We start from the raw sequence: 72,089 nt of genomic DNA on the forward strand, positions 1-72,089 counted from the left end.
CATAAGAGCAAAGCAAAAATATTTTTTTTTAACATTTTTGAAAAGTTAATACAAATAATGATTGAGACTAGAAATTGCTGCCTCTGAGAAGGAAAGGAAGCAGGGGAGGAGAGTGAAGAGCCGCCCAGCGAACTCCTCTTCTGGAATGTGAGTGGACCTAGACTATATTATCTACCCAGAACAGCCAGGGCCACCCCTGGGAGCCTGGTTCCTCTCTAGGTTTCTTCTTAGGTTCCTGCCTTCTAGAGTATTCCCTAGCCACTGTGCTTCTGCCTCTGCTTTGCTCTCTGTGGTTTTAGGTTGGGTTTCTGTAAAGCACTTTGTGACAACTGCTTATATAAAAATAACTTTATAAAATCCATTTGATTTGCTAAGACACTGGTAACATTGAATATATGAGTCTTCTGGTGCTGGAGAGATAATCAACTTTAAAAGTGGTGAATTGACCCTCTAACATCTCTTCTATACCTCTATTACATCATCCTCATGAACTGAGTGAAATGAATGTAGAACAGTGAAGTGACCACAGCATGTGGTGCTGCTGTAGGGGAACAGAACAGTGAAGTGACCACAGCATGTGGTGGTGGTGGTGCTGCTGTAGGGGAACAGAACAGTGAAGTGACCACAGCATGTGGTGGTGCTGAGTGGGGAACAGAACAGTGAAGTGACCACAGCATGTGGTGGTGGTGTAGGGGAACAGAGCAGTGTAGTGACCACAACATGTGGTGGTGGTGTAGGGGAACAGAACAGTGTAGTGACCACAGCATGTGGTGGTGGTGTAGGGGAAAAGAACAGTGAAGTGACCACAGCATGTGGTGGTGGTGTAGGGGAACAGAACAGTGTAGTGACCACAGCATGTGGTGGTGGTGTAGGGGAACAGAACAGTGTAGTGACCACAGCATGTGGTGGTGGTGTAGGGGAACAGAACAGTGTAGTGACCACAGCATGTGGTGGTGGTGTAGGGGAACAGAGCAGTGTAGTGACCACGGCATGTGGTGGTGGTGTAGGGGAACAGAACAGTGTAGTGACCACAGCATGTGGTGGTGGTGTAGGGGAACAGAACAGTGTAGTGACCACAGCATGTGGTGGTGGTGTAGGGGAACAGAACAGTGAAGTGACCACAGCATGTGGTGGTGGTGTAGGGGAACAGAACAGTGTAGTGACCACAGCATGTGGTGGTGCTGTAGGGGAACAGAACAGTGTGTGACTGTTTCCTGTGTCCAGGTTGACCCTGGATGAGGATTATAAGTACCTGACGCGTGAACAGGAGAAAATGTCTCACACCTGTTTCAACAGATTCAGCACAGTAAGACTATTGTCAGTTCCTGAGGCGTCCAATATCACTGTTTACAAACTATTTAGATGACAGCCTTCTCAGCAGATAGGTGTGTGTGTGTGTGTGTGTGTGTGTGTGTGTGTGTGTGTGTGTGTGTGTGTGTGTGTGTGTGTGTGTGTGGTGTGTGTGTGTGTGTGTGTGTGTGTGTGTGTGTGTGTGTGTGTGTGTGTGTGTGTGTGTGTGGACTGAGGGGCCTCAGAAGCAGAGAGAGACAAACTGTCTGACATACTTGTCTGTTCTTCTGAAATGTAAGTGTAGATTAAATAGTCTGATATTAGAACTATGTAGACACTGCACTCTTAGGAAAATTGTGCTAAGTAGAACCATATACAATTCTTCGGTTTGCAGAGGGTTCTACCTAGAACACTCTATGTAGGGTTATTCATATAACCCCCTGAAAATGGTTCTACCTAGGGGGCAGTATTGACACGGCTGGATAAAAAACGTACCCGATTTAATCTGGTTACTACTCCTGCCCAGTAAATAGAATATGCATATAATTATTGGCTTTGGATAGAAAACACCCTAAAGTTTCTAAAACTGTTTGAATGGTGTCTGTGAGTATAACAGAACTCATTTGGCAGGCCAAAACCTGAGAAGATTCCAAACAGGAAGCGCCCTCTCTGACCATTTCTTGGCCTTCTTTGTCATCTCTATCCAAAACAAAGGATCCTGCTGTTACGTGACACTTCCTACGGCTCCCATGGGCTCTCAGAAGGCGGCAAAATGCTGAATCGTGGCTTTGCAGGCTCTGGCTGAAAAAAAGTAGCGCGTTTGGGTAGTGGCTGGTTACAGTACTGTGAGACTCAGGCTCGTGCCCGCGTCGACCGAAAGCTTTCTTTTCTTTCCTCTGTTTACCTAACCGCAGATTCCCAGTCTGAATATTATCGCTTTTTTATGAGAAAAATGGCATAAAAATGGATTTTAAACAGCGGTTGACATGCTTCGAAGTACGGTAATGGAATATTTAGATTTTTTTTGTCACGAATTGCGCCATGCGCGCGACCCTGATTTACCATTTCGGATAGTTTCTGGAACGCACGAACAAAACGCCGCTATTCGGATATAACGATGGATTATTTTGGACCAAACCAACATTTGTTATTGAAGTAGCAGTCCTGGGAGTGCATTCTGACGAAGACAACAAAAGGTAATCAAACTTTTGTAATAGTAAATCTGATATTGGTGAGTGCTAAACTTGCCGGGTGTCTAAATAGCTAGCCCGTGATGGCTGGGCTATGTACTTAGAATATTGCAAAATGTGCTTTCACCAAAAAGCTATTTTAAAATCGGACATATCGAGTGCATAGAGGAGTTCTGTATCTATAATTCTTAAAATAATTGTTCTGCTTTTTGTGAACGTTTATCGTGAGTAATTTAGTAAATTGTTAGCAAATTCCCCGGAAGTTTGCGGGGGGTATGCTAGTTCTGAACGTCACATGCTAATGTAAAAAGCAGTTTTTTGATATAAATATGAACTTGATTGAACAAAACATGCATGTATTGTATAACATAATGTCCTAGGTGTGTCATCTGATGAAGATCATCAAAGGTTAGTGCTGCATTTAGCTGTCTTCTGGGTTTTTGTGACATTATATGCTAGCTTGAAAAACGGGTGTCTGATTATTTCTGGCTTGGTACTCTGCTGACATAATCTAATGTTTAGCCTTTTTGAAATCGGACAGTGTGGTTAGATAAAGGAGAGTCTTGTCTTTAAAATGCTGTGAAATAGTCATATGTTTGAAAAATTGAAGTTTTTGTATTTTTGAGGAATTTGTAATTCGCGCCATATTGGAGCAGGTGTTCCGCTAGCGGAACGTCTAGATGTAAGAGGTTAAAGTGACTAGTGATCCATATATTAAAGTGGCCAATGATTTCAAGTCTGTATGAAGGCAGCAGCTGTCTCTATCTTTATCTTGTTGTGCACCATGCTACGGGACTCCCAATCACAGCCAGATGTGAAACAGCCTGGATTCGCACCAGGGACTGTAGTCACACCTCTTGCACTGAGATGTTGTGCCTGAGACCACTGCGCCACTCAGGAGAGGTGGGAAATGTTGATGACCTGATCTGAGGATGCTCAAGGATAGTCATGGAGAGTCATGACATCTGTTTTTTTATGTCTAAAAACCTGTTTTCTCTTTGTCATTTTGGGGTAGTGTGATGTCATTATGGGGTATTGTGATGTTATTATAGGGTATTGTGATGTCATTATGGGGTATTGTGATGTCATTATGGAGTATTGTGTGTAGATTGATGAGGATTTGTATTTATTTAATCCATTTTAGAATAAGTCTGTAATGTAACAAAATATGGAAAAAGTAAAGGTTTCTGAATACTTTCCGACTGCACTGTATCTACAATACAACACATTATTACTCACTACTCTACCACAACATATCTACAATACAACACATTATTACTGTCACGCCCTGGCCATAGAGAGGGTTTTGTTCTCTATTTTGGTTAGGCCAGGGTGTGACTAGGGTGGGCATTCTATATCCTTTTTTCTATGTTTTTGTATTTCTTTGTTTTGGCCTGGTATGGCTCTCAATCAGGGACAGCTGTACATCGTTGTCGCTGATTGGGAGCCATACTTAGGTAGCCTGTTTTCCTTTGGGTTTTGTGGGTGGTTATTTTCTGTTTAGTCATTTGTTACCTGACAGAACTGTTTAGCTGTTGCACTTTAGTTTTTTTGATTCAGTGTTCATTCTAATAAATGTCATGATGAGCACTAACCACACTGCGCCTTGGTCTACTCCCTTCAACAGCCGTTACAGAACCACCCACCACAAGAAGACCAAGCAGTGTGGATTGGAGCATCGGGGAGAAGAATGGACATGGTAGTCAGAACGTCGGTTCTGGGAGGACAAGTTAAGGGAGCTACGGGAACCTGAGAGGCAGCCCCAGAATTTTTTGGGGAGGGGGCACATGGGGAGTTGGGGTAAGTCAGGCAATAGACCTAAGCCAACTCCTTGTGCTTATTGTGGGGAGCGTTTGGCGTGGAGAGCACCGTGCTATGTGGAAGTGCGCACGGTCTCGCCCATCCGCACGCACAGTCCGGTGCGGTCGATACCAGCCCCCCGCAAGTGCCATGCTAGAGTGGGCATCAAGCCAGGACAGGTTGTGCAGGCCGTGCTCTCCAGACCTCCAGTGCGTCTCCAGGACCCGGTCTATCCTGTGCCTGCTCCCAGAGTCAGGCCTCCTGCATGTCTCCCCAGCCTGGTGAGTCCTGTGCCTGTGCCCAGAGCCAGGCCTCCTGCAAGTCTCCCCAGCCTGGTGAGTCCTGTGCCTGCTCTCAGAGCCAGGCCTCCTGCAAGTCTCCCCAGCCTGGTGAATCCTGTGCCTGCTCCCAGAGCCAGGCCTCCTGCATGTCTCCCCAGCCTGGTGAGTCCTGTGCCTGCGCCCAGAGCCAGGCCTACTGAAAGTCCCGCCAGTCCAGAGCCGCACGCCAGTCCGGAGCCGCCAGAGCCACACGCCAGTCCGGAGCCGCCAGAGCCGCACGCCAGTCCGGAGCCGCCAGAGCCGCACGCCAGTCCGGAGCCGCCAGAGCCGCCCGCCAGTCCGGAGCTGCCAGAGCCGCCCGCCTGTCCGGCACCGCCCGCCTGTCCGGCGCCGCCAAAGCCGCTCGCCTGTCCGGCGCCGCCAGAGTCGCCCGCCAGTCCGGGACCCACGGTGAGGGACCCCACTCTAGAGGCGCCACCAAAGTGGGGTGAGCCAGTGGTGAGCCGCCACCGTGGATAGATGCCCACCCGGACCCTTCCCTAGAGGTTTAAGTTTTGCGGTCGGAGTCCGCACCTTTGGGGGGGGGTACTGTCACGCCCTGGCCATAGAGAGGGTTTTGTTCTCTATTTTGGTTAGGCCAGGGTGTGACTAGGGTGGGCATTCTATGTCCTTTTTTCTATGTTTTTGTATTTCTTTGTTTTGGCCTGGTATGGCTCTCAATGAGGGACAGCTGTACATCGTTGTCGCTGATTGGGAGCCATACTTAGGAAGCCTGTTTTCCTTTGGGTTTTGTGGGTGGTTATTTTCTGTTTAGTCATTTTTTTTGATTCAGTGTTCATTCGAATAAATGTCATGATGAGCACTAACCACGCTGCGCCTTGGTCTACTCCCTTCAACAGCCATTACAATTACTCACTACTCTATCACAACATATCTACAATACAACACATTATTACACACTACTCTACCACAACATATGTACAATACAACACATTATTGCACACTACTCTACCACAACATATCAATAATGCAGAAAAACTAAAATATCAAAATCGATGTGTTTGTAGGGTGCGTGTGTGTGTCCCCATACTGTTAGCTGTACAAGAGCAATTTTGGTTGACTGTAATGATTCTTAACTAATTTGCCTCAACCATAATCAATGTACTCCAGGTGAAGAAAGATATGAAATACTTGTCTGATTCAAAGGGAATCTAAATCATAACACCTTCTGAATGTGAACTAATCCCTCAGCAACAATAGTCTATCCACTGATCTGGTCCAGACAGATCTAGTGATTCAACCCAAGGTGAAGTCAGAGCCTGACAGTATAATGTCACATATTTAACATATCAATGTAGTTTCTGCACTTTAAAAAGCCAGACTTGTCTGATCTTCTGCACCAACTGGTTTATTTGAGACCATGAGTTATCCCTAATCTTCTTTCATCCAGATTAAAACATTTGTGGACAATTACTCCTCTGAAAACTACGTCCCAGCATTCCAAGCATTGTTACAATATGGAGGTAAATCTATTTCTGTGGAAAGAAAATCCTGGAAGCACATCTACTGTGAGAGAAGACAATGTCTGGGGAAACCTTGTCCTGCTTCCAGGTAATATACATTCAGGAATGAACCTTTAACCTTTTAAAGTTGTGTGTTTTTGTTTTAAGTGAGGGGAGTTCTTGTTTGCAGTCCAAATGGCGCCCTGTTCACTTTATAGTACATTAGTTTTGACCAGACCACATCAGGAAAGAGTTAGTGAACTATGTAGGAAAAAGGATGCCATTTGAAACGTACACACCTGTGTTTCCTGTTTCATCAAATGCATTGTTGACACTGTCACTGTTCTCATTGACAGTAAAGCAGGGTTGAAGGTTGTTACTCAAACATAAACTCCGAGAACAGCAAGGTTAACTTCAGTGACCAGAAAGGTAAGAATCTTTATTTTCTAAATCTCTCCATTCATTTACACCTCACTAAAGTTAAGTTATGATCTATAATATAATGTCTAGAATGCTATATAATTGTCACGTCCTGGCCAGTATAAGGTTAATTGTTTTTGTAGTTTGGTCAGGACGTGGCAGAGGGTATTTGTTTTATGTGGTTCGGGGTGGTGTGTTTGTGTAAAGGGTGTTTGATTTAGTATTTCCGGGGTTTTGGTTGATGGTCTATGTGTTTGTATTCTATGGTTAGTCTAGTGTGTGTGTTTCTATGTTTGGTTAATTGGGGTTGGGACTCTCAGTTGAAGGCAGGTGTTGTCTATCTGCCTTTGATTGAGAGTCCCATATATTAGGGTGTGTTTGTGTGTGTGATTTGTGGGTGATTATTCTGTGTATAGCCTTGTGCCTTACCAGACTGTTTTTTGTCGATTGTTCGTTCTTTGTTATTTTGTATGTTCATTTTTGAAGATAATTAAAAATCAAGATGAGCATACACATACCTGCTGCGTTTTGGTCCTCCATTACCGACGACAAGCGTGACAATAATTGAAACATTGAGTTATTCATTTATTCTTTACAACATGTTTTTTGTTTTTAAATATTCATAATTTTTATTACAATGTTGAAAGGAATTAAAAAAACATTGTACATTTAAAAACATTCTTTTTTACCAGAATATTCAAAGTTATTCAGAACTAATACACTCCCCAGAAATATCTGTTAGATACAACAGGTAGTATTTGTATTTATTCTGGATCCCCATTAGTTCCTGTCAAGGCAGCAGCTACTCTTCCTGGGGTTCAACCATGATTACGCAATTACATACAATAAAACAATGTATAACACATCACATTATTACACACTACTGTACCATGACATATCTACAATAAAAAATCTAAAATACAGAAAATAACAATATTGAAATATATGTGTGCCAGTGTGTTTGTCTTTTTACAGTCCATGCTGTTTGGTAAGGTGTAGATTTATCTGGTTTTAAAATCTGATTTTACTGCTTGACTGAGTTACAGGATGTGGAAGAGATTTCCATGTAATCATGGCTCTGTGTAGTACTGTGTGTTTCGCGTAGTTTCTTCTGGACTTGGGTATTGTGAAGAGACCTTTTGTGTCATGTCTTGTGGGGTTTGTATGGGTGTCTGAGCTGTGCGCTAGTCACTTAACCAGACAGCTTGGTTATTAATTAAGCTCTGTAATTTCAATATATCAATAGCTCTCACAAAGACAAGCAGTGATGCAGTCAATCTCTCCTGTACTTTGAGCCTGGAGAGATTGACATGCATATTATTAATGTTGGCTCACAGCGTAAATTTAAGGGCCAGACGTGCTGCTCTGTTCTGGGCCAATTGTAATTTGCCTACGTCCCTCTTTGTGTTACTAGACCATATGACTGGACAGTAGTCCAAGTATGACCAAACTAGGGCCTGTAGGACTTGTTTATATGTCAGGAATGCAGAGCCTCGCTTTATTACAGACAGACCTATCCCCATCTTAGCTACCATCGCAATAATGTTTTGACCATGAAAGTCTACAATCCAGGGTTACACCAAGCAGTTTAGTCTACACAACTTTCTCAATTTCCAGGTTATTCATCAAAAGATTTAGTTGAGGTATAGGGTTTAGTGAATGGTTTGTCCCAAATACAATGCTTTTAGTTTTAGAAATATTTAGTGCTAGCTGATTACTTGCCATCCATTCTAAAACAGAATGCAGCTCTTTGTTAAGTGTTGCAGTGATCAATCAATTATATTTATTTATATAGCCCTTCTTACATCAGCTGATGTCACAAAGTGCTGTATAGAAACCGAGCCTAAAACCCCAGACAGCAAGCAATGTAGGTGTAGAAGCACGGTGGCTAGGAAAAACTCCCTAGAAAGACCAAATCTAGGAAGAAACCTAGAGAGGAACCTGAGGGGTGGCCAGCTCTCTTCTGGCTGTGCTGGGTAGAGATTATAACAGAACATGGCCAAGATGTTCAAATGTTCATAGATGAACAGCAGGGTAAAATAATAATAATCATAGTGGTTGTCGAGGGTGCAACAGGTCAGCACCTCAGGAGTAAATGTCAGTTGGCTTTTCATAGCCGATCATTCAGAGTATCTCTACCGCTCCTGCTGTCTCTAGAGAGTTGAAAACAGCAGGTCTGGGACAGGTAGCACGTCCGGTGAACAGGTCAGGGTTCCATAGCCACAGGCAGAACAGTTGAAACTGGAGCAGCAGCACAACCAGGTGGACTGGGGACAGCAAGGAGTCATCAGGCCAGGTAGTCCTGAGGCATGGTCCTAGGCCTCAGGTTCTCCGAAAGAGAGAATTAGAGAGAGCATACTTAAATTCACACATGACACCGGATAGACAGGAGAAATACTCCAGATATAACAGACTGACCCTAGCCCCCCAACACAAACTATTGCAGCATAAATACTGGAGGCTGAGACAAGACGGGTTGGGAGACACTGTGGCCCCGTCCGATGATACCCCCGGACAAGGCCAAACAGGCAGGATATAACCTCACCCACTTTGCCAAAGCACAGCCCCCACACCACTAGAGGGATATCTTCAACCACCAACTTATCATCCTGAGACAAGGCCGAGTATAGCCCACAAAGATCTCTCCCACGGCACAACCCAAGGGGGGGGGGGCGCCTACCCGGACAGGAAGATCACGTCAGTGACTCACCCACTTAAGTGACGCACCCCTCCTAGGGATGGCATGGAAGAGCACCAGTAAGCCAGTGAAGCAGCCCCTGTATTAGAGTTTGAGGCAGAGAATCCCAGTGGAGAAAGGGGAACCGGCCAGGCAGAGACAGCAAGGGCGGTTCATTGCTCCAGTGCCTTTCCGTTCACCTTCACACTCCTGGGCCAGACTACACTCAATCATAGGACCTACTGAAGAGATAAGTCTTCAATAAAGACTTAAAGGTTGAGACCGAGTCTGCGTCTCTCACATGGATAGGCAGACCATTCCATAAAAATTGAGCTCCTTAGGAGAAAGACCTGCCTCCAGCTGTTTGCTTAGAAATTCTATGGACAGTAAGGAGGACTGCGTCTTGTGACCGTAGCGTATGTGTAGGTATGTGTGGCAGGACCAAATCGGAAAGATAGGTAGGAGCAAGCCCCATGTAATGCTTTGTAGTTTAGCAGTAAAACCTTGAAATCAGCCCTTGCCTTAACAGGAAGCCAGTGTAGAGAGGCTAGCACTGGAGTAATATGATAAAAAAAATCTGGTTCTAGTCAAGATTCTAGCAGCCGTGTTTAGCACTAACTGAAGTTTATTTAGTGCTTTATCTGGGTAGCCGGAAAGTAGAGCATTGCAGTAGATTAACCTGGAAGTGACAAAAGCATGAATACATTTTTGCAATGTTACATAGATGGAAAAAAGCTGTCCTTGAAACAGTCTTGATATGTTCTTCAAAAGAGAGATCAGGGTCCAGAGTAACGCCGAGGTCCTTCAGTTTTATTTGAGACGACTGTACAACCATCAAGATTGTCAGATTCAACAGAAGATCTCTTTGTTTCTTGGGACCTAGAACTAGCATCTCTGTTTTGTCTGAGTTTAAAAGTAGCAAATTTGCCGCTATCCACTACCTTATGTCTGTAACACAGGCTTCCAGGGAAGGCAATTTTGGGGCTTCACCATGTTTCATCAAAATGTACAGCTGTGTGTCGTCTACATAGCAGTGAAAGTTAACATTATGGTTCCGAATGACATCACCAAGAGGTCAAATATATAGTGAAAGCAATAGTGGTCCTAAAACGGAGCCTTGAGGAACACCGAAATTTACAGTTGATTTGTCAAAGGACAAACCATCCACAGAGACAAACTGATATCTTTCCGACAGATAAGATCTAAACCAGGTCAGAACTTGTCCGTGTTGACCAATTTGGGTTTCCAATCTCTCCAAAACAATGTGGTGATCGATGGTATCACTTGATTTCACTTGCTGTGGTAGCTGACATGTATAATGTTGAGTCATCGCCATACATAGATACACAGGCTTTACTCAGTGGCAGGCCATTGGTAAAGAGTTAAAAAATAAGGGGTCTAAAAAACTGCCCTGGGAAATGTTTGACTATACCTTGATTATGTTGGAGAGGCTCCCATTAAAAAACACTATCTGTGTTCTGTTAGACAGGTAACTCTCAATCCACAATATAGCAGGGGATATAAAGCCCTGACACATAGCTTTTTCAGCATTAGATTATGGTCCATAATACTGAAGTCTAACAAATCAACTCCCACAAGATGTTTATTATCAGTTTCTTTCACCCAATCATCAGTCATCTGTGTAAGCGCTGTACATGTTCAGTGTCCCTCCCTATAAGCATGTTGAAAGTCAGTTGTTCATTTGTTTACTGTGAAATACAATTGTATCTGGTCAAAAACAATCTTTTCCCAAAGTTTGCAAAGTGTTGATAGCAGGCTGATTGGTGGGCTGATTGGTCAGTCATCAACGGGTGCTTTGCTATTCATGTTTGCGGAATGACTTTTGCTTCCCTCTAGGGCTGAGGGCACACACTTTCCTGTAGCTTAGAGTAAAGAGATGGCAAATAGGTAGTAGAGGTCGTTAGAGATAAAGTGTCACACCCTGATCTGTTTCACCTGTCTATGTGCTTGTCTCCACCCCTCCACCTGTCTCCACAGGTGTCGCTCATTTTCCCCATTATCCCCTGTGCATTTATACCTGTGTTTTTGTTTTTTTGCCAGTTTGTTTTGTTCGTTAAGCCTACCAGTGTTTTTCATCTTGCTCCTGTCTATCTCTATAGGTCCTTTTTCTAGCTTTCCTGGTTTTGATCATTCTGACTGCCCTGAGCCTGCCTGCCGTTCTGTACCTTGTGACACGATCTGGATTATTGACCTCTGCCTAGCCCTGACCCTGAGCCTGCCTGCCGTTCTGTACCTTGTGACACGATCTGGATTATTGACCTCTGCCTGCCCTGACCCTGAAACTGCCTGCCGTTCTGTACCTTGTGACACGATCTGGATTATTGACCTCTGCCTGCCCTGACCCTGAAACTGCCTGCCTTTCTATAACTTTCGGATTCTGATCTGTGTAACGGACGCCTGCCTGCCCTTGACCTGTCATTTTGCCTGGCCCCTGTCTATGTAATAAACTTTTGTTACTTCGACACTGTCTGCATCTGGGTCTTCTCCTGAAAAGTGATAAAAAGAGAAGATAGAGAATCAGAGAGTAGATACAATAGGTAGTAGAGCTAGTTAGAGATACAGATTTGTGTGTGTGTGTTTGTGTTTGTTTGTGTGAGTACATGAGAAGAGTTCTTGTTTGCGTCCCAAATGGCACCCTATTCACTTTGTAGTACACTATTTCTGACCAGGGCACATAAGGAAACATTTGAACTATATAGGAAATAGGATGCCATTTGAGACGAACACACCTGTGTTTCCTGTTTCATCAAATGCATTGTTGATACAGTCACTCTGTTCTCATTGACAGTAAAGCAGGGTTGAAATCAGGCTTGAGGTTTCTCAGTCATAAATAGACTCTGAGTACAGCAAGGTTAACTTCTGTTACCAGAAAGGTAAGAATATTTATTTTCTAAATCTCTCCATTCATATGCACCTCACTAAAGTTAAGTTATGAGCTATAGTACAATGTGTAGAATACTATATAATTCAAACATTGAGTTATTCTTTTATTAATTAAAAAAAGTTTTTCAATTTGCACTAATCTACCACAACATATGGACAATACAACACATTATTACACACTACTCTACCACAACATATCTACAATACAACACATTATTACACACTACTCTACCACAACATATCTACAATACAACACATTATTACACACTACTCTACCACAACATATCTACAATACAACACATTATTACACACTACTCTACCACAACATATCTACAATACAACACATTATTACACACTACTCTACCACAACATATATACAATACAACACATTATTACACACTACTCTACCACAACATATCTACAATACAACACATTATTACACACTACTCTACCACAACATATCTACAATACAAAATCAATAATACAGAAAAATAAAATATATCAAAATCTATGTGTTTGTAGAGTGTGAGTTTTAGCATTTGCGTGTGTGTGTCCACAAGGTTAGCTGTACAAGACTGTGTGTGATTTTGTTTGTGTGTGTGATTTTGTTTGTGTGTGTGTGAGTAAGTGAGAGGAGTTCTTGTTTGCAGTCCAAATGGCACCCTGTCCCCTTATTAATGGCACCAAATTCACTTTAGATCACTATTTTTGACCAGACCACATCAGGAAAGAGTTAGTGAACTATGTCGGAAATAGGATGCTATTTGAGACGTACACACCTGTGTTTCCTGATTCATCAAATAAATTGCTGATACAGTCACTCTGTTCTCATTGACAGTAAAGCAGAGTTGAAGTTTGTCATTCAAACATAGACTCTGAGAACAGCAAGGTTATTAACTTCTGTTACCAGCAAGGTAAGAATCTTTATTTTCTTAATCTCTCTATTCATATGAACCTCACTAAAGTTAAGTTATGAGCTATAATAGAATGTATATAATGCTATAGAATTTAAACATTAGGTTCTTATTTTATTAATTTCAAAAAGTTATTTTTAAATGTACATTATTTTTACCAGAATATTCAAAGTTATTCAGAACTAATACACTCCCCAGAAATATCTGTTAGATACAACAGGTAGTATTTGTATTTATTCTGGATCCCCATTTAGTTCCTGTCAAGGCAGCAGCTACTCTTCCTGGGGTTCAACCATGATTACGCAATTACATACAATAAAACAGTACTTCACACAACACATTATTACACACTACTCTACCACAACATATCTACAATACAACACATTATTACACACTACTCTACCACAACATATCTACAATACAACACATTATTACTCACTACTCTACCACAACATATCTACAATACAACATATTATTACACACTACTCTACCACAACATATCCACAATACAACACATTACACACTACTCTACCACAACATATCTACAATACAACACATTATTACACACTGCTCTACCACAACATATCTACAATACAACATATTATTACACACTACTCTACCACAACATATATACAATACAACACATTACACACTACTCTACCACAACATATCTACAATACAACACATTATTACACACTGCTCTACCACAACATATCTACAAAACAAAATCAATAATTCAGAAAATGTAATATATCAAAATCTTGTAAAGTGTGAGATTTAGCATTTGTATGTGTGTGTGTCCACGAGGTTAGCTGTACAAGACTGTGTGTTTCTGTTTGTGTATGTAAGTGAGAGGAGTTCTTGTTAGCAGTCCAAATGGTGCCCTTTTCCCTTAGAAATGGCACCAAATTCACTTTAGTTTACTCTTTCTGACCAGGGCACATCAGGAAAGAGTTAGTGAACTATGTAGAAAATAGGATGCCATTTGAGACGTACACCTGTGTTTCCTGTTTCATCAAGTACATTGTTGACTCAGTCACTCCGTTCTCATTGACAGTAAAGCAGGGTTGAAGTTTGTCATTCAAACATAAACTCTGAGAACAGCAAGATGAACTTCTGTTACCAGCAAGGTAAGAATCTTTATTTTATAAATCTCTCCATTCATATGAACCTCACTAAAGTTAAGCTATGAGCTATAGTACAATGTCTATAATGTTATAGAATTGAAACATTAAGCTATTATTTTATTCATTTCAAAACGTTGTTTTTAAATGTACATTATTTTTTACCAGAATATTCAAAGTTATTCAGAACTAATAGACTCCCCAGAAATATCTGTTAGATACAACAGGTAGTATTTGTATTTATTCTGGATCCCCATTAGTTCCTGTCAAGGCAGCAGCTACTCTTCCTGGGGTCCAATCATGATTACGCATTTACAATTAATATATACAGTAAAACAGTACATAAAACAAGACATTATTACACACTGCTCTACCACAACATATCTACAATACAACATATTATTACACACTACTCTACCACAACATATCTACAATACAACATATTATTACACACTACTCTACCACAACATATCTACAATACAAAATCAATTATACAGAAAGTAACAATATTAAAATCTGTGTGTAGAGTACATGTGTTAGCATTTGTGTGCGAATGCGTGTGTATATGTGCCTGTGTGTGTATGTGCCTGTGTGTATATGTGCCTGTGTGTATATGTGCCTGTGTGTGTCTCTTTATAGTCCATGCTGTTCCATAAGGTGTAGTTTTATCTGCTTTTTGAATCTGATTTTACTGCTTGACTGAATTACATGATGTGGAAGAGAGTTCCATGTAGTCATGGCTCTATGTAGTACTGTGTGTTTCCTGTAGTCTGTTCTGAACTTCGGTATTGTGAAGAGACCTCTGGTGGCATGTCTTGTGGGGTATGTATCGGTGTCTGAGCTGTGAGCTAGTTGCTTAACCAGACAGCTTGGTGATTTCAATATGTCAACTCTCACAAAGACAAGTAGTGATGCAGTCAATCTCTGCTGTACTTTGAGTCTGGAGAGATTGACATGCATATTATTAATGTTAGCTCTCAGTGTACATTTAAGGGCCAGACGTGCTGCTCTGTTCTGGGCCAATTGTAGTTTGCCTACGTCCCTCTTTCATATGACTGGACAGTAGTCCAAGTGCAACCAAACTAGGGCCTGTAGGACTTATCCCCCTATCCCCATCTTAGCTACCATTGCATCAATATCTTTTGACCATGAAAATGTAGAATCCAGGGTTACACCAAGCGGTTTAGTCTCTTCAACTTTCTAAAATGTCCACATTATTCATCACAAGATTTAGTTGAGGTTCAAGGTTTGTCCCAAATACAATGTTTTTCATTTTTAAAGTATTTAGCGCTCTCTGATTACTTGCCACCCATTCTAAAACTTACTGCATCTCTTTAAGTGTTGCAGTAAGCGCTGTACATGTTGAGTGTCCCTCCCTATAAGCATGTTGAAAGGAAATTGTTAATTTGTTCACAATGAAATACAATTGTATCTCGTCAAACACCATTTTTTTCAAGTTTACTAACGGTTGGTAGCAAGCTGATTGGTCGGCTGTTTGAATCAACGGGTGCTTTGCTATTCATGAGTAGCGGAATAACTTTTGGAAGTTCATTATGGTAGGAGACTATAACACAGTGTTAAGTACCTCAATTGACTGTAAAGGTAATCACTCTACAAACTATCATCACCGTGCCCTTAAGGAAATATTACGGACACATTAGAAATAGTGTATATTTGGAGACTAAAAAACCCCGACCTAGTGAGATATACATGGAGGAGACTTAATCAAGCTAGTCGTCTTGACTACTTTCTTGTCTCTTTCTCTCTTGTGTCAAAGGTTAAAAAAGTTTTAATAGGAGAGAGAATGCGATCGTATCATCATCTAATTGGCAATCACATAACTCTTATAGATTTTCCATGTGGATGGGGATATTGGAAATTTAATCAAAGTTTACTGGAGGACAAATTTATAACTGAATTTTTCCAGTATAATATAGGCTCAGCAAATCCCCTTATTGTTTGGGATACCTTTTAAATGTACCTTCAGGGGTCATTCAATTCAATATTCATCAATAATAAAAAAGCAGATTCTGGCTAAAGAGACAAGATTAACAAGGGAAATCCATGAACTAATAGTGCAGGTAGATAGCAATAAAAACGATACTACAGAGATACAAAATAAGTTAGAGGAAAAACAAAAAGAACTTGAGGAACTTTTTCAAGAACGATCTAATATAATCTATTACAAAAATAAAGAAAACTGGATGGAATATGGAGAAAAATGCACAAAATTCTTCCTGAATCTCCAATACAGGAACACTAACAAAAAGAATTTGCAGAAACTTGTTACTGAAGACGGAATCATCTCTGATTCTCCAAATTATATTTTAAAAGAGGAAGCTAATTATTTTAGGCAGATGTTCTCTTTTCCATCTAGTCCTCTCTCACTGAATGAAGATTACGGTAAGGAATTATTTCCAAATAATATAAAAAATGGAAAATTGAGAAATGTACAGAACGATCAGAGTGAAGCCCAAATTACAGAAGAATACATTTTTTAGGCTATTAAATCCTTTCAGTCTGGAAAAACCCCAGGACTTGATGGCATACTGGCAGCGGTATATCAAGCCTTTTTTGATATACTAAAAGCTCCATTGTTAGATTGTTTTAACTACTCCAATAGAAATGGTAGTCTGTCAGGTATTCAGCAGGAAGGTCTGATTTCTCTATTATTAAAACAAGACCCAGATGGCAAATATAAAGACCCAGCCTATCTAAAAAACTGGAGGCCCCTTACACTTCAATGTTGTGATGTCAAAATACTAGCGAAATGTATAGCACTCAGAATTAAAAGGGTTTTACCAAGTATTGTTCATCCTGATCAGACAGGTTTTTTACATAGATGATACATTGGAGATAATATATGACAACTACTAGAAATAATATTACATCATGAAACATCTAAGAAGCCAGGCCTGGTATTTATAGAGGATTTTGAAAAGGCATCTGATAAAGTAAGACTGGGTTTTATTTATAAATGCCTAGATTTCTTCAATTTCAGGGTATTCTCTTATAAAATGGGTCAAAATAATGTATAGCAACCCCAGGTGTAAAATAGTCAACGACTACTTTTCAGAGTTTTGAATTGTCAAGAGGAGTTAAACAGGCGTGTCCGCTGGCACCATATCTATTTGTTATGGCCATTGAAATGCTAGCTATTAAAATCAGCTCCAATAACATTAGAGGAATAGAAATCCAAGGCTTAAAAATAAAGATGTCCATGTATGCCGATGACTCAAGTTTTATACTAAGTCCGCAAGCTAGATCCCTGCAATGTCTCATTGAAGATCTAGATAACTTTTCTGTACTCTCTGGACTAAAACCTAATTATGATAAGTGTTGTCACGGCTGTCGTAAGGAGGAGCGGACCAAAGTGCAGCGTGTGTGTCGTTCCACATTTTATTTACACTGTGAAACTATGCAATACATATAAAGAGACTGAACAACAACAACCACAAACCGTGAAGCAGAGTGAACATGTACTCAAAAACACTCTCCCACAAACCCAGGTGGAAAAAAAAACCTTACTTAAGTATGATCTCCAATTAGAGACAACCAGGACCAGCTGCCAATAATTGGAGATCATCCCAAACAAAACCCAACATAGAAATACAAAACTAGAACCTGACAACATAGAAAAACTAAACTAGAAAAAACCCCGTCACGCCCTGACCTGCTGTACCATAGAAAATAACAGCTTTCTAAGGTCAGGACGTGACAAGTGTTCAATATTACGTATTGGGTCTTTAAAAAATACAACTTTTACATTACCCTGCAGTTTACCTATGAAATGGGCCGATGGTGAAGTAAACATATTTGGTATTCATATCACAAAAGATATAAATAAGCTCTCAACAATGAATTTCAATAGAAAACTTGTAAAAATGGACAAGATCTTGCAACCATGGAGAGGTAAATACCTGTTAATTTATGGAAAAATTGCCGTGATTAACTCCTTAGTCATATCTCAGTTTACTCACTTATTTATGGCGCTGTCTACTCCTGATGATTTGTTTTCAAATGATATGAGCAAAAAATATTTCACTTTATCTGGGACGCTAAACGTGCCTATCTATATAATGAATATGAATTGGGTGGATTAAGATTATTAAATATAAAAGCACTAAACCTCTCTCTAAAAGCTTCACTTATTCAAACGTTTTACTTGAACCCTTAATGGTTCTCAAGTAGATTGCTAAGAAAAGCTCATCCATTGTTTAAAAATGGCCTTTTTGCCAATTAATTGAAAATTATGCTTTCTTCAAAGCATTGCAGAGCTGGCTACAATTTCAATTTCATCTCCCTGAAAAGATAGAACAAAATATTACAACAAATATTATGGCTAAACTCAAAAAAGATGTTTGAAAGGGGTATTTTGTTGTTAAATGATATTGTAAATTGGAATGGTAGAGTTATGTTCTTCATGGAGTTATCAGAATTGTACGGGAAGGTCTGCTCAATCCAAGAGTATAACCAATTGATTACAGCATTACCCTAAAAATGGAGGAGGCAGGTGGCAGCGGGAGGAGGTAGGGAACTGATCTGTCTGCCCAACATAAAGGATCAAAACTGGCGGAGGAATAAAAATAGCATAAATAGGACAGTATACCAGTTTCATTGGAGGACCAGGATGTTGACAACTGTGCCATACAGATTGCAAAATAGTTGGGAAGAGCTTTTTGATGTACCGATTCCATGGTATAGGGAGTATGAGTTGATATATGAAACAATGCAAGATTCAAGACTTTGTGCTTTTCTGTTAAAACTATTGTATAGAATTCTTGCCACCAACAAAATTTTGAATATTTGGGTGCATAAAATCATCGAAGCTCTGCATATTTTGTTGTGAGGATACAGAATCAACAGACCACTTCTTTTGGTATTGCCCTCAGGTAGCCTGTTTCTGGTCTCAGGTTCCCGAAATTTACGCTAGAAATAGTACTGTTAGGAGATCTGGAGAGACCGGGTCAGTCAATTACTAATATACTAATACTCTTAGTAAAAGTATATATCTTCAACTCGCAATCTGTGGATTCTATTCGATTAGATTGATTGAAATTGTACGTTAAACATCACAGCAAAGTTGAAAAATATGTGTTGCGTAGAAACCCGAAGTGGGTGGCCAGCAGAGATAGATGGGATGGGCTGAGGGAAGCTGAGGGTTGGGATGTGGAATTGGAGACAAGTGGGAGTGGACTTGTTGTGTGGGAGATAGAATGATGGTCAAAGATAAACTTTTTTTTTTAATAAATCAAAATAAAACATTATAAAAACTATGTTTGAATGACACTGAGGGGCAGTGTTTTTACAACTAATGCCAGTTTGCCTGAGGCTGATGCTGTGCAGGTGTTTGTACACATGCATATACACACACTCTCATTCAAATAAACGCATACAACACACACATACATGTAATAGTGGCAGACATGCACACAAACATATATAGTTGCCATTGCTGTTAAGATTTAGTTGTCCTTGATGTCCTTTGTTTAAAAAAAGTATACATTTTTTTTATTTCTTTTTTTGCATTGTTATTTGCTGTTTTGTTCTGACATTCTTTTTTCTCTAGTTCATTCTCTTGGTTCTTGGTGCATTGGGGGGTTCTTGGGGGTGGGGAATGGAATTCATTGTATTGTTTATTTTTATTCTTGGGGGGGGGACTGTGGGAGGGGTCTCAAATGGTTGAGGGACAGTTATTGAGGAATTGTGGGGGATCTTGGAGGGTTCGGGGTCACGTTTTTGGCCTGGTGGGAGATCTGTCAACGTGCCCTTGAGCAGGGCATTGACCCTGGATGCTTTTGTGTGTCGCTCTGAATGGGAGTCTGATGGAGTTGTTGATGTAGATGTAGTTGTTGAGCGGCCTGAGGGCACACACTTTCCTGTATCTTAGATTAAAGAGATGGCAAATAGGTAGTAGAGATAGTAAGAGATAAAGAGGAGATAGAGAATCAGAGAGTTGAGTAGATACAATAGGTAGTAGAGCTAGTTAGAGACAAAGAGGAGATCAGGGAGGTTTTCAGAGTAGCAAAAACATTAAACAGCAATTACAATTCCCTAAAGTTTTCTTTGTTCATTGCTGTGTCACCTATGCCCTTATATTAGTTATATTCAAGAATAAAGCCAATAATTAATTTTGATTGTGATTCATATGAATGTACCCTAGTAAAATGTCATTCAGTATAACGCCAAGTCTTTTTTTATGCCCATTTTTCATAATCACAAGGTTATATATCCATGTTTAGACTGGCAGAAATATAATTACCCAGAAAAAATGACATAATTTTATTTTGAATACCACATATTTGATGTGTCACGGGTACAACTCAAAATTTGTTGAAGGCTTTTTACAAAAACTTCCTGCCTTACACTGAAAAAAATTCTAGAATCTATGAAAATATCTTTCACTTCATCCTTGGAGATTTGTTTTTGTCTCCTCTGAGTCAACAAAACAAAGTTATTGTATTTTAATATAAAATACTGGTGTTATACTGTATGACCATATTTTGTTACCCTGAATGACACATATCACTACAGCCCACAAATATTGATTAAATGTGATTCCTTCACCAATAACAATAATTTTGGCACTGCTCAACTTGGTGCAGCCAGGTAAACTGGTGCCTCACAAGAGCATCCAGTTTGTTGTTGAAGTTTTTAACCAGATCGAGCCACGTGCCCATCTCTGTTTTTTTCACAAAATTTGTGAATGACCTTTCTCCGTTGCTTGATTTCTCCCTTTGCCACTGCTGCCATGAAAATCGGTGCATTCTCATCAGGTAGGGCCTGCTCTTTTTCATCATAGCAACACTTTGCACAAACACGGTACATGCATTGCTTGTCCTTGAGATCACAGACAATGGAAGACAGTAACTCGGAAACGCTTGAGGTTTTCAGCAACCCATTTTGGCTCAAACTGTCAACTAGAAGTTTCACATTCTCGTGATCGAGACACGCTCAGGTGTTGCGGTCATGTTCCTTCGGCTCTGTAATGTAAAATGGCCTCAGTCGTAAAAACTGTCTGTATGACAGCGAGTGTCCCATCCACCTCTGAATTGTACTCTGCGTTCTTTTAGAAATGTCATGAGTATGCGCCTCTGAACCTACTTCTTCTTTTGCGTGACCGTGTCTTTCTTCACTGAGAGAAGGCGACTATTTTCATTTCTACTGGGAAATGCAATGACCTGTGTTTTCCTCAATAAAGACATTTTCTTTTTCCCTCGTGGCCTGTATTTTTCACTTAGATTGCGTTTGAATTTATTTGACCTTTGCATGCCCTTCGTAATTTGTCACTTTTTTGTTGTGATTGTTTTAGTTGCATTTCCAGTTGGAGAATTTTCTTCTTTAGTGCTCATTTTTCCTTTTGCAGCCGCTTGCAACGCTTTGATACCTTTTTCACTTTTTCTGGAGTGGAAGAAGCAAGTCGTTGCTCCAGTGTTTGAGATTAAGGCTCAAGGGATTGCTCTAGTTCTGGAGTCAAGGACTCAGATGGTTGCTCCAGCTCTGGAGGTGCAGGTTCATGTTGTACTCGTACAAGTTGTTCAGGGGGCTGCTCAAAAGAGTTTCCTTCAGTGGATACTGGACTTAAGTTCATCACCACATTCATTTATTTTATTTTTCTCGGCGCCTCCTCTGATTTAATCTCCATTTTCCCCTATTTTTTTCAGCACCAGATAGTGTCATTGTATGGATCGGTGGATGATCAGGGTTGATTTCTTCTTCTCTGATAGCTAAAAAACTAAAATTGTATAGTTGTGACACTGGCACAGAATAGGATTCGCATCCATTAAATGTTATTAGTCATCTATTAATAGTATGCTGTAAAATGATGCCACTTAATCAAAGTTTAAATATTAAATCAACTCCCTCTCCATTTCTCTCTCAAACATGTTTTGTTACTATTTCATTGCTAATGTTAATAATAATCGCTTTACTATAATACTATAATTTTAAAAACACTTTTGTAATTAGAATATTAACCCAGACAGTTACATTGAAGGACATTTTGACACTTTAGAGCCCTTCACTGAATAGTTTGCAACACAAATATTTCTGGGTCAAATAAAACAGGCTGTAGAGCTAGTTAGAGATAAAGAAATACAGTAAACATGGCTAAGGTCAAAACCTTTCCCAAAGAGAGGTTGTGTGTGTGTGTGTGGTGTCACATCCTGACCCTAGTAAGATGTCATTTTCTATAGTTTTCTATTTCCATGTTTTAGTTCTAGTTGTTCTATTTCTATGTTGGGATTGTTTGGGGTTGATCTCTAATTGGAGGCAGCTGATCCTCATTTGCCTCTGATTAGAGATCATATTTAAGTAGGGGTTTTTCTCTTCCTGTTTTGTGGGTGATTATATTTTGTGAGTGTGTTTGTTCCTCCTGCGTCAAGGTTTGTTGTTTTGTACTTAAGTTTACTTTGTTATTGCATTCAGTTTCACTATCTAATAAATATGTGGAACGAAACCGACGCTGCATTTTGGTCCGCTCCTTCGAACAGCCGTGACAGAATCACCCACCACCAAAGGACCAAGCAGCGTGGAATGGAGCAGCAGGAGAAATGGACTTGGGAAGAAATCCTGGATGGGAAAGGACCCTGGAGGCAGGCTGGGGAGTATCGCCGACCGAAGGAGGAACTTGAGGCAGCGAAGGCAGAGCGGCGATACTATGAGGCGCTATATCCACCCAGAGGCAAGTGCGAGAGGCAACCCCCCAAAAATGTGGGGGGGGGGGGGCACACGGAGAGTTGGGCAGAGTCAGGGTGGAGTCCTGAGCCAACTTCGCGTGCTTACTGTGGGGAGCAAGTGACGGGGCAGGCACCGTGTTGTGCGGTGATGCGCACTGTGTCGTCAGGGCGCATTCACAGGCCGGTGTGATCTGTGCCCGCACCCTGCAGTTGTTGAGCTGAGGTGAGCATCCAGCCAGGGCGGGTTGTGCAAGCCATACGCTCCAGGCCTCCAGTGCGCATCCGCGGCCCAGTACGTCCTGTGCCTGCTCCTCGCACTCTCCCGCCAGTGCGCCTCCATAGTCCAGTACGTCCTGTGCCTGCTCCTCGCACTCTCCTTTCAGTGCGCATCCATAACCCGGTACAGCCAGTGCCTGCTGTGAGCACTCGGCCCTTAGTGTGTCTCCCCAGTCCGGTGAGACCGATTCCTGCTCCTCGCACTATTCCTCCAGTACGCAGCCATAACCCGGTACAGCCAGTGCCTGCTGTGAGCACTCGGCCCTTAGTGCGTCTCCCCAGTCCGGTGAGACCGATTCCTGCTCCTCGCACTCTCCCTCCAGTGCGCCTCCATAGCCCAGTACGTCCTGTGCCTGCTGTGAGCAACTCTCCCTCCAGTGCGCCTCCATAGCCCAGTACGTCCTGTGCCTGCTGTGAGCAACTCTCCCTCAAGTGCGCCTCCATAGCCCAGTACGTTCTGTGCCTGCTCCCCGCACTCGCCCTGAGGTGCATGTTACTAGTCTGGCGCCTCCTATGCCAGCTCCACGCATCAGGCCTCCAGCGCGCCTGCCCAGTCCGGGGTGTCCTGTTCCTGCTCCCCGCACTCGACTTGAGGTGCGTGTTACCAGTCTGGCGCCACCTATACCAGTCCCACGCATTGGACTTCCAGTGCGCATCCTCAGTCTGGAGCCCCCAGCGACGCTCCTCAGCCCGGAGCCTCGAGCGACGCTCCTCAGCCCGGTGCCTCCAGCGACGCTCCTCAGCCGGTGCCTCCAGCGACGCTCCTCAGCCGGAGTCTCCATCGACGCTCCTCAGCCCGGAGCCCTCAGTGGCGGTCTGCAACTCAGAGCCTTCAGCCGTGGTCTGCAACTCAGAGCCTTCAGCCGTGGTCTGCAACCCAGAAATGCTCACTAACAGGGATGTAAACAAATTTGTGCAAAACATTTGAGAGAAATAAGCTTTTTGTACATATGGAACATTTCTGGAATCTTTCATTACAGCTCATGAAACATGGGACCAACACTTTACAAGTTGTGTTTATATTTTAGTTCAGTGTACAATCAGATCAGTTGTTAATATGAATATATTATCTTCTCTATTTTATTATATTTTTGATTGTTTTGTTTCACTTTGTCCACAATGGACATTTACTCTGTCTGACTGCTGCTCCCTCTATGGACATTCCTCCCTCAACGGTCTTTACTCTTCCCCAATGGACATTCGTCACTGTAAAGTGTATACATATACACTGTGTATATATAGTATTATTTTATTTTTTATAAATCATGATGATGTCATTTAAAACTATATCAGTTGGCACTAAAATATTATATTTGTTTGAACTTTTGAGATAAGGATATGTTTGTTTTATTTACTTAATGTCTACTTATTTGTTCCATTGTGTGTGTGTGTGTGTGTGTGTGTGTGTGTGTGTGTGTGTGTGTGTGTGTGTGTGTGTGTGTGTGTGTGTGTGTGTGTGTGTGTGTGTGTGTGTGTGTGTGTGTGTGTGTGTGTGTGTGTGTGTGTGTGTGGTGTGTGTGTGTGTGTGTGTGTGTGTGTGTGTGTGTCTGTGTGTCTGTGTGTCTGTGTGTCTGTGTGTCTGTGTGTCTGTGTGTGTCTGTGTGTAGGAGCTGGTAGCTGCTTCTGAGAGGGAACAGATGCCTGCAGTGGCAGAGAGGGCCAAACTCACCGGCACCTCTTCTGGAATGTGAGCGGACATTTAGTATATTAGTCTGATATAAGAACTATGTAGTCACTGGTGAGATTGAATATATGAGTCTACTGGTCTGGTGCTGGAGAGATAATTCACTTTAAAAGCAGTCGAGTGACCATTTAACATCTCTATCATAATGTATAGCATCATTCTCATTAACTGAGTGAAATTACTATAGAATAGTAAAATGCCCACAGCATGTGGTGGTGGTGTAGGGGAACAGAACAGTGTAGTGACCACAGCATGTGGTGGTGGTGTAGGGGAACAGAACAGTGTAGTGACCACAGCATGTGGTGGTGGTGTAGGGGAACAGAACAGTGTAGTGACCACAGCATGTGGTGGTGCTGTAGGGGAACAGAACAGTGTAGTGACCACAGCATGTGGTGGTGCTGTAGGGGAACAGAACAGTGTAGTGACCACAGCATGTGGTGGTGGTGTAGGGGAACAGAACAGTGAAGTGACCACAGCATGTGGTGGTGCTGTAGGGGAACAGAACAGTGTAGTGACCACAGCATGTGGTGGTGGTGTAAGGGAACAGAACAGTGTAGTGACCACAGCATGTGGTGGTGCTGTAGGGGAACAGAACAGTGTAGTGACCACAGCATGTGGTGGTGGTGTAGGGGAACAGAACAGTGAAGTGACTGTTTCCTGTGTCCAGGTTGACCCGGTCTGGAGAGAAGCATCACCATCTGGAGAGGCAGAGGGAGGTGACTAGGGCACTGGTCATCAAGGTAAGACTAGTCATTTCAGACCGGTGAACAAACCACATATAGATCACAGCTATGTAATAAATACACTGTGTGTGTGTGTGTGTGTGTGTGTGTGTGTGTGTGTGTGTGTGTGTGTGTGTGTGTGTGTGTGTGTGTGTGTGTGTGTGTGTGTGTGTGTGTGTGTGTGTGTGTGTGTGTGTGTGTGTGTGTGTGTGTGTGTGTGTGTGTGTGTGTGTGTGTGTGTGTGTGTGTGGTGTGTGTGTGTGTGTGTGTGTGTGTGTGTGTGTGTGTGTGTGTGTGTGTGTGTGTGTGTGTGTGTGTGTGTGTGTGTGTGTGTGTGTGCGTTGGTGCGTGCATGCGCTAAAGTTCCTAATGTAATCTATTTCATGATGATATGAGGATGTGATATTGAGAGACCAGTAGAAATATTATAGTACGTCTTAACAATATTAATATATGAATTATCTTTATTTTTTGTTTTACAGAGAGATCACATTGAGTGAGGGAATAATCATCTTTCCTTCACTCTACGAGAACCACAACTTGCTGACAAATTAGAAAATATAATGTCACCATGGACAACTGTAGAAAAAATATAGACTGTTGAAAAAGTCATTTCTGGACAGAAAAATGTATCCAATGTACCTTTTTGACCAGAGATCTGCTAACGAATCCTCTAACTGCTCTCTTGATCCCATCCCCACAATGTTTCTAATTGTTTGTTAAACAATGTCTAAGAAATTGTACAGTGCTCTTTGTTTTGTCACCTTTACCTGGTTGTAATCTTGTTAATTGACATACACAGTGCATTCGGAAAGTATTCAGACACCTTGACTTTTCCACATTTTGTTACGTTACAGCCTTAATCTAAAATGTATTAAATGTATTGTTTTCCTCATCAATCTATACAAAATACCCCATAATGACAAAGCGAAAACAGGTTTTTAGAAAATGTTGCAAATGTATTAAAATAAAAAAACTGAAAAAACATATTTACTTATGTATTCAGACCCATTGCTATGAAATTCGAAATTGAGCTCAGGTGCATCCTGTTTCCATTGATCATTCTTGAGATGTTTCTACAAGTTGGAGTCCACCTGTGGTAAATTCAATTTATTGGACATGATTTGAAAAGGCACACACCTGTCTATATTAGGTCCCGCAGTTCACAGCGCATGTCAGTGCAAAAACCAAGCCATGAGGTCGAAGGAATTGTCCGTAGTTCTCCGAGAGAATTGTGTCGAGGCACAGATCTAGGGAAGCTTACCAAAAAATGTCTGCAGCATTGAAGGCCTCCATCATTCTTAAAATGGAACCACCAAGACTCTTCCAGGAGCTGGCCACCCGGCCAAACAGAGCAATCGGGGGAGAAGGGCCTTGGTCAGGGAGGTGACCAAGAACCCAATGGTCTCTGACAGAGCTGGGAGAACCTTCCAGAAGGACAACCATCTCTGCAGCACTCCACCAATCAGGCCGTTATGGTAGAGTGGCCTGACGGAAGCCACTCCTCAGTAAAAGGCACATGACAGCCCACTTGGAGTTGGCCAAAAGGCACCTAAAGAACTCTCAGACCACGAGAAACAAGATTCTCTGGTCTGATGAAACCAAGATTGAACTCTTTGGCCGGAATGCCAATCGTCACGTCTGGAGGAAACCTGGCGCCATCCCTACGGTGAAGCATGGTGATGACAGCATCATGCTGTGGGGATGTTTTTCAGCGACAGGGACTGGGAGACTAGTCAGGATCGAGGGAAAGATGAACGGAGCAAAGCACAGAGAGATCCTTGATGAAAACCTGCTCCAGAGTGCTCAGGACCTCTGACTGGGGGCAAAGGTTCACCTTCCAACAGGACAACGACCCTAAGCACACAGCCAAGACAACGCAGGAGTGGCTTCGGGACAAGTCTCTGAATGTCCTTGAGCAGCCCAGTCAGAGCCCGGGTTGAACCCGATCGAACATCTTTAAAGAGACCTGAAAATAGCTGTGAAGCGACACTCCCCATCCAACCTGATAGAGCTTGAGAGGATCTGCAGAGAAGAATGGGAGAAACTCACCAAATACAGGTGTGCCAAGCTTGTAGCGTCATACCCAAGAAGACTCAAGGCTGTAATCGCTGCCAAAGCTGCTTCAACAAAGTACTGAGTAAAGGGTCTGAATATTTATGTAAATATTACATTTTATTTTTGCTGTAAAATTTCTAGAAACCTGTTTTTGCATTGTCAATATGGGGTATTGTGTAGATTTCTGAGAAAACAGGTGGACTGTCCTCCCATCCTAGAGAGACCACTGGAGATCGACTGTCCTCCCAACCTAGAGAGACCACTGGAGATGGCTAACAGTCTCAACACAGAGGTAGCTGAGAACACAGAGAGGATGGATGAGGAGTTGGAAAGAGGAAGGGGTAACAGCTATACCGCTAACATCTTAATCTGGAACAATGATGAAGTTAAAGTTGTATAGAAAAACATGTTGATTGATGTTTATTTGATTATTTTTAGATTCTCCTCTCCTCCTGGACCACCATCACATGGTAAAACCCTCACTGTAAATAGAGAACATTTGAATTTAAAAACAATTCTTCACATGATTGGTTGAATTACAGTATCTATTGTTTCTACATTTTAGAGTTCTCCAGATGAATTTACTCCTGAAATCCATAATAAGGACAACAGGGGAGAGTACCGGTAACTTGATATATTTAATGTTTCTCATTGGTAGTTTGTATTAAAGGATAATACCTTAAATCCAGGAAATTTGATTAAAATGTCATTCTTCACCATTGTTTGTTCTAGATTCCAGTGTCCCCATGCAGGTCTGTTCCGGTGCAGTATAACAGGCCTGGTGTTTAGGATGGAGGGAGAGGGAGAGGTGCTCTATAGGACAGTCCCCTGGGACTGGAGGCTTCTAGCCCAGAATGGCAAGAGACCTGCAGGACCCCTGTTCAAGTTTACATGCCTTAAGGGGTCTGTCTGTCAACTACACCTCCCACACTGTGAGATCTACAATAGTGAGTAATCATATCATGAAGGGTTAACTTCACTTTTCATGTTTCAGGACTCTTCTGAAAGAACATATTCTCATTATTTCCATATTATTTACACATTATTATATATTTTATTTTCTGCTTTAGTCTCAACATTGTTATGTTTGTCTTGTTGGTCAGAGACAGCTCTAAATGTTCTCTTTCTTTACCAGGTGGTGAATGTGACTTCCTGTCTGTAGCCCATGTGACTGATGACATCATAGAGTTTATCCCTCCCCGTGAGATAACAGAAACACACATCATAATAAACATCAGTGGATTCTCTGCTTATGGTGAAGTCAAGGATGAAGACTCACCCACCGTTCCTATAAGGGCACTTGTCTTGTTGTTCTACAAACCTCCAGTTGTTCCTAAAAAGAGATCCATCCTGAATGTGTTGTGGCTTCCCAGAAATGCTGTGATCAGGGAGGTAAGAATATCATGAATGTCAATTCAATCAAGCACACACTGTGGTAAACACACAGGACATTAAACCACAAATTCATGTTTTGGTAATGTTATTACTTGGATAATGTTTTCTGATTTAAATAAAGAATAACAACGTGATTGTATGAATACATTTCAAGGTGCAGGAGGAGTGGAAAAGAAGGAATGGAGACAAATGCATCTATATTGAAACAAATCCTCGCTGCCAACTAACTCCAAATAAAGAATACGAGCTCTCCACAGATCTTACAGATGAATATCTAATTCAACCAAAGGTGAATTCTGAGCAAGGGAGAGAAGAGACATTGCTTGCACGTGAACATTATCTTATAATAACTGAATATATAAAGTTAACATCATATCATTTAATAGACTAACACTGTATCTTTCTGTCAGGATGCAGAATTTGTAGATTTTGAATCCTATGAAAACTACTTCCCAACATTCCAGTTGTTCATACAAACTGTTGTTGTGGAAGTTAATCTTCTTCTGAAAGAAAATGGTGGTGAAGAATCTGTCTGGTACAGACATGTCTGGCTTCCAGGTAACACGCAGTAGCAGTAGCAGGAGCAGTAGCAGGAGCAGTAGCAGGAGCAGTAGCAGGAGTAGTAGCAGGAGTAGTAGCAGTAGCAGCAGTAGCAGCAGTAGTAGCAGTAGCAGCAGTAGCAGTAGCAGCAGTAGCATTAGTAGCAGTAGTAGTAGTAGTAGCAGTAGTAGTAGCAGAAGTAGTAGTAGTAGTCCTTTTTGAACAATAACAAACTAGAGATGTATCACCATTATAAACCTCTCAATAACAAACTAGAGATTCATCACCATTATAAACCTCTCAATTAGAAACTAGAGATTCATCACCGTTATAAACCTCTCAATAACAAACTAGAGATTCATCACCATTATAAACCTCTCAATAACAAACTAGAGATTCATCACCATTAATAACCTCACAAAGCCAGATGTCTTCCTCCCCACCTTGTTATCATGTTCTGGCCACTCGTCTTCCTCCCCACCTTGTCCTCCTGCTCTGGCCACTCATCTTCCTCCCCAGCTTGTCCTCTCTCTTTCCCTCAGGTCTCGCTGACCTCACGGCTACCTTGCCTGCTCTGTCTTCACAGCCTCTGGCTCATCCCACCCCAGGTCCCACTGGCCCTGTGACTGCTGCTGCAGCAGCGGCTCACTCCCTCTCTCTGCCAGTGAGGACCTCTCCCCACCTTAGGTCCGTCTAGCCCTGTGAACACTTCTCTGACAACGGCTCGCCCTCTCTCTGCCCACCTCTCCCCACCTCAGGTCCCTCTGGCCCACCTCAGGCCCCTCTGGCCCCTCTCTCTGCCCACCTCAGGTCCCTCTGGCCCCTCTCTCTGCCCACCTCAGGTCCCTCTGGCCCCTCTCTCTGCCCACCTCAGGTCCCTCTGGCCCCTCTCTCTGCCCACCTCAGGTCCCTCTGGCCCCTCTCTCTGCCCACCTCAGGTCCCTCTGGCCCCTCTCTCTGCCCACCTCAGGTCCCTCAGGCCCCTCTCTCTGCCCACCTCAGGTCCCTCTGGCCCCTCTCTCTGCCCACCTCAGGTCCCTCAGGCCCCTCTCTCTGCCCACCTCAGGTCCCTCTGGCCCCTCTCTCTGCCCACCTCCGGTCCCTCAGACCCCGTCCTTGGCCCCTCTCATACAACACAGACGTTATCTGCTCGGCTCACCCTTCTCATAGCTAGGAGTTGGATGACTACCACTCCGTTGTTATGGATCTGGCCGTTCGTTTTGGTGGCGCAACAATCTACCACTTCCATTTGCTGTCATTACCATGGGCTGTACAGTGTGCAATATTAACAAATTATTCATATACAGTATGTGATACTATTTTTCTCTCTCTCTATATATATATATATATTTTTTTTTACTTCGCCAATGGTTCCATTCCCATCTGAGACCAATACTATCACTGTATGGCTATCCTGATGATCAATTCTCCGGACACTCTTTCCACATCGGAGCTGCATCCATGGCATCTCGACACGACATCACAGACCACACTATACAACTTCTTGGCCGCTGGTCCTCTCAAGCCTATCATTCATACATCCATTCTGACATCAAAAACATCAGGACAGCCCACAACATGCTCATCTCTCAGAACCTGCATTAACTCAGGCACAGTCCTCCAGTCTCTGCCTCATTTCACAGACAACATCTACCTCAAACACCGTATCCTACCCAACCAGCCAAAGAGAATTGGCTCCCCAGCCGATCCTGGTTACTCTAAAGGTTTCTCTCTTTCCAGGGATTATTTTTGTCTTGCTCTCCTGGGGTCAAAGCTTGGCTCACTCTGTGGGCATCTCGTCCATACACCTTAACTACCTCAAGTGATACCGCCAACCATTCAGCACCTGCAGTCCAAAACAGCTCACTTCCTCTCCAGGGTCCGACTGACTTCGAGTTCTCTTTTTTGGGATTTCCTTCACCACAGCAGCCTAATTACCACGGCCTGACGGTGAAGTCTACCTGAGGCTCCAAGTCAAACCCTACAGAGTCAACCCCTCCTGAATCCTCCCTCTGCAGCCCTCTGTTTCATCCGGTCCATTCTCATTTCCCCTCCTGAATCCCTCCTCTACAGTCCTCTGCTTCATCTGGTCCATTCTCATTCCCCTCCTGAATCCCTCCTCTGCAGCCTTCTGCTTCATCCGGTCCATTCTCATTCCCCTCCTGAATCCCTCCTCTGCAGCCTTCTGCTTCATCCGGTCCATTCTCATTCTTCTCCTGAATCCCTCCTCTGATTCATATGATCCATCTCATTTCCCGACTGACTCCACGTTCACATTCCATTTCCTCAATAAATATTCTAAACCCATTTCCTGTCTGGTCCTTAAACTGGTGAATACTGCAGCCTTATGTAGAGCCTCAATACAAGACCCTGATATGACCTATTTACCATAAACAATGTCTGGTTAAAGGTAAATGTATTCTCTTTTATCCATAGCCACGCCCCCAAGCGATGACTCAGCAGGTAAATGGTTTCCAATAAGCTTTTCACATAGTAGATGGCTGAATGTTATTGAATCAAAACCCTTACTAATCCAGTATGCCGGTATATGGATATTCAATTAGATTCATTATGATACATCATTATTGTACTATATAGTACAACACCTTCTCTTTCTCATCCACAGTCTCCCCAACAGAAGTTCCCTCTTCAGGTAACGGTTCTCATCAAACCTTCTACCTGTCTTAGTCTCATCACCGATGGTTTCCTTATCATAAACAATGATACTATGAGGAAATCAAATGTGAAGAACTCAAATGATCCTAATGGTTTTGTGTTGTTAAATGAATGATGGTGTACAGTGCCTTTCATTGGATCTTGCCTGCAGTGTAGCCTAGCTCACTTTAAATACTATATACCCACTATTTAATGATATGGATGGTCTGTCAAATGACAATTTCTTGAGGATCATGTGTAATCAAGGTCTCTTTTTATCCAGTTAAACCACCAGGTGGTGCTACAGCAGGTAAATATAAGTTCCTGTCTTCCCCCAAGATATTTAATTGTGGTGGAGGAGAGAGTTCCCCAATATCAGATTTTTTTCAGTAAACACACTAATGTAGCTTTTTAGACTCCTAAAGATAAGGGAAAGAAAACAGTTACTTAATGGTGAGCAAGTGTTTCGCCTTTTTCTTTTCAATTATGAGTTAATTGTTTGACTACTGTGGTTGAGTGCCTTCCACTTCTTTCCTAATTCAATTACAATTATTAAAGGTAGACTCAGCAAGATGGAATCATCACACAACAGGGACTTGTTGTTTACATACAAGGAGAATATGATCCTTCAGGACTGTTTATTTTAGTTATTACTATGTCACGTTATATTTCTCATTGTTTTATTTTTCTGTATCCAGGGACAACAAATGTTTCTTATCTGCTGCTGGGCACTCTGGCAGAGCTGGTTTCAAAAGAGCTGGAGGCATTTCAGTGGCACCTGATTCAGGGTGTGGAGGGCTTTACTTCAATCCCAAGGGGCCAGCTGGAGAACGCTAACAAACAGGTCACAGTGGATAGGATGGTGCAGCAATACCTTGACGACGGCGCTGTGAAGATCACACTGGAGATCCTGAGGAAGATGGACCAGAACAAACTGGCTGAATACTTAGAGAAGAAGTTCCCAAACAATGTCTGAATTGTATACAGTATGTCTACAACTGTATATGCGTTCACACGTCAAGTCTTCTCGAGTTGGGCTCGGTGATGGAACAACTGCTGAACATCTGAGTATGTGGTTGTTTGTGTGGGAAGGGTGGATTGTGTGTGTGTGTATCCCACATCTGTTGTTATGGGGTAATGGTGTTAGGGACAATATACTGTAGGATGAATCACAATAATGATTTGCCAAAATAATAATTCCTTGCCAAAAATGTGATTTTTGTAATGTCAGTCCTGGTTATAGGTAACAATCCTTTGTATAAACTGCCTACATTATTACACATGTTATTATTTAATTGTGGAAATAAATTAAGATATGCAAGATTTATATATATATACATATATATATATATACAGTTGAAGTCGGAAGTTTACATACACCTTAGCCAAATACATTTCAACTCAGTTTTTCACAATTCCTGACATTTAATCCTAGTAAAAAATCCCTGTCTTAGGTCAGTTAGGATCACCACTTTATTTTAAGAATGTGAAATGACATAATAGTAGAGAGTGATTTATTTCAGCTTTTATTTATTTCATCACATTCCCAGTGGGTCAGAAGTTGACATACACACAATTAGTATTTGGTAGCATTGCCTTTAAATTGTTTAACTTGGGTCAAACGTTTCGGGTAGCCTTCCACAAGCTTCCCACAATAAGTTGGGTGAATTTTGGCCCATTCCTCCTGACAGAGCTGGTGTAACTGAGTCTGGTTTGTAGGCCTCCTTGCTCACACATGCTTTTTCAGATCTACCCACAAATTTTCTATAGGATTGAGGTCAGGGCTTTGTGATGGCCACTCCAATACCTTGACTTTGTTGTCCATTTTGCCACAGCTGTGGAAGTATGCTTGGGGTCATTGTCCATTTGGAAAAACCCATTTGCGACCAAACTTTAACTTCCTGACTGATGTCTTGAGATGTTACTTCAATATATCCACATAATTTCCATCCTCATGATGCCATCTATTTTGTGAAGTGCACCAGTCCCTCCTGCAGCAAAGCACCTCCACAACATGATGCTGCCATCCCCGTGCTTCACGGTTGGGATGGTGTTCTTCGGCTTGCAAGCATCCCCCTTTTTCCTCCAAGCATAACAATGGTCATTATGCCCAAACAGTTCTATTTTTGTTTAATCAGACCAGAGGACATTTCTCCAAAAAGTATGATCTTTGTCCCCATGTGCAGTTGCAAACCATAGTCGATATAGGACTCGTTTTACTGTGGATATAGATACTTTTGTACCCGTTTCATACAGCATCTTTACATGGTCCTTTACTGTTGTTCTGGGATTGATTTGCACTTTTTGCACCAAAGTATGTTCATCTCTAGGAGACAGAACGCGTCTCCTTCCTGAGCGATATGACGGCTGTGTGGTCCCATGGTGTTTATGCGTACTATTGTTTGTACAGATAAACGTGGTACCTTCAGGCGTTTGGAAATTGCTCCCAAGGATGAACCAGATTTGTGGAAGTCTACAATTTTTTTCTGAGGTCTTGGCTGATTTCTTTTGATTTTCCCATGATGTCAAGCAAAGAGGCACTGAGTTTGAAGGTATGCCTTGAAATACATCCACAGGTACACCTCCAATTGACTCAAATTATGTTAATTAGCCTATCAGAAGCTTCTAAAGCCATGACTTAATTTTCTGGAATTTTCCAAGCTGTTTAAAGGCACAGTCAACTTAGTGTATGTAAACTTCTGACCCACTGGATTTGTGATACAGTGAATTATAAGTGAAATAATCTGTCTGTAAACAATTGTTGGAAAAATGACTTGTGTCATGCACAAAGTAGATGTCCTAACCGACTTGCCATAACTATAGTTTGTTAAAACCTCTCTGGGCTACGTGGGACGCTACCGTCCCACCCACGGTTCACACTATTCAACAGCCAGTGAAATATCAGGGCCGCAAATTTAAAACAATAAAAATCTCATAATTCAAATTTCTCAAACATACAACTATTTTACACCATTTTAAAGATAAACTTCTCCTTAATACAACCACATTGTCCGATTTCAAAAAGGCTTTACGGCGAAAGCATAAAGTTAGATTATGTTAGGACGGAGCCTAAACAAGAAAAACCACACAGCCATTTTCCAAGCAGGAGAGGCGTCACAAAAACCAGAAATACAGCTAAAATGAAGCACTAACCTTTGACGATCTTCATCAGATGACACTCCTAGGAGTCAATGTTACACAATACATGTATGTTTTGTTTGATAAAGTTCATATTTATATCCAAAAACCCCATTTTACATTGGCGACAGGGGCGAAAATCTGAGAATCAACTTTGGAGGGGACAATTACATGAAATTTTCTCAAGAGCAATTCCTGAGGGGGACACCAAAAGTAGTGCTGTAACACATAGCCTACATTGTAATATGGTAAATGTATATTGAGGAACCAAAGAAATAAGGTGTTTGCCGTACTCCTAACTACCGGTACCCAAAACTACACAACTAATCACAACAGCAATACCATTGCCTTTAACAAATCTTAGTTCAGTCACCAGTTTAAGTTGAGAGTGGGGGTATCCATGGCATTTTCCAATTATGTTCCTATTTTACAAGTAAAAAAAATTGAGAACCTTTCATAATGTTGCCAAACAAAGACTCAACAAACTTACCTGAGACCTCCTGTCTCTGCCAGTCTGTCCCTGCATATCTGTCCCCAACTCTGCTGTCTGTGTGCCATCTGTTGCCTGCTCTGCCTAATGACATCATTGTGAAACATTTCCATTAGAATTTCATTTCTTTCTTATGAACATTTTATCAACTAGTCTTTGAGATATTAGGCTACTAGGGTTCTTACTATGCGTTTTGGTGTATTGAAAAATACTCTGATGTCCGTCTTTTATTTTTCTGCCATTTTTCTACCTGGCTGGCTGGCTGGCTACACACACAGTGTGTAGGTTATTTACAGTAGGAGATGGGCTTCTATCATCTTCAATCATTCTATTTGGGCTTCAATCTAAAAGGTAGCTAGCAAATGTGAAATGGATTAAAATGACAAGAGTTGACAGCTGTATGAGTTCACCATTTACACAACATATGCTGCAACCTTTTGTAATTTTAATATTGGCTGGCTTCCAACAATAGCTGAATTTGCAAAGTTAGCGAGCACCAATTCCGTTTCAGTGGTGTTTGCTATAATCTTTGCTACCCGGGTTAAATAAAGGTGAAATAAAAGAAATAAATAAAAGTTCCCGTGCGACAATTTAGCTTTTGCAACGAGACCATTAAATATATTTAAGACAATGGTAGAAGAGAGTGTAGTTCTGTTCAGTTTGGACTTCAGTTTATCGCTAACCTTATCACAGGGACTTTGAAGCACTAATTTACATAATCTGCATGCTGATCTTGGAATAAATTGACGATAGCAAAGATTCCATCTTTGACGAGGCCACATAAATGGAATAATTACTAGCTAGCTTAATAGTTAATATTTGCCCGCTAGCTCTGCATATTCAGCTAGTGTGTGTGCGCGATTGACTGGATTAACCTCACGTCAGTTACGTTCATTGAGTGCCTTTCAGACAGTGGATACGACCCCTCTTTTACCTTGCCAACTAAGGAACTGGCAGTGGATCAAACCATTGTGAGGCAAAGGGTGGGGGGGTCGCAATCTTTTGAAACTTAAAAACGCGCTATTAAGTGTCTATAATCAGCACAATTGCTTTCATTGCGTATTATTAATATTATTTAAATTACATAGTTATGTTTTAGTGATATTTTGGGGGGGACAAATCATATTTTTCCCAGGATGGAGGGGTCGTGTCCCCCCCGTCCCCCCGGGGATTTCCGCCCCTGATTGGCGCGTGATGTTCAGAAAATATTTTGCCTCCAAAATTTCCAGTGAATGAGCACAACAATTTACAAGATACTCATCATAAACCTTGATAAAATATTAAACTGTTATTCAAAGAATTATAGATAAACATCTCCTTAATGCAACCGCTGTGACAGATTTCAAAAAAGCTTCACGGGGAAAGCACACTTTGCAATAATCTGAGTACGGCGCTCAGAAAACAACATCAGGCAATACAGGTACCCGCCATTTTGGAGTCATCTAAAATCATAAATAGCATTATAAATATTCACTTACCTTTGATGATCTTCATCAGAATGCACTCTCAGAAATCCCAGGTCCACAATAAATGTTGTTTTGTTCCATAAAGTCCATCATTTATGTCCAAATACCTCCTTGTTGTTAGCGCATTCAGTAAGCTACTCCAAATGTAGGAAGCACGCCGAAAATTTCATGACGAAGAGTTAAAAAAAGTTCTATTTACGTTCGTAGAAACATGTCAAACGATGTATAGCATCAATCTTTAGGGCCTTTTTAACATAAATCTTCCATAATATTCCAACCGGACGATTCCAATGTCTTCAAAAACGTTATGAACACAGCTACCTCTCACGTGAATGCGCGCCACTGAACTCATATCCTTTTCTGACTCACCAACTTCCAGGTCCTCTTGTTCGCTCTCTGTTCACTGCAAAAGCCTGAAACAAGGTTCTAAAGACTGTTGACATCTAGTGGAAGCCTTTGGAAGTGCAAAATGAACCCTAAGTCACTGTGTGTTAGATAGGCTGTAGTTTTTTCAAGTCATTGCCTCAGATTTCCCACTTCCTGGTTGGATTTTTCTCAGGTTTTTGCCTGCCATATGAGTTCTGTTATACTCACAGACATCATTCAAACAGTTTTAGAAACTTCAGAGTGTTTTCTATCCAATTCTACTAATAATATGCATATCTTACCTTCTGGGCCCGAGTAGTAGGCAGTTTAATTTGGGCACGTCATTCATCCCGAATTTCCGAATACTGCCCCCTATCACTAAAAAGTTAAACGAGATTTAATGACTCCAACCTAAGTGTATGTAAACTTCCGACTTCAACTGTATATATTTTTAAATAACTGTATACAAGAGAGAGGGTGTTGGAAATGCTTTTGTCAGTTAATCTGTTTCTGTTCTGTGGTAGGCACTGTGTGCTCTTTTATAAAGGATGGGTCACAATCTCTCCAAGGTCCTAAGATCCAGGGGGACAAGGGTGGTCTGTCACTCACTGGGACCACAATCCAACTTGGGATGGGGGGAGGTTTTAGCCAGTGGATGAGTGGAGAACAATTGGAGGTTTATTCAGTAGCAGTGCAAATACCATGGTATAGCTGTATACTTCTCCCATGGGCAAAGAAACTCAAATAGGGTGATGATATTAATTAACAATTTTGATCCGAATGTGCAAATTGTTCAAACAGATCCACAAGGTAGATGGACCATAAACAGATTTGGCTCATTAATAATCTATATGGTCAAAATAATGATGATCCACACTTCTTTGAAAATACACTACCGTTCAAAAGTTTGAGGTCACTTAGAAACGTCCTTGTTTTTGAAAGAAAACAAAAGAAAACAGAGTTCCTCTGTCCACTGTCTGTGTTCTTTTGTCCATCTTAAGCTTTTCTTTTTATATGCCAGTCTGAGATATGGCTTTTTCTTTGCAACTCTGCCAAGAAGGCCAGCATCCTGGAGTTGCCTCTTCACTGTTGACGTTGAGACTGGTGTTTTGCGGGTACGATTTAATGAAGCTGCCAGTTGAGGACTTCTGAGGCGTCTGTTTCTCAAACTTTTAAAGGTCAAATAAGGGACATATTTTTTATATCATTGTGTATAGAAGCTTGCAAGTAAGCATTTCACTGTGCCATTTACACCCACTGTATCCTGTGCACATGATGAATAAACATTTGATTTGATTTATAGAAGACTACACTGCATAGATATATAAAGGTTAGGATTTGAACCTTTACAGCTATTCCTACATAAACACATTTATCTGATCCATTCATTCATGAAATCCTTCATTTAATTGAATAAAAAAAAACTATTATGAGATTATTGTGATCACAGGTCCCAAAGTGCAGTCATCATCATCACCATCATTGGACTGACTTATTTTAGTCTAACCCTGACTGATGCATTGAGAACAAACATTTACAACAGTAATTATTTCTCTAGAAATTATATTCAGTCTTTGGAGAAGACTGTTTAAACCTTAGCTAGTGTTTTCTCTTGTCCTACAGCCTCCCTCTTCCTGGGAGCACCGTAGCAGAGAGGTCACCAGATCGAGTTCTCTCATCCCACCTGTGATGCAACATTTATTAGATGCCAATCAAGGTTAAACCTCATTGAAGAAGGATGGGCTGGGTGGTTGGAAACGAAAGTAAACTGTAGCGCTCTACTTCGGCTGGCACTCTCTTCTTGGAGTGTATGAAAACAGACCCGTCCATGGTATGAAATATAGTTGAAGGAAAACTGAGTATAATGTTATTTCATGGTTAAGTATATTTTATCTGTACAGTACAGTAGTAGTATCCGTTTCATGTACAGAAACATATCATTATAAACATCACTGGATTCTCTGCTTATGATGCTCCCATCTTCTTAAGATGCTTAAGATGCTCCCATCTTCTCTATCCAGGGGCTTGTGTTGTTATTCTACCCACCGTTTGTCCCTGAACAGAGGTCCATCCTGAATGTGTTGTTGCTTCCCAGTAATGTTGTGAGAAAAGAGGTGAGCTGGAACCCTACAACCCTAGAAACCCACTTCTATCTGTCTGGAATTCAATCAAACACACGATGAGAAATGTAATACTAGCATAATGGCCAAACATGTAATCAAACCATTATGGAGAGTAGCAAGGCTCAAGTAGCAAGTTTCACTGAATTCCATCTGTTGACCTTTTTCATCTTATTGCATTATTCTCAAGCTTTACGTATTTTTTTGACTCACATTCTCTGCAATTAATTTTATTTTTAAGTCATTTTGAAACATAATTAACCTGTCTATTGTTGGTCCTTTCAAGGTGCAGGAGTTGATTGAAAGAGATGAAATAAGAGAAATTCTAAACTTCTCAGTGTAAACTTACCCTGAAAAAAGAATACAGCCTCTCCACTTATTCTGCAGATGGACATCGAATACAACCAAACATAAATGTGGGCTATATTTGAATAATACATTTTTTATTACTATGTCAATTCTCATTTCATTCTCACTTATCATTTCACTGACTAGCAATGTCTCTTTACTTCAGAAAGCAGAGTTTGTGAATTTTGATTCCTATGAAAACTACTACTACCCCACATTCCAGTTGTTCTTACAAACTATAGTTAAAGAAGTTGATGTGCTTCTGAAAGAAAAGGAAGGTGATGAACTTGTATGGAACAGACTTGTCTGGCTGCCATGGCAACAGACATTCAGAGCTCAAATCAAATGAAGACAGACCAGGAGCAGTAGTACTGTTACATGTTGTAGTTCTCTGATAGTAGTATTGTTACATGTTGTAGTTCTCTGATAGTAGTATTGTTACATGTTGTAGTTCTCTGATAGTAGTACTGTTACATGTTGTAGTTCTCTGATAGTAGTATTGTTACATGTTGTAGTTCTCTGATAGTAGTACTGTTACATGTTGTAGTTCTCTGATAGTAGTATTGTTACATGTTGTAGTTCTCTGATAGTAGTATTGTTACATGTTGTAGTTCTCTGATAGTAGTACTGTTACATGTTGTAGTTCTCTAATAGTAGTACTTTTACATGTTGTAGTTCTCTGATAGTATTATTGTTATTGGACTATGATGTGATTATGTCATATGCTTATGGTTGTCTATAATGAACGTACCTTTTGTCAGATAGTAAAACACCTTCTCTTTTCATCCTCAGCCTCACCAACAGATGTCACCTCTACAGGTACTGTTGACCTTCCACTGACATTCACCATCATTATAAACCTCTCACTAACACACTAGATATTCACCACCATTATAAACCTCTCAATAACAAACTAGAGATTCACCACCATTATAAACCTCTCAATAACAAACTAGAGATTCATCACCATTATAAACCTCTCAATAACAAACTAGAGATTCATCACCATTATAAACCTCTCAATAACAAACTAGATATTCACCACCATTATAAACCTCTCAATAACAAACTAGAGATTCACCACCATTATAAACCTCTCAATAACAAACTAGAGATTCATCACCATTATAAACCTCTCAATAACAAACTATATATTCACCACCATTATAAACCTCTCAATAACAAAGTAGAGATTCATCACCATTATAAACCTCTCAATAATAAACTAGATATTCATCACCATTATAAACCTCTCAATAACAAACTAGATATTCATCACCATTATAAACCTCTCAATAACAAACTAGAGATTCATCACCATTATAAACCTCTCAGTAACAAACTAGAGATTCATCACCATTATAAACCTCTCAATAACAAACTAGAGATTCATCACCATTATAAACCTCTCAATAACAAACTAGAGATTCACCACCATTATAAACCTCTCAATAACAAACTAGAGATTCACCACCATTATAAACCTCTCAATAACAAACTAGAGATCAAGTTGATCCTAGACAGTATCTTATCATCCTAGACAGTATCTTATCGTCCTAGACAGTATCTTATCATCCTAGACAGTATCTTATCATCCTTGACAGTATCTTATCATCCTAGACAGTATCTTATCATCCAAGACAGTATCTTATCATCCTAGACAGTATCTTATCATCCTAGACAGTATCTTATCATCCTTGACAGTATCTTATCATCCTAGACAGTATCTTATCATCCTAGACAGTATCTTATTATCCTTGACAGTATCTTATCATCCTAGATAGGGTTTTAATACATAATTTCCCCCTCCCAGTTTCAGCTGTTTCCCCTGCAGCCCCTCCTGCCAACCAAGGCAAATATAATATATAATAAATATAATTAAATTATTGAATTTGAATTAAATTTGAATTGAGGTAATAATCAGGATACCGAATTGCAATTTTAATTAACGGAAATAGAGTTTAATTAAATTGAATTAAAATGCCTCTTCTATTCTATCACTGTAGTCTATACAAATATACATATTGTAAATTCTATACCAAACATGTTGTTATATACATGCATATAAAATATTTATGAAACAATTGATTTTCAGGACAAGCTCTTAAAATCAATGATCAAGCAAAACAAAACCTGTAGTTATTATATTTCAGTAATCACTTAAATGGGGCGGCAGGTAGCCTAGTGGTTAGAGCGTTGGGCCAGTAACCGAAAGGTTGCTACATCAAATCCCCGAGCTGACAAGGTAAAAATCTGTTGTTCTGCCCCTGAACAAGGCAGTTAACCCACTGTTCATAGACCGTCATTGTAAGTAAGAATTTGTTCTTAACTGACTTGCCTAGTTAAATATATATATAAAAAATGTTGTTCAGTATGGGGAAAATACTACATTTACCAAAATGCATTAATATAATCCTCAAGTTGACCCTAAATCCCCGAAGAAGAAGCCAAGCAAATTAAATGGTTGGTGGAAATATAACGGTCACTAAGGTTAATAGAGTATATGAAAATGGTTTCCAGGTAAAAGTGGTATATTCTTTGGTATCTGGAAGTGTGACCTGTCAGATTCAATGAAACTCTCATGTTCTATGACTGAGTGAAATTTGGAACATTTTTGGGATCTTTTGTTTCAGTTCATGAAACATGGGACCCAAACTTCACCTGTCTGATGATAACATGACAACATGTATGAATTCAAATTTCAAATCAAATCAAATGTATTTTTATATAGCCCTTCGTACATCAGCTGATATTCTCAAAGTGCTGTACAGAAACCCAGCCTAAAACCCCAAACAGCAAGCAAAGCATGTGAAAGAAGCACGGTGGCTAGGAAAAACTCCCTAGGAAAAACTCCCTAGAAAGGCCAAAAACCTAGGAAGAAACCTAGAGAGGAACCAGGCTATGAGGGGTGGCCAGTCCTCTTCTGGCTGTGCAGGGTGGATATTGACCTGTCTGATGATAACATGACAACAGGTATGAATTGACCTGTCTGATAATAACATGACAACAGGTATGAATTGACCTGTCTAATGATAATATGACAACATGTATGAATGACTCTACTGTATTCATTTCCATCTAACATGTATTACATGTTTTAGGCTGACTCTCTAGTCTCTCTCTCTCTATTCAAGGGCTTTATTGGCATGGGAAACATATGTTAAGTAGATAATAAACAAAATAGAAATAAACTGTAAAATTGAACAGTAAACATTACACTCACAGAAGAAACAAAAGATTAAAGACATTTCAAATGTCATATTATGTCTGTATCTATCTCTCACATTCCTCCCTCACAGCATCACATGCCCATGGCTCCTCCTCTTCCTCCTCCTCCACCTCTTCCCCATCGTCACACATTACAGTGTAATGTCCTGCTGAACCACTAGGGGGCCATAGAGACAAGGATCAGTGTAATGTCCGTATTCCTGGGAAAACCAGGGAATTTATTGAAAGTTCCCAGAATTTTGCAACCCTACTCCTAGATCCCATACCATACAGACAGGCTGACAAGAAGACAATGAATAACATCTGTTTTGTATGCATTCTTCATATCTTGAATAAATCCTACAAAGCCATGAGTCAGAATATTATTTTATTACAAATACAAGCTGTGATCCAACTGGAAACAAAGAACAAGATCATATCAGAGATGTTATATCGACTTCACCGCTAAATTAGAATGGTTTAACCATGGTCTCTTGACTGACTCTCACACCTATTTTGGTTTGGTATCAGTTTGTCCACAAGAGGGCGACGCACTACTAGAGACCTATAGGTAGGATGTGTCATGGGATGGTCTGGGCTGCTCAAAACGAAATGAAACTGTAGCGCTCTACCATCCGGCTTTATTATTTTCCAGTCGGCTGGCTGCGCCTGGAGTGTCTGAAAATGGACTCATCAATAGTAAGACAATATAGTTTGAAGGAAATATTAGTATGTTGCTATTTTATCTGTAAACGTCCCTGAAAAGTTTGTTGATACAGTAAAGTAGGCTACATTGTATCCGTTTCATATTTGACTTACAGCAATACGAAGTGCGAGATTGACCCGATCAAAGTAACGGGTAAAAGTAATTTACACGATAAAATGCAAGAACATGTGATGTAATAGACATGTTAATGTAGGCCTATGAACTATATATTCTAGTCTTGCTATGAATTCATAACGCAGTAATATCATATTAATTCATAGCTAGCAGTTTGCACGTCATTCGAAGGAGTGAAGAAAGCAGAAGTCGTTTATAATTTACTTTGTAACGTTAAAGGGTAAACTGTTGCGATTTCAATCAAGTGATGTTGTCAAGAGACACAGTGTTCTCAACAATGACTATCTCATCCATTAAGTTTTATTACACGCATAGACCCTAACCTGGTGTGGTCCTCAATAGAAAAGACTGCAGACAAGACAGACTGTGTGTGTGTGTGTGTGTGTGTAGGAGGTAGCTGCCTCTGAAAAGGAAAGGAAGCCAGCAGGGGAGGAGAGTGAGGAGCCGTCCAGCGAACTCCCCAGCACCTCTTCTGGAATGTGAGTGAACATAGAGGATATTAGTCCAGGGTGCGAATTATGGGGGAGCAAGGGGGGGCTTAAATAAACCGTCAGGGTTGGGTAGGTTACTTTCTAAGTGTAATTCGTTACAGTTACAAATTACCTGTCCAAAATTGTAATCAGTAACCTAACTTTGGGATTACCCCAGACTCAGTAACGTAATCTGATCACATTTCATTACTTTTAGATTACTTTCCCTTGAAGAGCCATTAGAAGAAGACAAAAATGTATGTTACCAATTGAACGACATATTTTACAGGATAAATCAGTGTTAGTGTTTACATAGCTGGCCATATATGGATGTTCAATTTTACTTTGTGGTGGTTATGTAGGCTTCTTCTAACCCATCGCTTTCAACCCCATATAATAATACGATTAAATTATATCTTTACATTAAAACCAAAGCATATCAGAATTCCAGTCATTCCAATAAATGTAATACCCCTTGATCTTCAAGAATAGGACTTGGATATATGGAAGTATAGATTAGCCAAATTGTTTTACCTGAGCTTGACCCCAAAGCTAAGCACTTATTAGCCAGCCTACTCTGTTTATGATTTTGTTGTCATGAAGGACTGATTCGGGTCATTGATTCGAGTTGAAAAAAAAATGTTGTTCTCATGGAATGGCATGCTTTGCCAAGAGTGTGCAAAGCTGTCATCAAGGCAAAGGGTGGCTACTTAGAAGAATCTCAAATACAAAATATATTTTGATTTGTTCAACACTTTTTTTGTTACTACATGATTCCTTATGTGTTATTTCATAGTTGTGATGTCTTCACTATTATTCTACAATGTAGAAAATAGTAACAATTAAGAAAAACCCTTGAATGAGTAGGTGTGTCCAAACTTTTGACTGGTCCTGTATATATAATTTATAAGTCAAAATCCCTTCGCATACCTTTGCGTGTGTTGATGTGTGTAAAATGTCCTCATCTGAGAGTGTAGGCTACCATCAGTGGTGTAGGTCTACTGCACGGTAAACACAGTTGACCCACTTTTTCAGAAAAATGCATTGAAAGTATTGGGAGCATTACTCTTTTCACCGTGACCAGCTATCAGAGTTTACCCACCAATATTTTGACCACTACATCACTGGTTACTGGAAGGCCTATTAGAAGTTCATGGTAATACACATTGTAGCCTAGTCTAGTACGTGTGTGTTAGGGTGACCATCCAGTTGTTCCTGGGACAGTTTCTGTCCCTTTTCAGATTTCCCCAAAAAGGTACATTTGTCATCAAGAAGCATCAATTAATGTAGTTCTAATCAATGTCAACCACTGAATATCATTATTCACACTTTATGGTGTTTTATAAACAGATGTCTGTTTCTATTCATCACATGGTGTCAGTATACATGCAGTCCACTGTTTAGATGCTGGAATTATTTAGGAGTTGATCAACATGTACAGGTAGACTACTTTTAGAAGTGATTTGTTTGACAATCAGATGAAAGCATCATGACTGGTTGTGTTCATGCCACGTTAAAAGTTATTCATTTTTACATTAAATTACATATTTTATCATTAGTAATAATAGAGACCCCACAGGTGTAATTCACATTCTGTATTAGTCTGTTCTCTAGCGGTAAAGAAGAGGACTGGACACCTCCCAGAGCCTGGTTCCTCTCTAGGTTTCTTTCCTAGGTTCCTACCTTTCTAGAGAGTTTATTCCTAGTCACTGTGCTTCTGCCTCTGCATTGCTCTCTAGGGTTTTAGGCTGGGTTTCTGTAAAGCACTTTGTTGATATTAAAGGGATTTATAAATACATTTATTTGATTTGCTATAGACTCTGATAACATTGAATATATGAGTCTTCTGGTGCTGGAGAGATAATCAACTTTAAAAGTGGTGAATTGACCCTCTAACATCTCTTCTATACCTCTATTACATCATCCTCATGAACTGAGTGAAATTAATGTAGAACAGTGAAGTGACCACAGCATGTGGTGCTGCTGTAGGGGAACAGAACAGTGAAGTGACCACAGCATGTGGTGGGGGTGTAGGGGAACAGAACAGTGAAGTGACCACAGCATGTGGTGCTGCTGTAGGGGAACAGAACAGTGAAGTGACCACAGCATGTGGTGGTGGTGTAGGGGAACAGAACAGTGAAGTGACCACAGCATGTGGTGGTGCTGATGGGGAACAGAACAGTGAAGTGACCACAGCATGTGGTGGTGGTGTAGGGGAACAGAGCAGTGTAGTGACCACAACATGTGGTGGTGGTGTAGGGGAACAGAACAGTGTAGTGACCACAGCATGTGGTGGTGGTGTAGAGGAAAAGAACAGTGAAGTGACCACAGCATGTGGTGGTGGTGTAGGGGAACAGAACAGTGTAGTGACCACAGCATGTGGTGGTGGTGTAGGGGAACAGAACAGTGTAGTGACCACAGCATGTGGTGGTGGTGTAGGGGAACAGAACAGTGAAGTGACCACAGCATGTGGTGCTGCTGTAGGGGAACAGAACAGTGAAGTGACCACAGCATGTGGTGCTGCTGTAGGGGAACAGAACAGTGAAGTGACCACAGCATGTGGTGCTGCTGTAGGGGAACAGAACAGTGTAGTGACCACAGCATGTGGTGGTGGTGTAGAACAGAACAGTGTAGTTACCACAGCATGTGGTGGTGCTGATGGGGAACAGAACAGTGAAGTGACCACAGCATGTGGTGGTGGTGGTGTAGGGGAACAGAGCAGTGTAGTGACCACAACATGTGGTGGTGGTGTAGGGGAACAGAACAGTGTAGTGACCACAGCATGTGGTGGTGGTGTAGGGGAAAAGAACAGTGAAGTGACCACAGCATGTGGTGGTGGTGTAGGGGAACAGAACGGTGTAGTGACCACAGCATGTGGTGGTGGTGTAGGGGAACAGAACAGTGTAGTGACCACAGCATGTGGTGGTGGTGTAGGGGAACAGAACAGTGTAGTGACCACAGCATGTGGTGGTGGTGTAGGAGAACAGAACAGTGAAGTGACCACAGCATGTGGTGCTGCTGTAGGGGAACAGATCAGTGAAGTGACCACAGCATGTGGTGGTGCTGATGGGGAACAGAACAGTGAAGTGACCACAGCATGTGGTGGTGGTGTAGGGGAACAGAACAGTGTAGTGACCACAGCATGTGGTGGTGGTGTAGGGGAACAGAACAGTGAAGTGACCACAGCATGTGGTGGTGGTGTAGGGGAACAGAACAGTGTAGTGACCACAGCATGTGGTGGTGGTGTAGGAGAACAGAACAGTGTAGTGACCACAGCATGTGGTGGTGGTGTAGGGGAACAGAACAGTGAAGTGACCACAGCATGTGGTGGTGGTGTAAGGGAACAGAACAGTGTAGTGACCACAGCATGTGGTGGTGGTGTAGGAGAACAGAAAAGTGTAGTGACCACAGCATGTGGTGGTGGTGGTGGTGGTGTAGGGGAACAGAACAGTGAAGTGACCACAGCATGTGGTGGGGGTGTAGGGGAACAGAACAGTGTAGTGACCACAGCATGTGGTGGTGGTGTAGAACAGAACAGTGTAGTGACCACAGCATGTGGTGGTGCTGTAGGGGAACAGAACAGTGTAGTGACCACAGCATGTGGTGGTGGTGTAGGGGAACAGAACAGTGTAGTGACCACAGCATGTGGTGGTGGTGTAGGGGAACAGAACAGTGTAGTGACCACAGCATGTGGTGGTGGTGTAGGGGAACAGAACAGTGTAGTGACCACAGCATGTGGTGGTGGTGTAGGGGAACAGAACAGAACAGTGTAGTGACCACAGCATGTGGTGGTGGTGTAGGAGAACAGAACAGTGTAGTGACCACAGCATGTGGTGGTGGTGTAGGGGAACAGAACAGTGAAGTGACCACAGCATGTGGTGGTGGTGTAGGGGAACAGAACAGTGTAGTGACCACAGCATGTGGTGGTGGTGTAGGGGAACAGAACAGTGTAGTGACCACAGCATGTGGTGGTGGTGTAGGGGAACAGAACAGTGTAGTGACCACAGCATGTGGTGGTGGTGTAGGGGAACAGAACAGTGTAGTGACCACAGCATGTGGTGGTGGTGTAGGGGAACAGAACAGTGTAGTGACCACAGCATGTGGTGGTGGTGTAGAACAGAACAGTGTAGTGACCACAGCATGTGGTGGTGCTGTAGGGGAACAGAACAGTGTAGTGACCACAGCATGTGGTGGTGGTGTAGGGGAACAGAACAGTGTAGTGACCACAGCATGTGGTGGTGGTGTAGGGGAACAGAACAGTGTAGTGACCACAGCATGTGGTGGTGGTGTAGGGGAACAGAACAGTGTAGTGACCACAGCATGTGGTGGTGGTGTAGGGGAACAGAACAGAACAGTGTAGTGACCACAGCATGTGGTGGTGGTGTAGGGGAACAGAACAGTGAAGTGACCACAGCATGTGGTGGGGGTGTAGGGGAACAGAACAGTGTAGTGACCACAGCATGTGGTGGTGGTGTAGGGGAACAGAACAGTGTAGTGACCACAGCATGTGGTGGTGGTGTAGAACAGAACAGTGTAGTGACCACAGCATGTGGTGGTGGTGTAGGGCAACAGAACAGTGTAGTGACCACAGCATGTGGTGGTGGTGTAGGGGAACAGAACAGAACAGTGTAGTGACCACAGCATGTGGTGGTGGTGTAGGGGAACAGAACAGTGAAGTGACCACAGCATGTGGTGGGGGTGTAGGGGAACAGAACAGTGTAGTGACCACAGCATGTGGTGGTGGTGTAGGGGAACAGAACAGTGTAGTGACCACAGCATGTGGTGGTGGTGTAGAACAGAACAGTGTAGTGACCACAGCATGTGGTGGTGCTGTAGGGGAACAGAACAGTGTAGTGGCCACAGCATGTGGTGGTGGTGTAGGGGAACAGAACAGTGTAGTGATCACAGCATGTGGTGGTGGTGTAGAACAGAACAGTGTAGTGACCACAGCATGTGGCTGTGGTGTAGAACAGAACAGTGAAGTGACCACAGCATGTGGTGGTGGTGTAGGGGAACAGAACAGTGTAGTGACCACAGCATGTGGTGGTGGTGTAGGGGAACAGAACAGTGTAGTGACCACAGCATGTGGTGGTGGTGTAGAACAGAACAGTATAGTGACCACAGCATGTGGTGGTGCTGTAGGGGAACAGAACAGTGTAGTGACCACAGCATGTGGTGGTGGTGTAGGGGAACAGAATAGTGTAGTGACCACAGCATGTGGTGGTGGTGTAGGGGAATATAACAGTGTAGTGACCACAGCATGTGGTGGTGGTGTAGGGGAACAGAATAGTGTAGTGACCACAGCATGTGGTGGTGGTGTAGGAGAACAGAACAGTGAAGTGACCACAGCATGTGGTGATGGTGTAGGGGAACAGAACAGTGTAGTGACCACAGCATGTGGTGGTGGTGTAGGGGAACAGAACAGTGTAGTGACCACAGCATGTGGTGGTGGTGTAGGGGAACAGAACAGTGTAGTGACCACAGCATGTGGTGGTGGTGTAGGGGAACAGAACAGTGTAGTGACCACAGCATGTGGTGGTGCTGTAGGGGAACAGAACAGTGTAGTGACCACAGCATGTGGTGGTGGTGTAGGGGAACAGAACAGTGAAGTGACCACAGCATGTGGTGGTGGTGTAGGGGAACAGAACAGTGTGTGACTGTTTCCTGTGTTCAGGTTGTCCCGGTCTGAGGAGAAGTATCGTCGTCTGGAGACTGAGATCTCTTGTCTGAAGGAGAAGCTGGAGGTGCTGAAGGTAAAACTTGTGGCCATGTCTAAAGTCAATGTGAGCAAACCACATACTGTTGATCACAGTATTCTCTGAAGACACTGTAATCTACTGTGCGTGTGTGTGCGTGTGTATGTGTGTGTTTTTGTGTGTGTAGCAGGCAGAGACCAACAGTGATGAGCAGTCTGCCGCTCTCCCCAGCGCCTCTTCTGGAAGGTGAGTGGAGATAATAACATTAAATGAGTCTAATATTAATAACTACCATATGTAACAATTGCTTAACACTATGGGCTACTGGATGTTTAAGCTTAAACTCTATTGGAGCAGTTAGGTTCACTACTGGAGCAGTAGAGAGAAATGAAAACCGCACAACTGAATCATTTGGTAAATAGAAAATCACCTTGAGTAAATATTGATGTGTGAAATTTGTACAATGAGCTCAATATGAATTCAATACATGAACATTACAATAGACTTAGATATCGGCCTTATATCCCACCTATAGTTTACTAGGGTGCCCCCAACTCTATTTTAATCTGAGGGTATCTCAGATTTTAATATTCAATAGAAATACAATAAACATGAATGAAATCCACAGAAAAACCCAATTCACAAATACTGACATACTGTCTAAACCGCTATGAGATGAAATCAGCAAGAAGTCAATAAAAATGTCAATAAACACTGTAAGGTGCTTAAATGTAGTTTGTCCTTATGACAGTCCCACTGCAATGTATGGTTCAATGATGTCTTGCAACAAAGAATCCTACCACAACGTAGTCTGGCAGTGCAAATTCAGTGTCCTCCAAGGAAAAGGAAAATAAATCTTTGCATGCTTATCGATGTCCTTGGTTCGGGCGGCTCGCCATCCATGGTGGAACTGAATACATACTCAAAAAACCTGACCTGTTTTACAAACAGGATCACACAATATATATACCATGAGTACCTTTCATATAACCATTAATAGGCTACCTGTATTTGACATTGTGATGTTATTTCGGAGAACACGAGATGGTTAAATGTTATTTTTGGCAGTGAAACGATGCCACTCAGGCGAGAAAAAAACCTCATCCAAATGTATAGCGTACCCCCGACAGCATTGCGCATACCCCTGTGGGGGAATACCTGCTGTCAAATAATTAACATCCAATCACATTAACTGTTATTCTCTCACGGGAAACCTTCACTCTTGCGCAGACATTTAGAAACTAAACATGAGAATTTGAAAAATAGGCCACGGGAGTTTTTTGAGCGACTTTCGACTTTTGAGTAGTAAGACATGTATAAAAGCAACAGATATCATTAATAAGAAGGGGCTAGAAGCATATTATATGGTGAGCTACCGAGTGGCTAGCACAGGCAAGCCCCATACTATTGTGGAAGACTTAATTCTTCTTGGTGCCGCAGATATGGCTGGGACAATGCTGGGGGAAAAGGCCCAAAAAAACTATGCAGACAATGTCTTCATCAAACAACACTGTTTCACGACGCATCAGTGACATGGCAGGATATGTTTTGAAACAATTACTGCTTCGCATACAAGCCAGTGAATTCTATGCATTACAGCTGGATGAGTCAACAGACGAGTCGGGCCTGGCACAGCTCCTGGTATATGTCTGTTATGTTTATGGGGGTCAATTAAGGAAGACATCCCCTTCTGGAAACCAGGACAACAGGATATTTTTAAAGTACTGGACAGCTTTGTGACATTAAATGGACTTTGGTGGTCAAGATGTGTTGGTATCTGTACTGATGGTGCAAAAGCCATGACAGAGAGACATAGTGGAGTGGTAACGCGCGTGCAAGCAGTTGCTCCCAATGCCACTTGGGTACACTGCAGCATCCACCGAGAGGCTCTTGCTACCAAGGGAATGTCTGACAGCTTGAAAGACGTTTTGGACACTACAATGAAAATGGTTAACTTTGTTAAAGCAAGGCCCCTGAACTCTCGTGTATTTTCTGCAATGATATGGGCAGCGACCATGTAACGCGTTTACAACATACAGAAGTGCGCTGGTTATCAAGGGGCAAAGTATTGACACATTTTTTTTTTATTGAGGGATGAGCTGAAAGTTTTATTTACTGCCATAATTTTCACTTGTCTGACTGCTTGCATGATGACGAGTTTCTCACATGACTGGCCTATCTGGGTGTGGTTTTTCTTGCCTGATGGATCCAAATCTAGGATTACAGGGACTCTCCGCAACTACACTGCTCAAAAAAATAAAGGGAACACTAAAATAACACATCCTAGATCTGAATGAATGAAATAATCTTATTAAATACTTTTTTCTTTACATAGTTGAATGTGCTGACAACAAAATCACACAAAAATATTCAATGGAAATCCAATTTATAAACCCATGGAGGTCTGGATTTGGAGTCACACTCAAAATTAAAGTGGAAAACCACACTACAGGCTGATCCAACTTTGATGTAATGTCCTTAAAACAAGTCAAAATGAGGCTCAGTAGTGTGTGTGGCCTCCACGTGCCTGTATGACCTCCCTACAACGCCTGGGCATGCTCCTGATGAGGTGGCGGATGGTCTCCTGAGGGATCTCCTCCCAGACCTGGACTAAAGCATCCGCCAAAACCTGGACAATCTGTGGTGCAACGTGGCATTGGTGGATGGAGTGAGACATGATGTCCCAGATGTGCTCAATTGGATTCAGGTCTGGGGAACGGGCGGGCCAGTCCATAGCATCAATGCCTTCCTCTTGCAGGAACTGCTGACACACTCCAGCCACATGAGGTCTAGCATTGTCTTGCATTAGGAGGAACCCAGGGCCAAACGCACCAGCATATGGTCTCACAAGGGGTCTGAGGATTTCATCTCGGTACCTAATGGCAGTCAGGCTACCTCTGGCGAGCACATGGAGGGCTGTTCGGCCCCCCAAAGAAATGCCACCCCACACCATGACTGACCCACCGCCAAACCGGTCATGCTGGAGGATGTTGCAGGCAGCAGAACGTTCTCCATGGCGTCTCCAAACTCTGTCACGTCTGTCACATGTGCTCAGTGTGAACCTGCTTTCATCTGTGAAGAGCACAGGGCGCCAGTGGCGAATTTGCCAATCTTGGTGTTCTCTGGCAAATGCCAAACGTCCTGCATGGTGTTGGGCTGTAAGCACAACCCCCACCTGTGGACGTCGGGCCCTCATACCACCCTCATGGAGTCTGTTTCTCACCGTTTGAGCAGACACATGCACATTTGTGGCCTGCTGGAGGTCATTTTGCAGGGCTCTGGCAGTGCTCCTCCTTGCACAAAGTCGGAGGTAACGGTCCTGCTGCTGGGTTGTTGCCCTCCTACGGCCTCCTCCACGTCTCCTGATGTACTGGCCTGTCTCCTGGTAGCGCCTCCATGCTCTGGACACTACGCTGACAGACACAGCAAACCTTCTTGCCACAGCTCGCATTGATGTGCCATCCTGGATGAGCTGCACTACCTGAGCCACTTGTGTGGGTTGTAGAATCCGTCTCATGCTACCACTAGAGCGAAAGCACCGCCAGCATTCAAAAGTGACCAAAACATCAGCCAGGAAGCATAGGAACTGAGAAGTGGTCTGTGGTCCCCACCTGCAGAACCACTCCTTTATTGGGGGTGTCTTGCTAATTGCCTATAATTTCCACCTGTTGTCTATTCCATTTGAACAACAGCATGTGAAATTTATTGTCAATCAGTGTTGCTTCCTAAGTGGACAGTTTGATTTCACAGAAGTGTGATTGACTTGGAGTTACATTGTGTTGTTTAAGTGTTCCCTTTATTTTTTTGAGCAGTATATATTCAATGTGCGGGACAAAATTGAGGCTATGATTAAGAAGTTGGAGATCTTTTCTGTCTGTATTAACAAGGACAACACACAGGTCTTTCCATCATTGTATGATTTTTTGTGTGCAAATGAACAAGCTTACGGACAATGTCAAATGTGATATAGCTAAGCACCTGAGTGAGTTGGGTGCAAAATTACGCAGGTACTTTTCCGAAACGGACGACACAAACAACTGGATTCATTATCCCTTTCATGACCTGTCTCCAGTCCACTTACTGATATCTGAACAAGAGAGCCTCATCGAAAGTACAACAAGCGGTTCTGTGAAATTTGAATTGAATCAGAAGCCACTGCCAAATTTCTGGATAGGGCTGTGCGCAGAGCTTCTTGCCTTGGAAAATCGCACTGTTAAGACACTGATGCCCTTTGCAACCACTACCTATGTGAGAGTGGATTCTCGGCCCTCACTAGTATGAAAACTAAATGCAGGCAGACTGTGTGGGAAATGATTTAAGACTGAGACTCCAATACAACCCAACATTGCAGAGTTATGTGCATCCTTTCAAGCATACCCTTCACGTTAACCTGTGTTATTTGTTCATCAAAAATTGTGAATAACTAAGGTTTTATATGTAAAAATGTTAAATAATACTTCCCACGAGCCGGGTTGTGACAAAAACTCACACTCATTCTTATGTTTAATAAAGGTATTGTATAGTGTGTGTGTGGCAGGCTTTTAAGAGCGAACTGACCCTGGTGATAGAGGGGGTACGCAGCTGGAGATTGAATGTTTGAAGGGGTATGGGACTATAAAAAGTTTGGGAACCACTGTCTTACAGGAATAAGAAAATAAAACTTTGTCAAAATGCTTTACACTTTAACTAAACAATAAACTAGCCTGGGCAATGCAAAGGACTTTACACCACTACAGCACCAGGCTCACGTGGACTGAACAATAGACTAGCCTGAGCAAATGGAAAGTACTAGTGCTTACACCTACACACCATTTCTTATAAAGTCATCTAAAACATAAATGTGTACCAAAATGGATTATGATAATAGATAATCACATTTTATAAAAGTATGAAAACTAAAATAGTTTGCCATGCATGATTAGCATGATCACAAATTTTTGCTTTTTCAATTGATCGATAGCTGAGCTAGCCTAAATGTAAGTTCAGTTAGAACAAGCACAAAATGCTAGCAATAGCTTAGCTAGCATAATCGCTAGCAGCTCGTTCTCTTTACGAAAACTCATCAAATCCTGGCTTCAATCTTTCCCTCAACCCCTTCACAGCACATTCGGGTAGATACAGTGAGGGAAAAAAGTATTTGATCCCCTGCTGATTGTGTACGTTTGCCCACTGACAAAGAAATTATCAGTCTATAATTTTAATGGTAGGTTTATTTGAACAGTGAGAGACAGAATAACAACAAAAAAATCCAGAAAAACACATGTCAAAAATGTTATAAATTGATTTGCATTTTAATGAGGGAAATAAGTATTTGACCCCTCTGCAAAACATGACTTAGTACTTGGTGGCAAAACCCTTGTTGGCAATCACAGAGGTCAGACGTTTCTAGTAGTTGGCCACCAGGTTTGCACACATCTCAGGAGGGATTTTGTCCCACACCTCTTTGCAGATCTTCTCCAAGTCATTCTCCAACTTGAACCTTCAGCTCCCTCCACAGATTTTCTATGGGATTAAGGTCTGGAGACTGGCTAGGCCACTCCAGGACCTTAATGTGCTTCTTCTTGAGCCACTCCTTTGTTGCCTTGGCCGTGTGTTTTGGGTCATTGTCATGCTGGAATACCCATCCACGACCCATTTTCAATGCCCTGGCTGAGGGAAGGAGGTTCTCACCCAAGATTTGACGGTACATGGCCCCGTCCATCGTCCCTTTGATGAGGTGAAGTTGTCCTGTCCCCTTAGCAGAAAAACACCCCCAAAGCATAATGTTTCCACCTCCATGTTTGACGGTGGGGATGGTGTTCTTTGGGTCATAGGCAGCATTCCCCCTCCTCCAAACACGGCGAGTTGAGTTGATGCCAAAGAGCTCCATTTTGGTCTCATCTGACCACAACACTTTCACCCAGTTGTCCTCTGAATCATTCAGATGTTCATTGGCAAACTTCAGAGGGGCATCTATATGTGCTTTTTTGAGCAGGGGGACCTTGCGGGCACTACAGGATTTCAGTCCGTCACGGCGTAGTGTGTTACCAATTGTTTTCTTGGTGACTATGGTCCCAGCTGCCATGAGATCATTGACAAGATCCTCCCGTGTAGTTCTGGGCTGATTCCTCACCGTTCTCATGATCATTGCAACTCCACGAGGTGAGATCTTGCATGGAGCCCCAGTCCGAGGGAGATTGACAGTTCTTTTGTGTTTCTTCCATTTGCGAATAATCACACCAACTGTTGTCACCTTCTCACCAAGCTGCTTGGTGATGGTCTTGTAGCCCATTCCAGCCTTGTGTAGGTCTACAATCTTGTCCCTGACATCCTTGGAGAGCTCTTTGGTCTTGGCCATGGTGGAGAGTTTGGAATCTGATTGATTGATTGCTTCTGTGGACAGGTGTCTTTTATACAGGTAACAAACTGAGATTAGGAGCAATCCCTTTAAGAGTGTGCTCCTAATCTCAGCTCGTTACTTGTATAAAAGACACCTGGGAGCCAGAAATCTTTCTGGTTGAGAGGGGGTCAAATACTTATTTCCCTCATTAAAATTAAAATCCATTTATAACATTTTTGACATGTGTTTTTCTGGATTTTTTTGTTGTTATTCTGTCTCTCACTGTTCAAATAAACCTACCATTAAAATTATAGACTGATCATTTCTTTGTCAGTGGGCAAACATACAAAATCAGCAGGGGATCAAATACTTTTTTCCCTCACTGTAATTTAGTGTTAATATCAGTTTTTCTCTTTTTAGTTCAGTTTTATACAATTTATCACGACGATTTGAAACTTAGTTTTAATTCCATGGAATGGTGGTAGCTCTTCACTTTCCATTCTAGCTATTTTTTAGCATGTTTGGCGCCCACTGGTGTATAACGTGAAGTTAGGAGAGGGACTAAGATAGAATATTGAGTTTTGATTGGCTCATAATAAACTGCTCGTCATGCAGCTTCTGACAGCTGATTTGGAATAGCTGTCAACCTTTAAAACATATCACAAAATTATATGATTGGTTACTGGAACCTCACTATAAAATGTAAGTATTCAACATTAGTTGACCTGCGTTACACCCTCCCCTCTTGAAGGTTTTTTGTTCCATTGAATCTTCTTGTTGGCTGTATGGTCACTGGACGAGCTTGCACAGGAAACACTTCTTGTTTAACTTCTGAGTGATCAGATCTGTTCAGTGAACTTGTGAAGGCTGCACTTAAACCTTGGAACAAGGACTGAATAACAAAGGTTAGGGGATTTCCAAACTGATAGTACTGAAGCCTTTCTGGTCTCTCTCGCTGCCTGAAAGAATGTCGGACAGCACTGGCAGTTTCCTCATGTTGCTGTTTGCTATTATCAACTGGAGCATGTTCAACAGGGACATTATCCCTTGTGTTATTTGTCTCTTCAGCACTTTCAGACATGTCAGAGAAAACAGGTAACTCTTCGTCAATGATGAGAAAAACGTATACTTATTCTTATTCTGCAGAATGTTCAGGTAAGTTATCCTGTTCAGGTAAGTTGTTTGTCTCACTGTCAGGGGTTTCAGGTTCTTCAGGTAAGTTGTCAGTCTGATGTACTGTTCGAACTTCTTCTGCAAGGACTTCTTGGTCTGCTGTAACTTCATCAGGCTCTTCCTTGATGGAACAACAAGGAGGGTTGCTCAACCTGTGAGTTTCATAGACCTTGGTAAACCTAACAGACTCTTGACTCTTTGGTTTTTCAACCCAGAAGTTGTCATCAGAATCTGAATGTGTCTCATCCTCTTCGGTCACATCAGCACCTGGTTGAAGGTGTGTGCGAGATTTTTGGATGTGCTGTGACGTACAGTAACAGGTTTTTCAAGTGTAGTCGTAGACAATAATCCACAAGGCAGTAAAAGGTCACGGTGCAGTGTGCACAGTGGACCGTCCTTGCTCTCAGGCTTGACTGTATATTCTGGTATTTTACTTGCACGTTTGGTAAGCACATAAATGTCAGTTTCCCACTTATCAGCCAACATATGTTTCCCTCTCTGTTTAACATTTCTCATAAGAACTCTTGTCACCAACATCAAGGGTGGACTCTGTGACATGCCTGTCAAATCTGGTTTTGTTTCGTTCAGCTGTTTTGAGAGCGTTCCGGTTGGCTATCCTGTAGCTCTGTTCCAGGTGACTCTTCAAGTCTTGCACATACTCTGAATGCAATTTCTTCTGGTCATTACCAGGTAGATTGAAAGCTATGTCAACTTGTAGTCTAGGTTGTCTCCCGAACATTAATTCATATGGAGTGTAGCCGGTGACTTCATTCTTCGTGCCGTTGTATGCATGTACAAGTGGTTTAACGAAGTCACGCCAGTGAGTTTTGTCATGCATGCTTAGAGTACCAAGCATCTGGAATAGCGTCCTGTTAAAACGCTCAACAGGATTTCCTCTTGGATGATATGGCGCTGTTCTCACTTTCTTGATTCCAGCAATCTCAGCAATCTCAAAATCAGGACCTTGGTCACTGTGGAGGCCTTCAGGAAAGCCATAGTGCACAATGAAGTGGTCCCAGAGAGACTTTGCAACAGTGCGGGTTTTATGGTTGGGATTCGGTATGGCCACTGTGTACTTGGTAAAATGATCTGTAATTAACAGTATATCCTTCGTGTTACTATGATCAGGCTCCAAAGAAAGGAAGTCCATGCATACTAGCTCCAAAGGCCTGCTGGTCTTAATGCTAACTAGAGGTGCAGCTTTCTCTGGGAGGGTTTTACGTTGTACACAGCGGTTACAGGTCTTAATCTTCTCCTCCACAGACATTGACAACTTTGGTCCAATCAAACCGGGATCGTATGAGATCCAGCGTGTGCTCGATGCCCATATGGCCCATATCATCATGCAGACTTTTCAATGCAACTGCACTTTGCTCTTCTGGAAGCACTAACTGCAAAGTATTTTTGGCTCCTTCTTACCTTCTGTAAAGAACACCATTCTTTAGCTCCAACTGGTTCCACTCACGCAGCAACAGAGGGAGTTCTGGGAGCTCGGCTCTAACAGTGGGAGGAGGTTTCTCCCCTGTTCCCAACTGAGTGACGACCTCTCTGATGCTGGCGTCAGCTCTTTGTTTTCCATCAGCTCCTTCTCTGACAAATGAGGAGTGACTGGAAACCCATCTTGATGTTCCGCCTCCTGGAAAGCATCTGGTATTGCACTGGAGTGGAAGGCAAGAGACTCAGCCAGCACAATTGGATAGCAGTTCTTTTCAAGGTCAGTGTAGTGAACAGTGTGTCAATCACAGACTGCATCTTTGTGGACTTTGTTTTGGAATTCAGATTTTTCCAGATGATGGAGAGTAAACTGATGGATTCTTTCCTGCTCCTTCTGAGACGTGAAATCGTCTGAAAGCTGGCTATGAGGACATCTTGAAAGTGCATCGGTAGGTGGAGAGGGCAGACAACAACCTGCAGCTTGTGGCATCTAGTTTAGTGTACGTAAGTGGATTACTATCAGTTACAACTGTGAATTCAGTCACATACAGATAGGTGTCCATCGGTTTCCAAATGTCTCCTTGGGGTTGTGATACTGACTACTTTTCTCTTTCTTTCTGTTCCCCTTGTGTAGTGGGGGATATCCAGAGGTAAGGTTGTTTAGAGGCTTGATGATGCTAGAGTAGTCCTGGCTGAACCTCCGGTAATAACCAGAAAACCCAAGAAATGACCGCAGCTCTTTGAGAGTTTTTGGATAGGGCCAGGTTTTTAGCATTTCAATATTTTCAGGGATCAGTTTCAACATTCTCTGACACAACATGGCCTAGATATCGCACAGAGGTCTTGAAGAACCTACATTTTTCTGCCGATAATTTCAGCCCATACTCCTTGAGACGCTGAAGAACTTTGTGTTCTTCAATGGACTCTGAGAAAACGATGAGGTCCATCAATGAAAACAAGAACCTCCTTCAGGTTAATGTCGCCAATACAGCGCTCCATTAGCCGTTGAAACGTGCTTGGTGCGTTTGTGATCCCTTGTGGCATACGATTGAACTCCAAAAACCCTAAGGGGCACGCTGTCTGTTTGTCTGTCAGACTCCTCCTGAAAGCAATACCAAGCCCGGGCTTGCTGTTAAGCATGTGGCTTAAACTTGGCTGCTTCACAGGCTTCTCATTAGTTTGTTTTGTGTTGGCTTTACTAGGAGCTACATTGGTAGTAGGTATTTTGGAGGGTTTTCGATTTTGTGTCTTGAGGTTTGTGAGCTGACTTGAGTTCAGCTATCTGTTTTTTTAAATGCTCACTTTCACTGGTATCCACAGAGGAAGGACTAAGACATGCTTGCTTCAGGTGGGACATTACACAATGCTTGGAGGCACCAGAGAGTTGCTTAGCAGCACCAAGGTGTTGCTTCATGCAAGTTACTTTTGCTTCATGCTTATCCTCTTCTATGCGAAGGAGGAGCAACACTTCAGCAAATTAAGGTGGTTTGCTTTTCTTCTGTTCCAGCTGGAGGTCCAATATCAGAGCTTTGTCCAAGCAACCTAGGCAGAACTGCCTCAGGAGATGAAGATCGAGTTCATCAGCTGGAACACCACCTCTTTTCATGGCCGTGCTCAGGGTAACCTGTAACCTTTGTAAGGGGCTGGACGGCTTCTCATCATTGTTTTGCAGGGTGCCCATGAATTTGGCAAATAGCTTGTCTCCATCTTTAACTGTGCCATAAGCTGAGTCTAACAGCTGAAGGTAATCAGTTGGCTGATGCTTGAGGACTCAAATGCTTTGTGAGGTCTGCAGCTGGTGGCAGAAGACTATCAAGAATTGTTCTAGTAAGATGAAGGTCTGACAGGCCAGGGTCACTTAAGATGAGTTCACGCTGAGGTCTTGACGATGCATGGTGATGGAACGTAGCTTCCTCATAATGTGTTCAACAACGTCCCTTTGCACATCAGGGGGGTTGGCGTCACTTACAGTGAATGTTGATTTAATTTTCACATCAGCCGGTTGAGTAACTGGTGAGGAGATGGGATTGGTCAGGTTTTGGGTTGTAGGAGGAGCAGCGTGTGGCAGGGACCCGCTCTCATACGGCTGTGCAGGTGCTAAGTCTTCCGATTCAGTGCCTGTCTCGGTATAATGGCTCAGAGTTTTGTCAGACGAGGGACATTTTCATGAACTGAGTGTAATGAATGTAGAACAATGAAGTGACCACAGCATGTGGTGTTGGTGTAGGGGAACAGAACAGTGAAGTGACCACAGCATGTGGTGGTGGTGTAGGGGAACAGAACAGTGTAGTGACCACAGCATGTGGTGGTGGTGTAGGGGAACAGAACAGTGTGTGACTGTTTCCTGTGTCCAGGTCGACCCCGTCTGGAGAGAAGCGTCATGGTCTGGAGTCTAAGATCTCTAGGCTGGAGAATTATCTGAGGTTCATAAAGGTAAGACTAATGGTCATGTCTGAGAGGTTAAATGTCATTGTGATCAAACCACATATAGATCACAGCCACATACTGTCTAAAGTGTGTGTGTGTGTGTGTGTGTGTGTGTGTGTGTGTGTGTGTGTGTGTGTGTGTGTGTGTGTGTGTGTGTGTGTGTGTGTGTGTGTGTGTGTGTGTGTAGGGATGCAGCCTGACCCCCACCACTCATAGTGTGCATGAGCAATTAGTTAATTATCTAGACTATATGTGTGTACTGTATCATTTCATACTGTAGAACTGACTATGACAGTGAGTACAGGTGTTTAACATATGCGGGTAGAACTGACTATGACAGTGAGTACATGTGATGTAACATATGAGGGTAGAACTGTAGAACTGACTATGACAGTGACTACAGGTGATGTAACATATGAGGGTAGAACTGACTATGACAGTGAGTACAGGTGTTTTAACATATGAGGGTAGAACTGTAGAACTGACTATGGCAGTGAGTACAGGTGTTTAACATATGAGGCTAGAACTGCAGAACTGACTATGACAGTGAGTACAGGTGTTTAACATATGAGGGTAGAACTGTAGAACGGACTATTGACAGTGAGTACAGGTGATGTAACATATGAGGGTAGAACTGTAGAACTGACTATGACAGTGAGTACAGGTGATGTAACATATGAGGGTAGAACTGTAGAACTGACTATGACAGTGAGTACAGGGGTTTAACATATGAGGGTAGAACTGACTATGACAGTGAGTACAGGTGTTTAACATATGAGGGTAGAACTGTAGAACTGACTGACAGTGAGTACAGGTGATGTAACATATGAGGGTAGAACTGTAGAACTGACTATGACAGTGAGTACAGGTGTTGTAACATATGAGGGTAGAACTGTAGAACTGACTATGACAGTGAGTACAGGTGTTTTAACATATGAGGGTAGAACTGTAGAACTGACTATGACAGTGAGTACAGGTGTTTTAACATATGAGGGTAGAACTGACTATGACAGTGAGTACAGGTGATGTAACATATGAGGGTAGAACTGACTATGACAGTGAGTACAGGTGATGTAACATATGAGGGTAGAAGTGTAGAACTGGCTATGACAGTGTGTGTGTGTGTGTGTGTGTGTGTGTGTGTGTGTGTGTGTGTGTGTGTGTGTGTATGTGTGTTAAAGTATTTAGTAATCTATTTCATGATGATATGTGATATTGAGAGACCAGTATAAATATTCTAGTATGTCTTAATAATATTCATATATTCATGTTCTTTATTTTATATCACTAGTCAGGTTTTTCTATTCCTTCCTCACACGTGTCACCTTTTGTTATTTTAGAGAACGTTGGGTGTTCCAGCTCTGCTGCTGACCACTCTGGAGGAGCTCACTGAATAACAGCTGAAGACATTTCAGTCTATCCTGACTAGTGTCCAGAACACTGAGAGACACAACACAGTGGATCAGATGGTGGAGAGATACGGCCCTGAGGGAGCTGTGAGGAACACACTGAGGACCCTGAGGAGGATGACGCTGGTAGACCTAGCAGAGAACTTAGAGAGAGATCACACTAGAGGTAATATAACAAGAATGTACATCAATCTATACATCACAACCACAGTTCAGTGTAGGTCTAACCAGAAACAACATTCAACTGACTTCATTATAACGTTCAGCAGACCCCTCTTATTTATTGTATGTATCCAGGTGATCTCATTGTGAAATCAATAATTTATTTTATTTAGAATCAATAGTATAGTGTCTCAGTAATCATGGCTGTACTTCTCTTCTTGAGCTGCCCAAATTCAAACCAATCAACAGAAGAGTCAGTAAGTAAGAGTAACGTTTGTGGGGGACAAACTTATTGACAATACATACAATACTGATATAAGAAAAAGAAGCCTGGAGGCGAAGCTAAACAATACATTAAATATATCTGACATGGAGGACATCTCTCTCTCTCTCTATCTGTTCCAGCTCTGCTGCTGAACACTCTGGAGGAGCTGAACATAAACGAGCTGAAAACATTTGAAAACTACCTGTCTAGTGGCCAGCTGCCTGGCTTTCCTCCCATCCCAGAGAGCCAGCTGGAGAACACTGACAGACAGGTCACAGTGGATGAGATGGTGGAGAACTACGGCCCTCAGAGAGCTGTGAAGATCACAGTGGAGATCCTGAAGTGGATGAATCTGGATGATCTGGTAGAGCAGTTAGAGAGAGATCACACTAGAGGTAATATAACAATAATGTACATCAATCTATACATCACAACCACAGTTCAGTCTAGGTCTAACCAGAAACAACATTCAACTGACTTCATAATAACATTCAGCAGGCTCCTCTTTGGTAATTTGTATTGAGGATGTATCCAGGTGACCCCATTATGATTAAACAACAATCCAACATGCATTACATTCCATACATACAATCACCAATACAGTAGGGAAGATTTCACAAACAGATGAGACTTTCTAATCATGACTGTATATCTCTTCCTGAGCTTCCTAATCTGGAAGATGAACCAGAATGATCTGGCAGAGAAGTTAGAGAGATCAGAGAAGTAGGATTGTAGACAAGAACCCTAACTGACTCTCTATCTCCCTCCTATCTTCCCCTCTATTTCACATGTTTCTCAGGTATTCCCACTGCCTCGTACAAGTCCTCAGTCCAACCCAGGCCCCTCTACGGCGCGAAACCCCCACTTCTGTTCAGCTCCCCCTCCTTCCTTCACCCTGGTTCATCCAAGAAGTTGTCTTCGATATCTGGTTGCTCAGGACAGCTCAGCTCACAGGTAAGAGGACGGTTAGAGAAGTGTAGGATCACTTCTACCCTCATATGTTACATCACCTGTACTCACTGTCATAGTCAGTTCTACAGTTCTACCCTCATATGCTAAACACCTGTACTCACTATCATAGTCAGTTCTACCCTCATATGTTACATCACCTGTACTCACTGTCATAGTCAGTTCTACAGTTCTAACCTCATATGTTACATTACCTGTACTCACTGTCATAGTCAGTTCTACCCTCATATGTTACATCACCTGTACTCACTGTCATAGTCAGTTCTACCCTCATATGTTACATCACCTGTACTCACTGTCATAGTCAGTTCTACAGTTCTAACCTCATATGTTACATTACCTGTACTCACTGTCATAGTCAGTTCTACCCTCATATGTTACATCACCTGTACTCACTGTCATAGTCAGTTCTACCCTCATATGTTACATCACCTGTACTCACTGTCATAGTCAGTTCTACAGTTCTACCCTCATATGTTACATCACCTGTACTCACTGTCATAGTCAGTTCTACAGTATGAAATGATACAGTACACACATATAGTCTAGATAATTAACTAATCTCTCATGTACACTATGAGTGGTGGTGGTCAGGCTGCATCCCTACACACACACACACACACACACACCCCCTCTCATTTTAAAATGTGATCTTGCACTGTTAGAGAAATTAGTGTGTGTGTGGCTATGTTCATGTTCTTGATTGCAGTAGTCAGTATTTCTATCCCTTTACTTACACTACTGTTCAAAGGTTTGGGGTCACTTAGAAATGTTCTTGTTTTTGAAAGAAAAGCACATTTCCTGCCCATTAAAATTACATCAAATAGATCAGAAATACAGTGTAGACATTGTTAGTTGTAAATGACTATTGTAGCTGGAAACAGATTATTTTTTATGGAATATATACATAGGTGTACAGAGGCCCATTATCAGCAACCATCACTCCTGTGTTCCAATGGCATGTTGTGTTAGCTAATCCAAGTTTATCATTTTAAAAGGCTAATTGATCATTAGAAAACCCTTTTGCAATTATGTTAGCACAGCTGAAAACTGTTGTTCTGATTAAAGAAGCAATAAAACTGTCCTTCTTTAGACTAGTTGAGTATCTGGAGAATCAGCATTTGTGGGTTCGATTACAGACTCATAATGGCCAGAAACAAAGATGGTGGAGCAACTCAGACACTGGCAGTGATAAAAAAAAGAGAGAAGAGACATGTCCATCTGGCTAGAAGTTCTAGAGCCTTGTACAGAGAGGCAGCAGGCAGCAAAGACACTGGAATCACAAAGGACAAATATGAACTGGTCACGGTGAGGAGGAGAGGGGATGTTTAGGTTCACATAACCCACACCTGGTAAAAGACATGGAGACAGACAGACTGACAGAAAGAAAGGGTTGTCACCAAATTAAATTTTTATCTGTTCTGTTGTTGTTTTCTTAGAAACCTACAGAGAAGAAAAGAGAAGCTCTGCTGCTGGCCACTCTGGAGGAGCTGAGCACAGACGAGCTGAAGATATTTCAGCAGGAACTGACTCCAAGCAAACAGCTTCCACCTTACCTGACTGGCTTTCCTCCCATCCCAGAGAGTCAGCTGGAGAACGCTGACAGACAGGTCACAGTGGATCAGATGGTGAAGAGATACGGCCCTGAGGGAGCTGTGGAGATCACACTGAAGATTCTGAGGAGGATGAACCGGGAAGATCTGGCAGAGAAGTTAGGGAGATATCACAGTAGAGGTAACACAGCCAGACGATAGAGCTATCATTACACTCAGATCTGGGATATTGAGTGATAGAGATTCACACAAAGATACCGCACAGCATGTTGACTGTTTCTGAACTGACTATTATACTAGCCTGTTGGTATGTTAACCAGATAACAACACTTTAAACTCTCTCTCTCCCTCTTTTCACTTTACACTTTCTTTCTCTCTCTTTTTGATGACCCCTGCAGGAAAGAAAAGGAGAACAATTAAGGAACCATCCTGGCCTGGTCTAGTTTCTAGGGGCAAAAAGATTAAGGATTGTGTCCCACTGACTGGCAGAGCCCCATTCTTCATCAAACATAAGGTGCCTGATTGTCCCTGCCCTTCTCACTGCTGCCATGGTGACCAACATGTTCACAGTAGGACAGAAAACAGGTCAAATTTACATATAACATTTTACTATTATAGAAGTATGTTTCTATCTATTCTGTTGATTTGAATCTAGAAAATCCCCAAACCTGGAGATGGACTTTTTAACCATCCTGGAGAGACCACTGGAGATGGCTAACAGTCTCAACACAGAGGTATCTGTGAACACCCAGGAGAACATCCAGGAGAACACCCAGGAGAACATCCAGGAGAACATCCAGGAGAACATCCAGGAGAACATCCAGGAGAATGTCCAGGAGAACACCCAGGAGAACACCCAGGAGAACGTCCAGGAGAACACACAGGAGAACACCCAGGAGAACACCCAGGAGAACATCCAGGAGAACACCCAGGAGAACACCCAGGAGAACACCCAGGAGAACGTCCAGGAGAACACCCAGGAGAACACCCAGGAGAACACCCAGGAGAACATCCAGGAGAACATCCAGGAGAACACCCAGGAGAACACCCAGGAGAACACCCAGGAGAACATCCAGGAGAACATCCAGGAGAACACCCAGGAGAACACCCAGGAGAACATCCACGAGAACATCCAGGAGAACACCCAGGAGAACACCCAGGAGAACACCCAGGAGAACATCCAGGAGAACACCCAGGAGAACATCCAGGAGAACATCCAGGAGAACATCCAGGAGAACACCCAGGAGAACACCCAGGAGAACATCCAGGAGAACACCCAGGAGAACATCCAGGAGAACACCCAGGAGAACACCCAGGAGAACATCCAGGAGAACATCCAGGAGAACACCCAGGAGAACACCCAGGAGAACACCCAGGAGAACACCCAGGAGAACACCCAGGAGAACACCCAGAGGATGGATGAGGAGTTGGGAAGAGAAAGGGGTAACAGCTATAAAGCAAACATCTCAATCTGGAACAATGATGAAGTTGAAGTTGTATAGTAAAACATGATGATTGATGTTTATCTGGTTCTCTTTAGATTCTCCTCTCTTCCTGGATCACCATCACATGGTAAGACCCTCACTGGAAAGAGAGGAAGACTGAAGGAGAGAACATTTGAATTTAAAAACTATTCTTCACACTATTGGTTGAATTACACTATCTATTGTTTCTACATTTTAGAGTTCTCCAGATGAATTTACACCGGAAATCCATGATCAGGACAACAGGGGAGAGTACCGGTAACTTGATATATTTAATGTTTCTCATTGGTAGTTTGTATAAAACCTTAAATCCAGGAAAATCTCACAAAATGAAATCCTTGTTTGTTCTACAGGTTAGAGTGCCCCCGTGCAGGTCTGTTCCAGTGCAGTATAACAGGCCTGGTGTTTAGGATGGAGGGAGAGGGAGAGGTGCTCTATAGGACAGTCCCCTGGGACTGGAGGCTTCTAGCCCAGAATGGCAAGAGACCTGCAGGACCCCTGTTCAAGTTTACATGCCTTAAGGGGTCTGTCTGTCAACTACACCTCCCACACTGTGAGATCTACAATAGTGAGTAATCATATCATGAAGGGTTAACTTCACTTTTCATGTTTCAGGACTCTTCTGAAAGAACATATTCTCATTATTTCCATATTATTTACACATTATTATATATTTTATTTTCTGCTTTAGTCTCAGCATTGTTATGTTTGTCTTGTTGGTCAGAGAAAGCTCTAAATGTTATCTTTCTTTACCAGGTGGTGGATGTGACTTCCTGTCTGTAGCCCATGTGGCTGATGACAACATGGATTTTATCTGTCCACATAAGATAACAGAAACACACATCATAATAAACATCAGTGGATTCTCTGCTTATGGTGAAGTCAAGGATGAAGACTCACCCACCGTTCCTATAAGGGCACTTGTCTTGTTGTTCTACAAACCCCCAGTTGTTCCTAAAAAGAGATCCATCCTGAATGTGTTGTTGCTTCCCAGAAATGCTGTGATCAGGGAGGTAAGAATATCATGAATGTCAATTCAATCAAGCACACACTGTGGTAAACACACAGGACATTAAACCACAAATTCATGTTTTGGTAATGTTTCTGCTTGGATAATGTTTTCTGATTTAAACAAAGAATAACAAGTGATTTTATGAAAACATTCCAAGGTGCAGGAGGAGTGGAAAAGAAGGAATGGAGACAAATACATCTATATTGAAACAAATTCTCACTGCCAACTAACTCCCAACCAAAAATACAACTTCTCCACAAATCTTACAGATGATTATCTAATTCAACCAAAGGTGATATCTGAGCTAGAGAGAGAAGAATCATTGTTTGCATATGCAAATTATCTTATGATGTTGTTACCTTTAAATATTGAATTGTTATATCATTTGATAGACTAACACTTTATCTTTCTACCAGGATGCAGAATTTGTGGATTTTGAATCCTATGAAAATTACATTCCAACATTCCAGTTGTTCATACAAACTGTTGTTGAGCAAGTTAATCTTCTTCTGAAAGAAAATGGTGGTGAAGAATCTGTCTGGGACAGACATGTCTGGCTTCCAGGTAACACAAAGCAGTAGTAGTCGGTTTTGAATTATTGTTATTTAACTATGATGTGAATATTTTATTTTTGTACATTTATTTTATCAGAGAGTTATACTTAGAACAAGGTCTCTTTTACAGACAAGAATATATTATATCATATGCTTATGGTTGGTTATAATGAACGTACCTTTTGTCAGATAGTAAAACACCTTCTCTTTTCATCCACAGCCTCACCAACAGATGTCATCTCTACAGGTACTGTTGACCTTCCACTGACATTCACCATCATTATAAACCTCTCACTAACACACTAGATATTCACCACCATTATAAACCTCTCAATAACAAACTAGAGATTCATCACTATTATAAACCTCTCAATAACAAACTAGAGATTCACCACCATTATAAACCTCTCAATAACAAACTAGAGATTCACCCCATTATAAACCTCTCAATAACAAACTAGAGATTCATCCCCATTATAAACCTCTCAATAACAACTACAGATTCATCACTATTATAAACCTCTCAATAACAAACTAGAGATTCATCACCATTATAAACCTCTCAATAACAAACTAGAGATTCATCACCATTATAAACCTCTCACTAACACACTAGATATTCACCACCATTAAAAACCTCTCAATAACAAACTAGAGATTCACCACCATTATAAACCTCTCAATAACAAACTAGAGATCCACCACCATTATAAACCTCTCAATAACAAACTAGACATTCATCCCCATTATAAACCTCTCAATAACAACTACAGATTCATCACTATTATAAACCTCTCAATAACAAACTAGAGATTCATCACCATTATAAACCTCTCAATAACAAACTAGAGATTCATCACCATTATAAACCTCTCAATAACAAACTAGAGATTCATCACCATTATAAACCGCTCAATAACAAACTAGAGATTCATCACCATTATAAACCTCTCAATAACAAACTAGAGATTCATCACCATTATAAACCTCTCAATAACAAACTAGAGATTCATCACCATTATAAACCTCTCAATAACAAACTAGAGATTCACCACCATTATAAACCTCTCAATAACAAACTAGAGATTCACCACCATTATAAACCTCTCAATAACAAACTAGAGATTCACCACCATTATAAACCTCTCAATAACAAACTAGAGATTCATCACCATTATAAACCTCTCAATAACAAACTAGAGATTCATCACCATTATAAACCTCTCAATAACAAACTAGAGATTCACCACCATTATAAACCTCTCACTAACACACTAGATATTCATCATCATTATAAACCTCTCAATTATAAACTAGAGATTCACCACCATTATAAACCTCTCAATAACAAACTAGAGATTCATCACCATTATAAACCTCTCAATAACAAACTAGAGATTCATCACCATTATAAACCTCTCAATAACAAACTAGAGATTCATCACCATTATAAACCTCTCAATAACAAACTAGAGATTCACCACCATTATAAACCTCTCAATAACAAACTAGAGATTCATCACCATTATAAACCTCTCAATAACAAACTAGAGATTCACCACCATTATAAACCTCTCACTAACAAACTAGAGATTCACCACCATTATAAACCTCTCAATAACAAACTAGAGATTCACCACCATTATAAACCTCTCAATAACAAACTAGAGATTCATCACCATTATAAACCTCTCAATAACAAACTACAGATTCATCACCATTATAAACCTCTCAATAACAAACTAGAGATTCATCACCATTATAAACCTCTCAATAACAAACTAGAGATTCACCACCATTATAAACCTCTCAATAACAAACTAGAGAATCACTACCATTATAAACCTCTCAATAACAAACTAGAGATTCACCACCATTATAAATCTCTCAATAACAAACTAGAGATTCATCACCATTATAAACCTCTCAATAACAAACTAGAGATTCATCACCATTATAAACCTCTCAATAACAAACTACAGATTCATCACCATTATAAACCTCTCAATAAGAAACTAGAGATTCACCACCATTATAAACCTCTCGATAACAAACTAGATATTCACCACCATTATAAACCTCTCAATAACAAACTAGAGATTCATCACCATTATAAACCTCTCAATAACAAACTAGAGATTCATCACTATTATAAACCTCTCAATAACACACTAGAGATTCATCACCATTATAAACCTCTCAATAACAAATTAGAGATTCACCACCATTATAAACCTCTCAATTATAAACTAGAGATTCATCACCATTATAAACCTCTCAATAACAAATTAGAGATTCATCACCATTATAAACCTCTCAATAACAAACTAGAGATTCACCACCATCATCAACCTCTCAATAACAAACTAGAGATCCCCACCATTATAAACCTCTCACTAACAAACTAGATATTCACCACCATTATAAACCTCTCAATAACAAACTAGAGATTCATCACCATTATAAACCTCTCAATAACAAACTAGAGATTCACCACCATTATAAACCTCTCAATTATAAACTAGAGAAAGTTAATCCTAGACAGTGTCGTATCATCCTAGACAGTGTCGTATCATCCTAGATATATATTAAAATCCTCATTTCCCCCTCTCAGTTTCAGCTGTTTCCCCAGCAGCCACTCCTGCCAACACCTCTACCCCCCCTGGCAGTATCTTCATCAGAAGACACAGGATTGCTCTAGAGACTCGCCTGGGAATCTTACAGCCTATATGCCTGCGTCTCCAGGTTTGTGGGGTTCTGATTGACGAAGAAAGGGAGGAGGTCAGCAGATACACCAAGATCCTACAGAACCAAGCCTTACTGGATATGGTGGTGAGGAAGGGGGCTCGCGCCCAGGAACACTTCTACCAGGTCCTGAAGGAAGTAGATCCCTGCCTGGTCAAAGACCTGGAAGAGCAGACAGTCTGAGACAGGTAGCCATGGATACAACGACATCAGGAGATATAATATCACTATACTACTACATGATCTGAGAGAGACATACAGACTGAGACAGGTAGCCATGGATACCACCTCACAACCTCAGAAGATATCAAAACATTTATCAGAGACAGAG

General features: G+C 41.8%; 2 protein-coding genes and 2 long non-coding RNA genes across 6 annotated transcripts in view; all 4 read left to right on the plus strand.

The window, feature by feature from the left end:
* The first annotated feature begins 6,408 nt into the window (after positions 1-6,408).
* LOC106592855 (uncharacterized) lies at positions 6,409-33,388 on the plus strand. 3 transcript variants are annotated; one of them, XM_082967267.1, is made up of 16 exons: positions 11,969-12,054; positions 12,903-12,978; positions 14,036-14,108; positions 24,664-24,743; positions 25,408-25,480; positions 25,945-27,861; positions 27,959-27,990; positions 28,086-28,144; positions 28,253-28,467; positions 28,656-28,912; positions 29,070-29,204; positions 29,326-29,473; positions 31,892-31,918; positions 32,082-32,108; positions 32,394-32,420; positions 32,809-33,388. In XM_082967267.1, the coding sequence occupies exons 6-16, from the start codon at positions 27,789-27,791 to the stop codon at positions 33,084-33,086; spliced, it is 1,278 nt and encodes a 425-aa protein (XP_082823393.1). In that variant the 5' UTR covers positions 11,969-12,054; positions 12,903-12,978; positions 14,036-14,108; positions 24,664-24,743; positions 25,408-25,480; positions 25,945-27,788; the 3' UTR covers positions 33,087-33,388. The 3 variants fall into 3 exon arrangements, with proteins under 3 accessions (XP_014039681.3, XP_082823393.1, XP_082823400.1); XM_082967274.1 differs by lacking the exon at positions 14,036-14,108; XM_014184206.3 differs by lacking the exons at positions 11,969-12,054; positions 12,903-12,978; positions 14,036-14,108 and adding an exon at positions 6,409-6,492.
* A 10,429-nt stretch (positions 33,389-43,817) lies between these two features.
* Positions 43,818-52,644, plus strand: LOC145862592 (uncharacterized). Its single transcript, XR_014382082.1, has 4 exons — positions 43,818-43,944; positions 44,477-44,565; positions 50,231-50,309; positions 50,440-52,644. It is a non-coding gene; the product is annotated as an uncharacterized LOC145862592 (long non-coding RNA).
* A 13,983-nt stretch (positions 52,645-66,627) lies between these two features.
* Positions 66,628-68,856, plus strand: LOC106592846 (uncharacterized). The gene is made up of 6 exons (XM_014184199.3): positions 66,628-67,406; positions 67,504-67,535; positions 67,647-67,705; positions 67,801-68,015; positions 68,204-68,460; positions 68,617-68,856. Exons 1-6 carry the CDS (start codon positions 66,638-66,640, stop codon positions 68,854-68,856), a joined length of 1,572 nt encoding a protein of 523 aa, XP_014039674.3. The 5' UTR covers positions 66,628-66,637.
* Positions 68,857-68,879: 23 nt separating this feature from the next.
* LOC145862593 (uncharacterized) overlaps positions 68,880-72,089 on the plus strand; it is a 5,072-nt gene continuing 1,862 nt past the window's right edge. The window contains exons 1-3 of the long non-coding RNA XR_014382085.1: positions 68,880-69,023; positions 69,234-69,260; positions 71,628-72,089. The exon at positions 71,628-72,089 is cut by the window's right edge and continues 1,862 nt beyond it. This is a non-coding gene — a long non-coding RNA (uncharacterized LOC145862593). The remainder of the gene's footprint in view (positions 69,024-69,233; positions 69,261-71,627) is intronic.

The sequence above is a fragment of the Salmo salar genome, chromosome 02, assembly GCF_965601325.2.
Source record: "Salmo salar chromosome 02, fSalSal1, whole genome shotgun sequence".
NCBI classification, from domain to species: domain Eukaryota; kingdom Metazoa; phylum Chordata; class Actinopteri; order Salmoniformes; family Salmonidae; genus Salmo; species Salmo salar.

Excerpts from the sequence above, each read along its gene's own strand:
- LOC106592846 (XM_014184199.3), top strand. The coding sequence starts at position 66,638 with ATGGACTTTTTAACCATCCTGGAGAGACCACTGGAGATGGCTAACAGT. Across the intron at positions 67,536-67,646 it reads TCCTGGATCACCATCACATG|AGTTCTCCAGATGAATTTAC; the intron begins GTAAGACCCTCA and ends TCTACATTTTAG. Across the intron at positions 68,461-68,616 it reads GAAATGCTGTGATCAGGGAG|GTGCAGGAGGAGTGGAAAAG; the intron begins GTAAGAATATCA and ends AAACATTCCAAG.
- LOC106592855 (XM_014184206.3), top strand. The coding sequence starts at position 27,789 with ATGGCTAACAGTCTCAACACAGAGGTAGCTGAGAACACAGAGAGGATG. Across the intron at positions 27,991-28,085 it reads TCCTGGACCACCATCACATG|AGTTCTCCAGATGAATTTAC; the intron begins GTAAAACCCTCA and ends TCTACATTTTAG. Across the intron at positions 32,421-32,808 it reads ACCAGGTGGTGCTACAGCAG|GGACAACAAATGTTTCTTAT; the intron begins GTAAATATAAGT and ends TTCTGTATCCAG.